This window comes from Neoarius graeffei, chromosome 19 (genome assembly GCF_027579695.1).
Source record: "Neoarius graeffei isolate fNeoGra1 chromosome 19, fNeoGra1.pri, whole genome shotgun sequence".
In the NCBI taxonomy this organism is placed as follows: domain Eukaryota; kingdom Metazoa; phylum Chordata; class Actinopteri; order Siluriformes; family Ariidae; genus Neoarius; species Neoarius graeffei.
This window is the reverse complement of record NC_083587.1, coordinates 48,545,036-48,617,124: the sequence shown is the minus strand read 5'-3', so window position 1 is coordinate 48,617,124 and position 72,089 is coordinate 48,545,036. Positions and strand designations below refer to the sequence as shown.

The 72,089-nt window shown below is 40.9% G+C and overlaps 2 protein-coding genes across 2 annotated transcripts; one reads left to right on the top strand and one right to left on the bottom strand.

Moving 5' to 3' along the window:
• Positions 1-13,072: 13,072 nt before the first annotated feature.
• On the bottom strand, positions 13,073-43,786 carry steap4 (STEAP family member 4). Its single transcript, XM_060900202.1, has 5 exons — positions 43,503-43,786; positions 42,455-42,900; positions 28,615-29,142; positions 24,632-24,796; positions 13,073-16,934 (listed from the first exon to the last, which is right to left on the bottom strand). Exons 2-5 carry the CDS (start codon positions 42,896-42,898, stop codon positions 16,662-16,664), a joined length of 1,410 nt encoding a protein of 469 aa, XP_060756185.1. The 5' UTR covers positions 42,899-42,900; positions 43,503-43,786; the 3' UTR covers positions 13,073-16,661.
• A 19,302-nt stretch (positions 43,787-63,088) lies between these two features.
• On the top strand, positions 63,089-64,474 carry LOC132867621 (uncharacterized). Its single transcript, XM_060900601.1, has 2 exons — positions 63,089-63,441; positions 63,758-64,474. The coding sequence occupies exons 1-2, from the start codon at positions 63,136-63,138 to the stop codon at positions 64,472-64,474; spliced, it is 1,023 nt and encodes a 340-aa protein (XP_060756584.1). The 5' UTR covers positions 63,089-63,135.
• Positions 64,475-72,089: the final 7,615 nt, after the last annotated feature.

Sequence of the window (72,089 nt, the reverse complement as noted above, 5' to 3'; positions counted from 1 at the left end):
GACCAAAAGCTACTGAATTCGAATCACAGATTTCCAATTCTATTTGTTTTTTTTAAATAGAACAATTAATTAATTTAACGCCAAATTCTCTGCTATTTTTTCCTGCTTCACCATGATGCAATACAAGATACTACATCATGCATGACGTGGTGGGCTTTCCCTGTTTGCGCAAGGCATTGTGGGATACAAATTTGAAACAGGAGAGAAAACTGGAGGACATGAGTGTATGAATGAAGCATGACAGACCGGCTACAGTAACGGAAAGCGAGAAGAAAAGACGTTATGTTGTGAAGGAAAGGAAACACGGGACCAAACTAATAAATATCGGTGATCAGTGAACACCTCGGTGTGATCAGCTGTTCGATTCACGACAGAATGCTGTAACTGTCAGTGCACCATCAAGGTAAACCTGTAGATGGCAGTAATGCAACACTGTGGATGCCAGCTTCTGTAAAACCCAAAAGAAGAAGAAGAAGAAGGTAAACCTGTGCATACGCACATGGACTTCCTCTGTCTGCTTGACTGCGCAAAGCGAGCGATTTCATGCACATTATTTGCTTCGGAATCCCCCCGAATTAAATAACATGGCATCCACATTGTTACAATACATTGTTATAAATATATTTATCTAGAAGTTTTCTCTATTTTCTATTCTCTGTATATCCTGTAATGATGCTGCTGGAATTTTTAATTTCCCTGAGGGAACCCTCCCAAAGGGATCAGTAAAGTTCTAATCTAATCTAATCTAATCTAATCTAATCTAATCTAATCTAATCTAATCTAATCTAATCTAATCTAATCTAATCTAATCTAATCTAATCTAATCTAATCTAATCTAATCTAATCTAATCTAATCTAATCAACTTCCCAGCCACAGAATGGCCTGTTTTTTTTTTTTAGATATTGCAAAAATACACATATATCACAATGACCAAATTTCAGAGAGAACTAAGTTTAATTGATTTTATGAAATCAAAAGGCCGTATAGTTTTAAGGGCTGTTTTAAAAACATGGTTGTCTTTTTGAATAACACCAACTAACTCCTGCAACTCGGTCCAGTATAAATATATATGCTGGAGTTTCTTATACCTTATTTTACAGGGACACACCAGCGCTACAGTACCTACAGAAGTAATGTCTCTTTATAAGTTCTTATAAATATGTTTGGAAGAGTCAAATGCAGGCTCAGTTTTGATCTTGTGGTCATAGTACACTTCGATTTTACTGGTTAAATTCAGAATTGTATTTTTTTTAGCACTAACTCGATTTTACTTTGGGATCTATACTGGACTTTCATTCACAATACAAAGATATTGAAGTGGAAGTTATATATATATATATATATATATATATATATATATATTGTAAACTAAGTGCCTCTGACAGGATCCTTTGTCCGTCAAAAATATCCTCTTCAGAAAACACTCACCCTATGATGATGTAAATGATTTTTTAAGAAAATATTTGTCTCTTTTGAAGCAGAATACTCTGTTGTTGCACAGTAAAAAACAAGACTTGAAACAGACCCGAGACACATTTGCAGCGGAGCTTCACATGTGGTTGAAATGTGAGTCCATCCAAAGTGTCCTCTCTGGAAAACCACAAGAACCATCACCATTTCAGTTGTTATTACAGTTACCACTGTGTACAAACATTGCTGCACAGTATGTACTTGGAAATTTGTACTTAAAATCACATCAATTTCAACAGTTTTTCACTTTGTATACCTTACTCTTGTGGACTATAAGAAAGGTGGTCAATTTTAGAAATACACTATGCTGCCGTATTCTCACCACAAGTAACACGCCCAGTATATGACCTGGAGTTTTGAAATTCTGCGCAGTTAATTTCCATTTCAAAAGGTCATTTTTGGAAGCAGAGAAACACAAAAATCGAAATCCAGTCGTACATGAGCTGATAGCCGACGATGCGCGTAGCGCCGAGTTGGCTCTAAGCCATGTACAACGAGATTGAGTGGAATAACTGTTTTATTCTATCCACAGTCACTGGATTTTGAGAAACAGAGCATTTTTATTTTTTGCAAAATTGATTGAAAAAAACTTTATACAAAATGTCCGACAAAATCATTTCCGCTTAGATTGTAATCAAACCAGTGAAATGACAGTCACAGTTTTGTGAAAATGCTACAGTAATAATTCTTGAAAAATAAAAAAAAAAGATATATTCTTACCATCAAATACTTTTATTCCACATTCTGAGTGTGTCTGCCTCTCGACTGGGAGATCACGAGTTCTACACACAGTCAGGTCATACCAAAGACCATTATCAAAATGGTACTTACTGCCATCTGGTGAGGCATGCCGCCATACAGATGTGAGTAGGGAGTCAAACTTTTGCAGTTACCAGAGGACTGACCCTCCACTGTAACCCCAGTTATGTAATAGGTGAGAGGCCGAGGTCTTGTAGTTAGTTTGTAAATTGTCCAGCAGGTACCACTTACTTCTATGATAGTAACCTTTACTTATTTTTCTTATACGCTACTTAACAGGTGTTTACCCTGTAATAACAGGTACTGTTGTAAAATTTGCGTAAAATTGTAAAGCCTGTAAAATTTGCTAACTGTAGTTTAAAGTGTTCCCAAAAATTCTCATGTCGAGTTACTTTTGGTGTGTGTATTTTTTTTTATTACCCAAACCATATTCTCAGCTGAAAAAAAAAGGTACCCTATGGGTATATGTGGCTACTGCTTATAAATAAAATTGTTTTCTGATCCCATGTCCATACAGTAAATACATTATCAATTACACTCGCCTCATCTCTTGCAAGCATCAGCAAGCTGTGAGCAGCATCAGGGCAAAGAGTATTTTGGTTACCAATTTTGTTTACTGTGTTTTGTTCAAAATACAGTGCTGTGAACTATATTTTCAAAATAATAAGAAAGCACTGGTTCATGATTTGTGCATTATTTGGTAATAATGAGCACATTTTGTTTCACAAGTGGAGTGTAAAGACTCTAAAATAAAAAAATACATTTAAAAAATTAAAGCAAATAGCAGAAGTTTGACCAATTATACAGTGGTATGCAAAAGTTTGGGCACCCTGGTCGAAATTGCTGTTACTGTGAACAGTTAAGCAAGTTGAAGATGAAATGATCTCCAAAAGGCATAAAGTTAAAGATGACTCATTCCCTTAATAATTTAAGCAAAAACAATTTTTTATTTTCATCTTTTACATTTTCTAAATCACAAAAAAGGAAAAGGTCCCGAAGCAAAAGTTTGGGCACCCTGCATGGTTAGTACCTAGTAACACCCCCTTTGGCAAGTATCACAGCTTGTAAACACTTTTTGTAGCCAGCTAATAATCTTTCAGTTCTTACCTGGGGGATTTTCACACATTCATCCTTGCAAAAGGCTTCCAGTTCTACAAGTTTCTTGGGCTGTCTTGCATGCACTGCTCTTTTGAGATCTATCCACAGATTTTCAATGATGTTTAGGTCAGGGGACTGTGAGGGCCAGGGCAAAACCTTCAGCTTGGGCCTCTTGAGGTATTCCATTGTAGATTTTGAGGTGTGTTTTGGATCATCATCTTATTGTAGGATCCATCCTCTTTTTAACTTCAACTTTTTTACAGATGGTGTGATGTTTGCTTCCAGAATTTGCTGGTATTTGTTCGAATCTGTGCTTCCCTCGACCAATGAAATGTGCCCTGTGCCACTGGCTGCAACACAACCCCAAAGCATGATCGATCCACACCCATGCTTCAGAGTTGGAGAGGTGTTCTTTTCCTGGAATTTGGCATCCTTTTTTCTCCAAACATACCTTTGCACATTGTGGCCAAAAAGTTCTATTTTGATTTCATCAGTCCACAGGACTTGTTTCCAAAATGCTTTAGGCTTATTTAGATGTTCATTTGCAAACTTCAGATGCTGAATTGTGTGCCTAGGACGCAGGAAAGGTTTTCTTCCGATGACTCTCTCATGAAGGTCATACTTGTTCAGGTGTTGCTGCATAGTAGAACAGCGCACCACCACTCCAGGGTCTGCTAAATCTTTCTGAAGGTTTTTTGGAGTCAAACAGGGTTTTTTATTTGCCTTTCTAGCAATCCAATGAGCAGTTCTTTCAGAAAGTTTTCTTCATCTTCCAGACCTCACCTTGATCTCCACTGTTTCTGTTAACTGCCATTTCTTAATAACATTACAGTCTGAGGAAACCGCTACCTGAAAACACTTTGCTATGTTCTTGTAGCCTTCTCCTGCTTTGTGAGCATCAATTATTTTATTATTCAGAATGCGAGGGAGTTGCTTGGAGGAGCCCATGGCTGTTGATTTTAGGGACAAGTTTGAGGAGTCAGAGAATTTATACAGCATTGAAATCTGCATCATCTGACCTTTCCTAACGAAGAATTTGAACAAGCCACAGCTCAATAAGCTAATTAAGGTCTGGAACCTTGGTAAAAGTTACCTGAGAACTCAAATGTACTGGGGTGCCCAAACTTTTGCATGGTGTTCCTTTTCTTTTTTCACTCTCCAATTGCACAAAACAAAAATAATACACAAATCTTGCAGAAAACGCTGAAAAGAAATGTGTCGTCTTTACCTTTAAAGACGTAGAGGAAAATAACAATGGCATTTTCAATACAACAGTTTAAAAAAATTCTGGAGCTATACTAATAACTGTATGTACTGAATTTTAGTATAACGGTATATCAAATATTTTTGAAACAACAGCAACAACAATAAGAGAGGATCCCATACTATCTAGTTACTTTGTGCTTTACATTGTAGAAATAAGTGCTGATTGGTTACGAAGGTTCGCTATTGTTACACTCATTCTTACATTCTTATACTCATTCTTGTGTACCTTTGATAACGTGAGATCAACTGTTCATATTGCGAGATCACAATTCGCCATTCTGGTGATTGTAATGCTTACACGTATGCACAGTACGCTATTGTTACACTCATTCTTACATTCTTACAACATGATGACATAGTGGCTACAGCCTCGCTTCGCTTCGATGAGGCAGTAGCCACAGCAAAAATCTTATTAAAGTATTCTGTTGTCTGATTTAAACTGTTAACATTCGACAGCTAGTTCAATTTCAATTCTATTTCAGCTGACTCACTTTTTTTTTTTGAGCATGATGCATGACATGATGCATTCCGTAGTGTAGCATTTAGGATGTAACTTAAAATAGCTAATATTCATTGAGGCTCCTTTTATGCATGAACGTTCTGCTTCAATATTCAGACAGAGGAAGGAAAACTGGACTCTAATTGTAACTTCTTCATAAATCTTTTTGCAGTGCATTAATTATTTCTTTCAGTTAAACTTCAAACTCTGCAAAGAGGAGGTGACCTAATTTAGCTCCTGTAAGTAGTTAAAAATACATGGAAGCTGTTCTTTCTTTCTTTCTTTCTTTCTTTCTTTCTGGAAAGCTTTTCCAACCTGGAGCAAGTGAAAAACAACAACAACAACAACAACAACAACATATATTATATAATGTATTTAAGTATGAAAATATTGCTCTGTCTTTTTGGTTTGAGTGAAAACCTCTGACTAAAACTTTTTTGCACAAATCTATAAATATTTCAGGCTGAGAATTCTGTCTGTGTATGACAGGGGCGTAGCTGGGGGGCCTGTGACCCCCCCCCCTTGTCGGACCATACATTTTTTCAATAGGTGCATAAGAATATTAGAAAAGCGCCCACTGCAATTTTCTAACATTTTTTTTAAACTAGATTGTCACCTCAGCCTCATTAAGGTTTCTATAGACCCCTTTGCATGTTTGTAAACAAACCGACCGTTGCCAGGATGTGCGCGCAGCCTGGACTCAGAAACAATGGCGCAACCCATAGTTAGTTCATGTTTTCATGTATGTTATAGCAGCTATAAACAGTCGTTCCCTCACCAGACTCTGATGTTCCATCCATTCATTATCCATAACTGCTTATCCTGTGCAAGCTTTATGAGCTGTCAGATTATGCCAAACAATTGTCGTTACAAGATCGAGAATGCTACATAAATAAGTTAACTCTAACAAGTGGACATCGCCTACCGGATCCGCATTTAATTAAAGAGTGGACGGACGATGTTAGTAAGTTCCCTGGTATACAATGGCCAGATATATACTCGTACCTTATTGACAAGACTTCAGTGTACACCCACGAAAAACTTCGTGCCTACAAGTCTTTAGACGCATATGATTATGTTATGTGCAGGCATGTACAGAACGTGTTTTACGCTGAAATTGATGAAAACTTCTGTGCTCTGAAGTCAAAAATCTTACCAAGTCAGCGTCAAGGTCAGAAGGTTGCTATGTATGAAGCCTGGGTGGTATACAACAAGCTGGAAGGCTACGTTTTGACAGCCAATTGCACATGTATGGCAGGGTAAGTAATCTTCTACAAACAAAATTGCATGCAAAGCTAAGTTAACATGCTAACAATATTCATTACATTGTGTAACTATGACCCAGCTAATCAGACAAACGTTACCAAAGTATTTTGCTACATCAATAAACGAAGACTAGAAAGAATAAAAAAGAAAGATTTAATAAATAGCCTGATCTTACCTGGGCGGCACGGTGGTGTAGTGGTTAGCGCTGTCGCCTCACAGCAAGAAGGTCCTGGGTTCGAGCCCCGTGGCCGGCGAGGGCCTTTCTGTGTGGAGTTTGCATGTTCTCCCCATGTCCGCGTGGGTTTCCTCCGGGTGCTCCGGTTTCCCCCACAGTCCAAAGACATGCAGGTTAGGTTAACTGGTGACTCTAAATTGACCGTAGGTGTGAATGTGAGTGTGAATGGTTGTCTGTGTCTATGTGTCAGCCCTGTGATGACCTGGCGACTTGTCCAGGGTGTACCCCGCCTTTCGCCCGTAGTCAGCTGGGATAGGCTCCAGCTTGCCTGCGACCCTGTAGAAGGATAAAGCGGCTAGAGGAGATGAGATGAGATCTTACCTGTGATGAAGTGGGCACTGCAAACCCGCACATTTTTGATAGTGCTTTCATCCCAGTCTACACGTTTGATGGCTTGTAGCCATAGACGTCGGCGATTTTTTTGGAATGGGTGAGATCCTGCTGGAATTCTGTACATTTTAACCCCATCACTGCTACGATTCTGACACCTGACAACACAACAGCTAGGCATTTCTTCCAAATATTTCTTCTCGTCTCTACCGTCGCCAAAAGTCAGTCTGACCATCGCTGAGTCTTTTTTGAGTCCAGGCTGCGCGCGCAATTTCCTCTTACGTATGAATGACGTTTACTGCGAAGGGGTCTAGTATGGACTTCCTGTGGTTTGAACACGAAAACCCAGTTCTACGCAAGCGCAACACAATCGCACTAGAAAGCATGTTCAAGCTGCCAGTGTAGCTGCAGTCTTTTTAGTTGCGAATTACGAGTATTTCCTCTTGTGTTAATAATTCGCCATGTCAAAACGAGCTAAACTTTCCTCCTTCTTTCGACGTGAAGAGAGGTAAGCAATTTATTTTCATTTTTTTCCAACAAAGTTGCATTTTCTGGCTTCGAAGCTAAGTTTTAGTGCCGTTTCTAGAACACAACATCAGGAAAACATGGAAGAAACAGCAATAATGGAAGAGCCAGTTTCTATACCTAAAACTAGCAATGGTAATTATTTTTTGTTACATAATGCAGTCAGGCTGCCAGTCAGTGTGTGACCCCCCCCCTTGAAAAATCCTAGCTACAAAAAATTTTGATATCATTTCACGATCTAATAACTTTGCCAGTTCTCGTTCAACTGACCTCAAATTTTAACAGCATGTGTGGAAACAGGTCACAATTTTACGCTTAATGTTTTTTGTTTTTATCTTTGTAGGTATAGAAATGCCATTCAGTGGAAAAGAAAAGGCATTTTGTCTGTTAGAGTACGCTCGAACACAGTTGAACAAGTCAAAAATTTGTGAAATTGTTCATGGAATCCACATACTTTTGAATTTCTCATTCACATTTTGAGGAATCTTATATTGCTCAACATTAAGCCTGTTGAGTTTCATTCATCTTGACTATGTAGTTTCTGGGATATTTACATCTCAAATAATATAACATTTTTTGAAACTCCCTGTCTAATCTGTAGGCTACTTTGATATCTAACGCCCAGGTCAGACGGCAGAAAGACGCATGCTGCGACCTGCGATTGGTCGGGTGGCGACTGATCGCAGGTGGACGCAGGCGTTTTGTGTCAAATCCTTCGTTGTGGTCAGACATGTTGCAAGACGCAGAGTTTTTAAGCTAAATCAACCAGTCGGAAGCAGACGCAGCTAGACGCAGGTTGATGCAGCGCACAGGAAACCTTTCAAAAATATAAGGCCATAAGACTGATCGCAGGTTGTTGTAAACTATTTGCAGGTGCAGTCTGCGTTTACCTGCAATGCATCGCAGCATCTCTAAAGACTTGTCTTCCCCTGCGTCTAGCTGCCACTACCTGCTTCAACCTGTGATTGGTCGCTCAAGCGTTGCACGACCGCCTGCCTCTACATGCGTCAACCTGCTATTTGCACTGATTGGAAACGAATCGCAGCTGAAATGCGAACAGATCGTGATCCACTTGCGTCAGCCTGCCTCTACTAAAAACCCTCTGCAACACTCTGCCATCATCTGCATCGTCATGCGTCGCCGCAAAACCAGTCTTGCGTCTACGTGCAATTTTGTTATCGCAGGTAGATGCAAGTAGTTGAAAACTAGTTGCAACCTGCCATCTGACCTGGGCATAAAAGCATTCTTGGGCAGTTGATTGCTGCGATGTGGTTTAACAATCCTTGAAATAAAACCTGATACATTCAGGCATTTCTGCTTCTTCACGCTGTGACATCTGTAATATGAAATATATGAAAGTGTGTGTGCTTGTGGGTTGTGTGTGTATGTGCTGTGGAGGGTGTTTGGGGTGGTGGCTTTTGTGCTTTTTCTTAATATTGTGGCATTTTCCCAAATACAATATCAAATAGGATTCGGAGAGTTTGATAAATCACACATTCTACTTAGAAATGGCATGGAGCCCAGAGAAAACTTTTCCCAAACACCACATCATTGCTTGAAACTTCAGTCACACACAACAACACAAACTTTGGCATGCTGTAAACTGCAACTATTATACAAATTTGATCAAACACAGAACACAGTAAATTTAGCATAGCTGTTTTTACGATACAGTGAACAAGCTGGCGGCACGGTGGTGTAGTGGTTAGCGCTGTCGCCTCACAGCAAGAAGGTCCGGGTTCGAGCCCTGTGGCCGGCGAGGGCCTTTCTGTGTGGAGTTTGCATGTTCTCCCCGTGTCCGCATGGGTTTCCTCCGGGTGCTCCGGTTTCCCCCAAAGACATGCAGGTTAGGTTAACTGGTGACTCTAAATTGACCGTAGGTGTGAATGTGAGTGTGAATGGTTGTCTGTGTCTATGTGTCAGCCCTGTGATGACCTGGTGACTTGTCCAGGGTGTACCCCGCCTTTTGCCCGTAGTCAGCTGGGATAGGCTCCAGCTCGCCTGCCACCCTGTAGAACAGGATAAAGCGGCTAGAGATAATGAGATGAGTGAACAAGCTTGATCTGTTTCCATAAATGCAAAAGACACATGACACTCAACAGACTGATATAGCTGACTGGAGTTTAATGAAAAAACAAAAATAGAAAATTGCATAGCATTCAATCCGAGAGTATTCACAATGATACTGTGAACTGAGGTTGTGTGTGTAGAGAACGAAAAAAAAAGTACAGATTATAGATGAAAGTCTTCCGGATTTACCCGGAAATCCGGATATTTGACAAAACTCTTGAAAATCTCTGGTTTTCCGAATGGAGAAATTTTTCGGATTTCTCGCATTCCGTTTCATAGAAATTCGGTTTTGCGATCGCGCGGCTTGTTTACGTTCTGTGACAGGGCGCTGCCATTTTTGTAGTCTCTCAATGCTTGTTGGTGTATACGAGACCTTATATGCTTATATACATACCTCATGTCATGTGAACAAGATTTTATCGCGATATCGTGCTTTAGAAAACGCGGTCTTTCTTTTGTGTACTTTCTATTGAGTGAGACAATTGAAGAGCCTTCTCTATTGAAATGTGTTTACCGATTCAGCAATAATAATGTACAAACAAGTTGACAGGTCGGTGGATATCCGTAGCATAGAAAGAAAGGTAAAGAACAAGTTCAAATGGTCATGGCTGGAGGAGAAAAATGCAAACGGTGACTTTTTATCAGACTATGTGAGGAAAGTGGACAGGCCAGGATATGCACTATGCACGTGGTAAGTAATTTTTTCTTATTCTTAATTTGTTGTACTTGAGATCCATGTTGAGATTTAGAAAATTGTGAATGTATTCTTATTGACTTGACGTGACTGATAATGACCGCAAATAAAAGTAGTTATCAGTGAGCATGTGAACAACCAAAGAAGAAGAAGAGGGTCTAGATTTAGTGGTGTCCGTTTCACAGCTGGTTTTCACTTACCCTAGCAGACTGTCTTCTTTGGTTTTTACAAAACTATGAACTTTGCAGTGCATTCCATGTCACACAGATACACTCACTCACACACACACACACACACACACACACACACACACACACACACACACACACACACACACACACAGTTCAAACCAGTTAAGTTTTAGTGCATTATTAATAGTTTGAAATCTTTAAAGTGGCATGATAATAAGAAAATATTCTTTTTGATAATAGTTTTAGTGTTGAATAAGCTCAGTTTTACAAAATAATGTGGCTGATTTCTCTTTTTTGTTCTGAATGAGTTTACTGTTACAATAAATATATATCTGATTAATAAGACTGTTTTGATATTGAATCAATTCAATTCCATGAAAGTGTGAACTATTTAATATCAGTTGAATTATTATTTTCTAAACATATATGCAGTATTGCACATAAGATGTGACAGCATCATTTTATATAAGTTTTGACATCCAATAGTGAAAATTCTGAATTTAGAACAATGCACTCTTGAAAATTACTCATTAACTAGGGGAATTAAATTTGATATTTTTGACATGTTAATCATTAATGCACATGAAAGAAAAAGGCTTAAAAGTTATAACTTGTTTTAGTGAAAATAAGTACTAAAATGCACTAGAATGCAGGGTTTTGCGTGTTATGTTATTAAATTTTTTTCGGGGGACGTTGCTCCCCCATCTTAGTTTGACTTTCAAAAGTTCAGGATTTTTTTCTTTGCTCCACTTTCATGTCTAACAGATGTACTGTACAGGTATATGGTTAATTGGTAACATTAAAGAAGAACCAAAGTCATTTTAAAACTTACTTCATTTCTTAAATAACGTGTTATTCAATTATGTTTTCAGTTTTAGTAACCTTATATCGTGACTCATATTGGCAACTAATTGCAATTAAATATTATACTTATCGGCCTATTCGTTTTTTAGCCGCGTTGAATTTAATTCGTTTGGTCCACGGCAGGCGTCGCTTATCCGTGCAATCTTCACGAGACTTGTGCGAGACTTCGAAATGTGAAGTGTCAGCCAGGTGTCAGCGCCGCCATTTTAAAAACTGTTTTCCAAACAAAATATTGCACAAAAACGAGTTTAAATGACTAATACTGCCTACTTTTTTCAAACTTTCCTGATTGCTATCAAAACAAACAAAACTTCCCGCTTGATTACATCAGCATTCGAAAGAGGGTGCGTGCGTCTTTTGACAATGTTGGCAGATGTTGGTCACTTTGATTTCCGCTCTACGTTTTACTTCCGTCCTACGATGTCTCGCACAGGTCTCAATGAATCTCGTTTATGCCCGTTGCTTTGACATGTGGACTGATATATTCATCTCATCTCATTATCTCTAGCCGCTTTATCCTTCTACAGGGTCGCAGGCAAGCTGGAGCCTATCCCAGCTGACTACGGGCGAAAGGCGGGGTACACCCTGGACAAGTCGCCAGGTCATCACAGGGCTGACACATAGACACAGACAACCATTTGGACTGATATATTACATAGCATATTTCAAACACTCATAACTTGCTATAGCAGTGACAAAATAGCAATCAAAAATGCATTCCTATATTTAATAAAATGAGAAATAGAATTTTGATTAAAAAAATTTGCCTTCAGTTCTCCTTTAAAGACCTGTATTGAATATATGGTTATGTTAAAGTGAATATTAATTGTGATAACATGCAATAAATCATTTGTTAAGAAAATGTTATGCGATTTATTGAGCATGAATTAATAATCTAGATTGAAATCACATTACCAATTTGTCATGTATAGTACGCTCATTGGACACTTTATTCAGAAAACCCATCCACTGCTGTTTGATGCGATTCTCTAATCAGCCAATCCCTTAACAGCAGCACAATGCATAAAATCATGCAGATACAAACCAAGAGCTTCAGTTAATGTTCACTGCTGCAAACATCAGAATGGGAAAAATTGTGATCTCAAAGTGTGACTTTCACTGTGGCATGGGTGTTGGTTTAAGCCAGATGGACTGGTTTGAGTATTTCAGAGTTTACACAGAATGGTGCGAAAAAACAAACAAACAAAAAAAAAACATTGAGTGAGTGACAGTTCTGTGGATGGAAACAAATGCCTTGTTGATAAGAGAGGTCAGAGGAAAATGGCCAGGGATGGGTTTCCCCAAAAGCCTCTTAATGCTAAGGGAATCTTAACTAGGAGAGAGAGAGAGTGTGTTCATTGTGCTGCTCGTTCGACCATTTCATGATGATCTTGGTGCTACGATGCTTTTGGGAAACTCAGCACAAATTGGTGCTGACCAATTGGGGAGGAGACCTCGGGGCAGACCCAGGACACACTGGAGAGATTACATCTGGGAACACCTCAGTATTCTCCTGGAAGAGCTGGTGGAGGTGGCCAGGGAGAGAGAAGTCTGGGCTGCTCTACTTAGGCTGCTACCCCCACGACCCGGACTCGGATAAGTGGAAGAAAATGGATGGATGGATGGAGGGCAGAGATTGGTTCGAGCTGCCAGGAAGGATATAGTAACTCATAGCAACTCTTTACAACCATGGTGAGCAGAAAAGCATCTCAGCATACAACAGTAGAAGACCACACTGGGTTCCCACTCCTGCTCATGAACAGGAATCTTAGAATCAAGAACAAACTCCTATTAAAGTGGCCGGTGAGTGTATATACAGTATCGTTTATTCATGGTATTCATACATATTGACACTGTGCTCACTTTTTCAAATCATAAAGTCATAATGATATTCAGAAAAAAAGTATACGATATGCAGTTTTAATAACATTTAATAAAATCCATAAAGAATCTTGATAAGTTTGAAATAATTGCTGTATGAAACGGTTAAAGATCCAACGTACAACTGCATTTCAGTCCAATCGGAAAGGGTTTCCAATCCAGAATGTTATTAGGAACTCTTAACAATACCAAGACATTTTTTTGAAGAATCCTTTTTCTAAATGTGTAGGTTCCAGGCAACATCAAGTGACTTCTACAGCTCTAAAAACGAGACAATTGAACCCAATTGAGTAGTTATGATAAATAAGTTTCATATTTGGAATGTTTTATCATTTGATTTCAATAGACTGGCCTAGATGTAGCTATGCACATAATGTGGACAGATCTATTTGTAGGAGTGTGAAAGAAGAAAGATCCTCTGAAGACAAGAAGCAAACTTCAATCACATGAAACAGGAAGTGGCTGTCCACGGCTGGATCAATATTGCTTTAAGAGGAGAGTTTGTAGAAAAATAGCTCAGGAACATTGGGAATTGAGGGGGAAAAAAAAACAAACTACAGAGGACTACAAAGAACAAATGTTTACTGCACAACAAACTGACTTTTTCAGGCAGCTGAACGGAGCTTAGATTTGAAGACCAACCAAATCCAGTCTACATTTTAAAATGATTAAATACAATATTTCATATCACAGCACCACTGAATGCATAGTTCTGATTGCTCAGAGGCATTGACAACTGCAAAATTTATATTAATTCCCTGTTGTGTTAAATGTTGTTTCTATAGTAACAATTTACACAAAGACTTGCCTTGTTTAAACTCTCCTCTTAAAGCAATATTGATCCAGCCATGGATAGCCACTTCCATTGAAGTTTGCTTCTTGTCTTCAGAGGATCTTTCTTTGTCTTGTCAAATTTTTTTGTGAGTAGATTTTTTTTTAGCATTTTGGAAGGAATTTCCAGTGTCAGGGCTTTATAACAAAGAAATAAAGCTATTGCTGGGTTTCATGTGACGTCACATCCGCCTCATTAGTTATTCAAAACTTTAGCTGGTGGTCTACCAAAGCTCAGTTGACAAAGCGTTTGGACAGAGAAGGTGCATTGCTTGCATGAAAAATGCCTTACGCTTGTGTTGTTTTAGGTTGTTCGAATCGATCAAATCGTGAAACTGATAAAAGTTTCTTCAGGGTTCCTCGTGAACTAATAAAAAAGGGTGAATGAACAGGTTTCACAAAAAGACGTCGAGAAAGGTGGCTTTTGAACCTCTCACTGAAATCGAAGGGAGCCGAGTCGAAGCATGCTCGAGTTTGCAGTGATCACTTGGTGAAAGGTTTGTATCCTTCTCAGCTACCATATGTCCTGAGCGTTTTCCAAGTACTTTTCTTGCTATGTGTCATTATTTTCCAGTACTTTTTTTGTCACGAAGCACTAAAGTCCCCAGCTGTTTCTTTGTTTACTCCTCACAAAGTCCATATGTATGAAGGCCATGACAAAATTCTTATCCAGCCGTACAGTTACAATGCGCCGTGATCACTTCTCCGTCTTGTTTAACTATGATCCAGGTCTTTATAGGGGTTTCTGATGATCTTTGTGAATGATTTAGCTGAGCGATAAAAGCCAACACAAGTGAGAATCAAGCAAACTGTTGTTTGTTTACACTTCAGCTTGCAGTGCTTCGTTGTAAAGGCGCAAACAAAAAGCTTAAAAAAAACATACTTACACGGGCAAAAACAATACAGGATTCATTCGGCAGCGACTTGATAGCGAGGTCCTTTACCCAGCCACATACAAAAAAGTTGTAAGCCTCCATACTCTTCCACGCTTTCATCTGTTTTGCGGTGTAGAAGGACGTCTGCAACACCAGATAGTTCGAGATGTCGGGGAACTTGACTGAAGGGTAGTTTTCAAGATTGTATGACAAATCCTTCTTTCCCAGACTGTAGGGGTCGATTCCATTGCACACAGCAATCTTCTGAAAATATCTAAATCGAGCAGTGGCTTCTAGATTACGAGCATACTCTGACAAGTTATCGCTAGTTGTTTGCATTATGGCAGCCGTTTAGACCACCAACTATTTCACTTCCGGTAAAACCGCTAAGAAAAGTCACATGACTGAAACCCAGCAATAATGTTCGCTTTTCGCAATGACAAAATCTTCAGGATGGGGCTTTCTTACGGTGGCTATGAAGTGCAAAACAAAATTACAAAATGTGAAACCCTTTTACATTTTATAGAACAAAATAACATTCGCAAAACACTTTCACCAAGGACAAAACAAATTTACATCTTAGAAAACAAATTGACAAGATGTGAAACACTTTTACAAGTGCTGAGACAAATTTACAAGTGGCGGAACACTTTTACCAGTCCCAAAACAAATTTACAAACAAAAATCCTCACAGAAGGGGAATGTACCAAATGCCGCAAGCGATCTGGAAGTGACAGAGTAAGTGGTCAATTTGTATTGCCTTCTGTGGAGTTTATGGTGACGGAATATCGACTGTGACCGAATGATGTTTTGCCCCTTTTATGGAAAACACATAAACCGCTTAACATGGCTTTGCTTTTCGTGTGGACGGTCTCTAGAATTTTTAAAGGACACGGACCAGACAGAAGGACCAAGCACACAGGGAACAAGATAACACGAATTGACCACTCACTCTATCACTTCCTGGCCACCGTACTTCTGGGTTGCTTGCAGCATTTCATTTTCTAAATTTGTTTCAGCACTTCTAAAAGTGTTTCGCATCTTATCAGTGTTTTCTAAGATGTAAATTTGTTTTGTCCTTAGTAAAAGTGTTTTGCTAATGTAATTTTGTTTTATAAAATGTAAAAGTGTTTCACATTTTGTAATTTTGTTTTGCAATTCCTGGCCACCGTACTTTCTTGTTTCTCAATCACATGGCAAGCATTTTTTGTCTTATTAACTTCAAGAGAAATTAAAACAGAGAGGCTAGTCAGCGTGAAATTGTCATGTAAATAATAGTCGGAAATAACTTGTTTTGCAGACGTTCCATGACAGTAAACATAACCGTAAATAGATAAAAAGTAAACACCATTATTTAATTGCTGTAATATAAAAGGAATAAAACTGAAATTACTCAACTTCCTTTTAACTCCGCTCTGTATCAGAGAAAATCACACCATCTTGTCGTTAATTATTTTCCAACAACAGCACACCCTGTCACGTTTTATTCCTAATGTACTCTTTCTTAGATTCTATACCTCAAATCTAAACTGCATTTATAACTTGTCTCACCAAAGCAACAACCTGGTAAAAGATGTGTGCTTCAGCTTTTAATATTTTTGCTTCATTTCTCAAAGAATAAATGGTGCATCTCTACTTTAGCATTATGCACAGATACATAAGTACATATTAAACCTTTATCAGTTTGGTTTCTCTTTAAAGTGTGGTGTTTGTCAAAGCTGGCAAAAATCCATCTACACGAATACCAATGCCATGACACACTTGGGCATGTGGTCAAGTCATGCCATTAAGCATATTAAACATTGTTTATAGAATGAGTGGCTGGCTGTTTTTTGCATGTTTGTCCATCCCAGCTTTGCCTGGTCTCTCCCATCCCTGGCGTATGCGAGTGAGAGTATGGTCCATGCATGGCATAATTAAGACTGTTTTTAAAACCAGAACAATGCAGGGGACCACCAGAGTCAGTATATAGCCTGATGGCATCCACCATTTGTAGGCTGACGCACTCAGGAACTTGTCCCATCCATACAGGAAGGCATGAGCAGTGCACAGGAGCAACGTCAAATAGCCAAGTTTAGACTGAAAAGGTGAGAAAAGCAAATATCAGCATGTGTACATTTATTAACATGTTTGGCCTATCTGTATGGAGAAGATTGTGTGTTAGAACAAAATACAATCATATGTTCAATATTTTATGTAACCGGGTCATATTTAAGGGTTTTTGATGATTTTATTTTGTGTTTAAATACCCTGGGTTTGAATCTGACTCAAAACAGGAAGTGACTTAATGTTGTAGTCGGGATATGGCTTGTAGAGCATTCTGGGTATTGGGGTTTCCGGTTGGGAAAGCGGTTCATGAAACCTGACTGAAAACCCAAGCGTGACACGGAATTATCTTCATGAAGAAACGTTGTAAGTTCACCAATTCAGTTAAAATATATTGCTATACTTAATGAAGATGATGTAAAAGAGTTTGCCAAGTAACAGATGGATGTAGATTTACATGCAGATTTGCTGCCTGACTGTAGCATGCTATACCGTGACTCAATGTAGTGCCTCCCCAAGAGGATATAGATTTAAAATTGTGAGCCTACGTAAGTGTGCGTGTAAATGTTGGTTGTTATCTACTTTAGTCACGATATTAGGATGTGTTTCCATTTATTACACGGTGACGAGTACTGAAACATGGGTTGTATACTGTGTCACCCAACCCAGGGAGACTTGGTGTCCGGTGAAGATCAGTGATCACACGCTGGTGTGGCGCCGTGTATACTGTGTAAGTGAAAATGGTTTCTTGAAAATCGTTATGCATATTTGGAGTGTGAACTTTGTGTTTGTGGTGTACTAATGTCTGTGAAGATTCTCAATTATCCAGGTCATAATAAACTGTGGGTGGTAGAAATGGGCAACTGGACTTGCTTGAAGATTCTTGAAAACGTTTCACCTCTCGTCCAAAAGGCTTCCTCATTTCTGTCTGACTAATAGGGAGTATCAGATATTTATCCTCTCCTGGATCAGAATCAGAATTCTGATGACAAGCTCATCTAAGGCCAAGTTTACATTAGACCGTATCTGTCTCGTTTTCTTCGCGGATGCACTGTCCATTTACATTAAAACGCCTGGAAACGCCGGGAAACGGGAATCCGCCAGGGTCCACGTATTCAATCCAGATCATGTCTGGTCCGGTGCTGTGTAAACATTGAGAATACGCGGATACGCTGTGCTGAGCTCTAGCTGGTGTCGTCATTGGACAACGTCACTGTGACATCCACCTTCCTGATTCGCTGGCGTTGGTCATGTGACGCGACTGCTGAAAAACGGCGCGGACTTCCGCCTTGTATCACCTTTCATTAAAGAGTATAAAAGTATGAAAATACTGCAAATACTGATGCAAATACTGCCCATTGTGTAGTTATGATTGTCTTTAGGCTTGCCATCCTTCCACTTGCAAGTGGTAAGTGACGCGCATGCCCGACATGCACTGAGATCACACACACAGCGGCTCAGTCCCGAATCACTGCTCGTGTGCTTCACTTGCGCGCTCTGTGAGCTGCGCAGGGCCGGAGTGCGCACCCTCCAGAGGGCACTCGCTGTTCAGGGCGGAGTGATTTGAGCGCAGGATGCCTGCGGAGCCGAGCGTATCCGTGTATTGGCGTTACTGTGTGCACGCGAATCGTGTATTGGCGTTGCTGTGTGCACGCTAATCGTTTTAAAAACGTTAATCTGATGATCCGCTGATACGGTCTAATGTAAACCCCACCTAAGGTGTCATTGAGGCATCATGTTGGTATGGGTCACTGGAGGCTGGGTGTGAACGGCGAGGATTGATCACCCTAATGATTGATTACCCTAACGGGCAATCCTTTGATCACCCTAATGACTCGCCGTTCACACCCAGCCTCCAGTGACCCATACCAACATGATACCTCAATGACACCTTAGATGAGCTTGTCATCAGAATTCTGATTCTGATTCTGATCCAGGAGAGGATAAATATCTGATACTCCCTATTAGTCAGACAGAACTGAGGAAGCCTTTTGGACGAGAGGTGAAACGTTTTCAAGAATCTTCAAGCAAGTCCAGTTGCCCATTTCTACCACCCACAGTGGTGTACTAATGTTATTATGTGTATTTCTCATCTCCAGTATCACCACTACCGTTTGTACTGACTTTATTGGGTGCATGTTCGACGTTTTATTAACTTGTCTGACTTTATTTCATAGTACTCAAGGATTTTGTAAAGTAAGATCAGCCTCCTGGGGGGGCTTTGAGGCACTTTTACTGTAACACGAACTTTTGTATTGTACTCAGACAAAGAGCAACACTATACAATTTATTTCTTTTTATTTTCATTTTTATTTCTTGTGGATCTTTTAAATCACAAGCGTGGTAACATTTTTATTTTCTACTTTTTCATTCATTATACGAATAAAACCCAAATTTGCTTTCTATCAGATAAAACCCTTGAGATGTATTTGTTGGTTCGTCTGCATTACTTCCCAGCAACATTTAATTCTTAGAAATCAGTCCTATGTTGATTGCTTGTTTTACATGAAAGAGAATAAGAGATGGAATGAAAGTTTTGCTTTTCAGTATAATACATTTTCTACGTTATTAACGTATAAGCAATACTATATAATGAATGTATTGTCATGTATTTCAGTTTCTTTTTCACTGCTATGAGTCGCTTTGGCAAAGAATCTTCCAATAAGACAGTAAAATTTACAGCATATTAACTGGTAGAAAGATTATTATTTGTAAGTTTGTGCATTTTACAATAATGTTTTGGGAAACATAAGCCCTGTTATTAGGACTCAAAAGTCCATTGCCAAGAATATAAAAAAAAATAAATTAATTAATCAAAAATGAGTAAAATGGTGTTTAACTGATACATATTATTCAATATTAGTAATTATTATCCATACAGGATACTTTTCTGATGGAATAAAAATGTGTTCTATTCCCTTCGAGCAGGTTTCATTCATTTGGTTTGACAGCATGCAATATTGTTAGCATATCGCTTATCCTATGTGTATTACATCACTCTACCCAATGGAGAATGAGCGCTGAATATGGTTTATGATATTGCATGGTTGTCAAGGCAACATGACATCACACGTCAGAGCTGATGCAAATATTCAATGAGAGAGTTTTCTGCTGCGCAGTAAACTGTTGCAGTGAATTGAAAAATGCCATAAAATATATATTACATTTAAAACTTCCTTTACAAATTGACTGACAATTTGTAAACAAATCGATAACTGTTCCTTCGAACATGTATGTATAATAATAAAAATAATAATATCGACTGGCTTTTTTTTGTGGTATATCCGATATATTCCATTCAGCTAGCATGATATTGAATGAGTCAAAGATGAGTTCAGTATCATGCTCGCTGAATAGAACATATCGGATATACCATGAAAAAAAGCCAGCCAATATTATTGAATTAACATGTACAGCAATATGTAGTCATTCAAAGAAGTTTATGTTCTTACACACCCGATACTGGCTCAGTATATGATGTGACCCAATTGTAATTAACATATGTTTTTAATAAATAAATATACCTTGATAATTTTTTCTAAGTCTTATAACTGATTAAATTATCACCATTGTCATTTGTTCATCATTTTATGAAACCATGCATAGTTGTCTTTGGCAATGTCCGAAATGTTAACATTTACAGACATGTATACAGCACAATTATCTGCATGATATTCGAGATGTTTGATCTGTAATTTCATTCTTTAAATCTTTGACTCAAAAGCGCAATGCAGTATGCAGTGATACTGCGTTTGAGGCATGGTTTCAACTTGCAATCCCATACCTCCAACCAACTTCTCAAATACCAGTTCCTTCTCCATTTACAGAGCGACCTCAAAAAACAACATGACTGTTAACACCGTGAATAGTGTAACATTCACCTTCTCTACTTTTAAATTACATTAGTGTGAGTGTGAATGGTTGTCTGTGTCTATGTGTCAGCCCTGCGATGACCTGGCGACTTGTCCAGGGTGTACCCCGCCTTTCGCCCGTAGTCAGCTGGGATAGGCTCCAGCTTGCCTGCGACCCTGTAGAACAGGATAAAGTGGCTAGAGATAATGAGATGAGATAAATAGGGAGGTGATGATAGGAAATTGCATGCACTGACTGGTCGAAAAATTTGGACTATTTCTCAATAATCACCTTGAGGGACTGGGCAAAACGGCGGCCAATCACTTTGTCACCGTAAGTGAGGAAGAATTACAAATTATGAAAGAAAATGCTGTTCCTAAAAGCACTAAAGATGCTATGAAGTTTGGTCTAAAACTACAACCCCGATTCCAAAAAAGTTGGGGCAAAGTACAAATTGTAAATAAAAACGGAATGCAATGATTTGGAAGTTTCAAAATTCCATATGTTATTCAGAATAGAACATAGATGACATATCAAATATTTAAACTGAGAAAATGTATCATTTAAAGAGAAAAATTAGGTGATTTTAAATTTCATGACAACACCACATCTCAAAAAAGTTGGGACAAGGCCATGTTTACCACTGTGAGACATCCCCTTTTCTCTTTACAACAGTCTGTAAACGTCTGGGGACTGAGGAGACAAGTTGCTCAAGTTTAGGGACAGGAATGTTAACCCATTCTTGTCTAATGTAGGATTCTAGTTGCTCAACTGTCTTAGGTCTTTTTTGTCATATCTTCCATTTTATGATGCGCCAAATGTTTTCTATGGGTGAAAGATCCAGACTGCAGGCTGGCCAGTTCAGTACCCGGACCCTTCTTCTACGCAGCCATGATGCTGTAATTGATGCAGTATGTGGTTTGGCATTGTCATGTTGGAAAATGCAAGGTCTTCCCTGAAAGAGACGTCGTCTGGATGGGAGCATATGTTGCGCTAGGACCTGGATATACCTTTCAGCATTGATGGCATCTTTCCAGATGTGTAAGCTGCCCATGCCACATGCACTAATGCAACCCCATACCATCAGAGATGCAGGCTTCTGAACTGAGCGCTGATAACAACTCGGGTCGTCCTTCTCCTCTTTAGTCCGAATGACACGGTGTCCCTGATTTCCATAAAGCACTTCAAATTTTGATTCGTCTGACCACAGAACAGTTTTCCTCTTTGCCACAGTCCATTTTAAATGAGCCTTGGCCCAGAGAAGATGCCTGCGCTTCTGGATCATGTTTAGATACGGCTTCTTCTTTGAACTATAGAGTTTTAGCTGGCAACGGCGGATGGCACGGTGAATTGTGTTCACAGATAATGTTCTCTGGAAATATTCCTGAGCCCATTTTGTGATTTCCAATACAGAAGCATGCCTGTATGTGATGCAGTGCCATCTAAGGGCCCGAAGATCACGGGCACCCAGTATGGTTTTCCAGCCTTGACCCTTATGCACAGAGATTTGTCCAGATTCTCTGAATCTTTTGATGATATTATACACTGTAGATGATGATATGTTCAAACTCTTTGCAATTTTACACTGTCAAACTCCTTTCTGACATTGCTCCACTATTTGTTGGCACAGAATTAGGGGGATCGGTGATCATCTTCCCATCTTTACTTCTGAGAGCCGCTGCCACTCCAAGATGCTCTTTTTATACCCAGTCATCTTAATGACCTCTTGCCAATTGACCTAATGAGTTGCAATTTGGTCCTCCAGCTGTTCCTTTTTTGTACCTTTAACTTTTCCAGCCTCTTATTGCCCCTGTCCCAACTTTTTTGAGATGTGTTGCTGTCATGAAATTTCAAATGAGCCAATATTTGGCATGAAATTTCAAAATGTCTCACTTTCGACATTTGATATGTTGTCTATGTTCTATTGTGAATACAATATCAGTTTTTGAGATTTGTAAATTATTGCATTCCATTTTTATTTACAATTTGTACTTTGTCCCAACTTTTTTGGAATCAGGTTGTATTCAAAGGTAAGGTGGAATTGTGATTTATTTAATCTACTTTAGAACAAAGTATTTTGGGCGAGTCGGCATAGATAAGCGACACAAGTCTGCGCGCTTTACAATTGCGTATCACTTCTGAAGTTTGAAATAAAATATTTATTTATTTATTTATTTATTTATTTATTTATTTATGTATTTATATCATCGCCTCTGTATTTATACTAAAGCAATTATCCGCCTCAGGCTCAGTGAATATTGGTGAATAATAACCTTGACTTTGTCTCAGTTATTATTCACAGATATTCACTTTACCTTTGGTGAATAATTGTTAATTATAGAAGTATTGGCTTTAGATCAATTAATATACAGACACAGTACTTGGGTAGCTCTATACCATTAAATAACTAATGTTATTCTATCCACATTCACTGGATATGAGCAATCATGCGCTCTGATTGGCTACTCTGCTACTAGGCTATCAGCTCATATACTGTGAGTAGAGAAAAACAAAATGGCAGAGCCTGTTGCTGAACCAACCGAGGATGAAATAAAAACATACCCCCACTCAAAAAAAAGCAATAAAATATGGAATGAAAATATTTGATGGTAAGAATGTATCTTTTTGTATTTTTCAAGAATTATTATTATAGCATTTTTCACTAATTGCTACTGTCATTTCGCCAGTTTGCTTACATTCTTCATCTTTAAGCATTAAAATTTGTTGAGTTTTTTTTAGACTGGTTCAAAAGCTCAAAGAAGTTTGAAAATTACATCACTAAAATGTCCAAGGAAAAATTAAATAAATGTCTAAAGTTATTCTATACCTCGGCACGACAGCAAGACGGCACTTTCTACAAAAAATCAACACTAAAGTCAATTCGTACAGCCATCGATAGGTTTTTAAGAAGTTCGCCTCAGCAGAAATGATTTTGTTGAATGTTTTGGACAAAGTTTTTATTCATCAAATTTGCAAAACATTAAAAATACTCTGTTTCTCAAAATCCAGTGAATGTGGATAGAATAAAACAGTTATTCCAATCAATCAATCTCGTCGTACATGGCTGTGGCAGCGGGGGCGTGGTCAAGCACCGGTCTGTGACAGGAGGGCGGAGTTGGGGAAGGTAAGTGGCAGAATCGCTTCACCTGAGTGTCATTAACCTGTGTTTTGTGTGTTCTCCCCAGTAAACCGCCCTATTTAAGGAGGGAGAGCGAGAGCAGAGGCAGACCCGGACGAGACGCTGTGTGTGTGTGTCTCTCGCGCTATTGTGAAACAGTGTTGTAACCCTGGAAAGTGTGGCAATAAAGCCGTTAGACAAACCTGATCTCTGTCCTGCCGTCCTCTGTGCTCCACCCACACGCGATTCTCGCTACAATGGCTTATAGCCAACTCAATGCTACGTGCCTCATTGGGTATCAGCTCATGTACGACTAGATTTTGTGGAGTAATTGTTAAATAGCTGGGTAGCTTGTTGCTAACACTATTCACTATCATTCACTGTTCTTGCTATACTGCAATTTCAGTCCAAAATGTTGCATAAATGTTTGACATTCACTACGGTAGGAAAGTATCAATCACCTCTTGGGCCTGTAACTGTAAAATGTCATGAAGTGAGAATTTTATGAGCTTTACATGCTTTGACAGAGTAAATAAAAGACTTTCATGGAGGTGTTCATGTTTTTTCTCCCACATTTCACATCAAATTACATCATTACAGCTTACACATTACCACTTACAAGGCATCACAAATGCAGAGGGTTGGATAACTAAACAACTAATGACAGTGCTTGTTTCAGATTATAAAATGCCCTATCATTTTGTATAGACATATAAAGAATTCTTAACATAAAAATTCTACAGTGTTCTGGTTTTCATACCTGTATAAATCTGAATTCTCTCCAGTTGAGAGAGTTGCTGACAGATGGAAGTGATGTGATTCCTAGTAAAACAAATAGCGCAAATCCCAGCATTCCAGTGGACAAGTAGGAGTCGGAACGCCAGGCGAACATTTCACTGAACTCGTATGTTTTATTCTCTTTGACCTAGAACACAACACAGTCATTTCACAAGTTAACATTTGCAAACTAAAACATCTTATAGACCATTTATGCACATGCTTTTTGGGAAAAAAGTATGAAAAATCATACTCTTGGGTTCATTTGGTTCTTCATCATCAGTCTGTGGTATGGAAAACCAAATTAACTCAATAGTATGTGGCAGTTTTGCAATTCAATCAAATTCCAAGGTTATAAATAGAAAGCAAATGTCACATTACTACCATGAAAATTCACATTTAAGAATTGCTAACCATTTTTTTTTCTAGCTGAAGCATACAATATGTATATGCGTGATTCCATGATTGGGATGCTATTTATCCTTTGGAACATAAAAAAAATCCAATTTTCTTTAAACAGTGAATGTATGAAAACCATTCATTTAACCATTGAAAACATCCTATCTCAGGCAACAATCTCATTTTTCAAGGGTTTTTCATTCTATAATTTGGGTTAAAAGGTAGTGACCAAATTTTTTTTTCAAAAGTTTATTACCGTATCACTGAAAAATATGAAAGGAAACAAAATAATATAAAAGAAACTAATTTTCTTCTTCCCGTTTTATCTTAATGAAATTCTGATGATGCAACTTCCTGCTGATGTCTGGAAAATTCAAAATATTTCATCAGAGCGAATGTGTTCATGTAAAAGGGTTGAATGAATGTGAACTAAAAGGTACATTTTAATTCATGAGATCATCATTTAGTCGTCCTCAGACGAGCTTGACAGCGGAGTCTCCAGTCGTCTCAATCCTCCATACATCCGGCCAGTTCCCCAGAACGCTCCACTCCTGCGTCTCTCCTCAGCACGTCCACGTATGTTGGGGTGGGATGTCCTCATGCCCACCGCCCATGTGTTGGCTCCCATAGCACCAGTCTACTGGCTGGGAGCTCTTGATGTCTATAGCAATGGCCAGCAAGCTTCATCCTCCTTGATGCCAATTTCTCGCTGAACTTTGGTAGCCCTCCATACAGCTGCTTGTTGGTGATATGCTGGTTCTGGTCGATGTTTAGCACTGCACGCAGCATTCTGGTGTAGCACCCATCCAGAGACTTCTGCATGGAGGGCTTCAGAGGCCAGCTCTCACAGCCGTAAAGGAGGACAGACTCAACAGTCGCCTGGAAGAAGCTCAGCTTGATGTGTCAGGGGAGTTTGGAGTTCCACACACTGTTCATGCCATTCAGGGCCCTCCACACCACTGCCTTTCTCACCTTAAGGTCCTGTTCAGAGGAATTAACACAGGAGCCCAGGTACTTGAAGTCACCAACTTCTGCCAGTGCATTGCCCCCTGCTGTCTCGAGAGGCGGGTGGTCCAGGGGGATGTTGTAGGTGATAACCTCCGTCTTTTTGGTATTCAGCCTGAGACCCACCCTGGCACACTCTGCCTCCACTCTACTCAGGAGCTCCTGTGCCTGCTCCATGCAGTCAGACATCAGACAGATGTCGTCCGCGTAATCCAGGTCTGTCAGGACAACAGCAGGGTTTCTTCTAGACTTCTCCGGTGTAATTGTGAAGCCAAGCTCCTGCTCCAGCCCACTGATGGCTTTCCTTAGCATGTAGTCCATAGCTATGATGAAGAGGAAGGGGGCAAGGGTGTCTCCCTGCAGCACCCCTGCCAGGATGTCGAACTCCTCACTTTCACCATCCGGGGTGACTGCTTTGGCTCTTGTGCCCATGTACATGGATTCACAAATTAAGGCAAAAATAATAAGATTTTGAAATATTTTGGAGATGACACAGCAAAATCCCCAGTGCTGAATTAACAACCAGAGTGTTGATTTAACACCCTACTGTGTTATTGTGTGTCCAAATGGACACAAATTAATTCTGAATGTGTTAATTCAACACTGGGGAATTTGCTGTGTATATTTCAAGGTAAGAGGCAAAATGCTGTTTTCAAAAAGCTAGAGATTTTAAGTATTTAATATTTTTTTTTCTGATAATCTGTAAGAAATCTCAAGTTGGTTAAACTTGGAAACTAAAGTTCATCTTTTTCCCATAGCCGGCAAAGGCCATAGTAGCACCAAAGATGACATTTAACAGTTCATCATTGGTGTGTCAAGGACATTTTGAACTTGGCAGAGCCCATCCCTCTCCAAGCATGATCAACGGGCAATTTAGAGTAGCCAGTTAGCCTAACTGCATGTCTTTGGGGAAAACCAGAGCACCTGGAGGAAACCCACGCAGACATGGGGAGAACATGCAAACTCCAGGCCCCTGTTGGCCACTGGGCTCAAACCCAGAACCTTCTTGCTGTGAGGTGACAGCGCTAGCCATTACACCACCATGCCACCCAAAGTTCTCCTGCTGCCTTAAAAACACCAGTAAACTCAACTTAAACTCAACTCAAAAAGTTATTTAACAAATAAATCACTTGTTTCAACTTGATACTTTGAGTTAAAACAACTTACTATGTGATATTACCCAGTCAAGAAAACTCACTTTGTAGTGTATATATATATATATATATATATATATATATATATATATATATATATATATATATATATATATATATGAGTGATTCCACGCTTATGGGTACTGAAATGGGGACATGAACTTATTTTTAAAAATTCACCTAAAACCATTTCTTTTTTTTACCATCAGGTCACAAAACATGTAATCTTTAATGAATGATATGTTAAAAGATAACTTTAATTTTCTGAGATGTAATAAAAACATATTTATATGCCAAAGTCAGAACGTAACAGAAGTGTTGTGGACATATATATTCTCAATTTTAACAATGTAGAATTACTTTTTGAAACATAGGAAGGTGATGTTTTAGCAAATATAATTAATAAACATGTGTAGTAGAATAAACATACACATTCTTTCAATAAGATTAACATGGTATAGAGCTAGATTGTAATTAATTTCTAACAGACGCGAGATGGACAATCGTAACAGAAGTAATGGAACAGACATCATTTTGGAACTCATAGGCTTGACTTTGGCATATAAATATGTTTTTATTACATCTCAGAAAATTAAAGTTATCTTTTAACATATCATTCATTAAAGATTACATGTTTTGTGACCTGATGGTAAAAAAAAGAAATGGTTTTAGGTGAATTTTTAAAAATAATTTCATGTCCCCATTTCAGTACCCATAAGCGTGGAATCACTCATATATATATATATATATATATATATATATATATATATATATATATATATATACATACATACACACACACACACACACACACACACAGTACTGTGCAAAAGTCTTAGGCACATGTAAAGAATTTTTAATGGCTTAAAAATAATGAAATGAAATGTTTCAGCATTAAAAACAATACTATAAACAGTAATCAGTAAGCCATAATAAATGAAGCAAAGTTAATATTTGGTGTAAGATGACCCTTTGCTTTGAAAAAAAAAAATAGTAGTCTCAGGTACAATGAGTGCAGTTTTATAAGGAAATGAGCTGTAGGTTTTACTGAGCATCTTCCAGAACCAGCCACAGTTCTTCTGGACACTTTGTCACACTCGCTTCTTCATTTTGCACCAAAACCCAGTAGCCTTCATTATGTTTTCTTTTTTAATCTGAAAAGTGCTCTCTTATGTAATATGCTGCTCACATACAAAATTTGTTCTGTAACATTTAATTTTGTACTGGAAAACAAACGTTTGGGACTCTAAAATGTTTTTGTAGTGACTTAATAATGTAGAAGTCATAAAATAGAAATCAATCACAAAGTTTGTATGAAAAAAAATTTGGGTGCCCAAGACTTTTGCACAGTACGATCGATCGATCGACAGAGAAACATAATATTTCAGACATGCTCATACATTCTTACCAGTGAAATATAAATGTTGGCCCTTTTATAGAAAACGTAGTATCTGATTGGGATCACCAGTGTGTACAGCACATGCAGAAAAGCGAAAGCCAGTGCCAGTAATCCCAGCTGCTTTCTGCACAACATCCAGCGATCCAGCCAGTCAGGAAATCGGCGGTATTTAGTGCCATTGTAGAGCTGCAAGAAAGCAGCAATGATACCAGGGAGATAGCACAGTGCCAGCATCACCAGTGAGACCATAGGAAACACCTTATTAGCTAGCGAGATCATGATGCGAAAGGAATTGTCTTTGTTTTCAACAACCCGTGCATAGACAACATCCCGAATGAGAACATAGACGAAGAAGGTGCCAAGCAGTCCAGCACTGATACGCAAAGGAAGCCTCCAAAGAGGGAAGAGTTGAAGCGGTAGATCCTCCAGCTCAGATGCCACTCTCAGGGAGCCTCGGTCCAGGGTGGTCAGACCCAAACTGTGGGATATGTCCATTACTGCTTGTTTGGCATCCACATGGTTTCCACAAATCAATACCTGAAATGACATTTATATTTTTATTATTATTTATTTTGTCCCAAATATCCCAAACTTGAAAAGACTTTGGGGTCAGAGTGCAAGGTTCAGCCATTTTACGATGTCCCAGGAGCACTGGAAAGTAAAAGACCACACTCAAGTGTCAGTCTGTCAGTTCTGTTTTATTTGTGCAAGGTGCACTTTGTCATTCTTAGAGCCCGCTTCTGTTTGGGAGGTAAAACAGATTTCAATGCAATTTCATTGAACTCTGGCAAACCTTCTCCCCTGCCCACTGACCCCAGAGCCTCTGTAAAAGAAAGAAAGAAAGACAAACAAACAAACAAACAAACAAACAAACAAACAAACAAACAAACAAACAAACAAACAAACAAACAAATCTACTGTATATGCACAGTAAGTACAACTGAATATCAATACATTTATCTGGAATGAACAGATAATGTCTTCTTACCAGATATAAATACAGACAAACAGATACAAATAATTTTTATTCTACTTGATTTTCACATTGTGCACTTGCATTTAGGACAGGAAGTGGCATTTCTAAACCCCCCCCCCCCCCCCCCAATAATTTTGTATTTCTTCATCTCCAAAATCTTAGATCTCCAAAATGCTTGGGAAATCCAACCAGCTGATTGCTTTATCAGACTGTTCTACCATATCCCTAATAGAATTAATAACATTTTTAAGGTGAAATTTTACATTAAGGATTGACTTGATTTAGTTTTTCACAAAATCATCCTGAACATTAATGCCCTATTTTTGTAAATACATATTTGGTTAGCAATTACCCCATGGGTAAACTTTAAACAAGGATTTGGGTATTTACTCATTTTCATTCAGTACAAGGACATGCTCACACTGATAACACACTGTGGTCACTGACTCACAGAGCGAGGCAGTCACGGATTCGGACTCTGTGAACTTGATCCTGGAAAATCCTCTGGTGACCAGCATGAATTTGCTTTCACAGTGGCCTTGATTTACAGATAAAAGGCAATAACAATAGTGACGCGCGCACACACACACACACACACACCAGTCAAAGAGTTTCATCCCATTGTGACTTCCTTGCTTTGATTCTGCACAGTGTGTTGATGAGATGGACATTGAAGCATGAAACTTTCTGGCATCCCAAACACAAGTTCAGAAAGTTTCACATTCTTTTTTTTTTTTGAAGACGAACTAACATTTGGACACAATGTGGCTGAAGGGCATTTTAAGCACACAATATGACAGAATCCATAGAATATATACACCGATCAGCCATAAAGTTCAAAACACTGACAGGTGAAGTGAATAACATTGATTATCTCATTACAATGGCACCTGTCAAGGGGTAGGATATATTAGTCAGCAAGAGAACAGTCAATTCTTGAACTTGATGTGTTGAGAGCAGGAAAACCGGGCAAGCATAAGGATCTGAGTGACTTTTACAAGGGCCAACTTGTGATGGCAAGATGGTCTGAGCATCTCCAAAATAGCACATCTTGTGGGGTGTTCCCATCATGCAGTGGTTAGTACCTACCAAAAGTGGTTCAAGGAAGGACAACTGGTGAACTGGTGAGAGGGTCATGGGTGTCAAAGGCTCATTGATTCACATGGGGCACGAAGGTCAGCCCATATGGTCCAATCCCACAGAAGAGCTACTGTAACACAAACTACCATGTATCTCTTGATCTAGTTCAGTACATGCAATTACAATCATGGGAAAGACTGCTGAATTGACGACTGTCCAGAAGATGATCATCGACACCCTCCACAAGGAGGGTAAGCCACAGAAAGTCATTGCTGAAAAGGCTGGCTGGAAAAGGTGCACAAGCAACAGGGATGACCGCAGCCTTGAGAGGATTGTCAAGAAAAGTTGATTCAAGAACTTAGGAGAGGTTCACAAGGAGGCTGGTGTCAGTCCATTATTAGCCACCATGCACAGACGTCTTCAGGAAAGGGGCTACAACTGTTGCATTCCTAATATCAAGCCACTCCTGAACAAACTGAGGAAAAAGTTAACGCTGACACCTTTCTGTTTTAGCCAGCATTAACTTTTTCAGCAGTTTGTGCTACAGTAGCTCTTCTGTGGGATTGGACTATATGGGCTCGCCTTTCTGCCCTATGCAAATCAATGAGCCTTCAACACCCATTACCTTGACACCGGTTCACTATTGTCTTTCCTTGGACCACTTTTGGTAGGTACTAACCATCTAGCTATCACAAGTTGGCCCTTGTAAAAGTCGCTCAGATCCTTACGCTTGCCCATTTTTCCTGCTTTCAACCCATCAACTTTGAGAACCAATTGCTCTCTTGCTGCCTAATATATCCCACCCCTTGACAGGTGCCATTGTAATGAGATAATCAATGTTATTCACTTTACCTGTCAGTGTTTTTAATTTTATGGCTGATTGGTGTATATACAGAAGCTTCATAAGACAACCATAAACGTAACAGGAGGATGTTCTTTTTGGGGTTATATTTGAAGATTCTGCAAATATTGATGAATTATTGCACAAGTCTGTTTTGTAGATCATTGCATGTTTTACACTTTGCTCCATGAATGGTTGACAGATTAATTGCAGATCAGTGTTTCAGTCTTTTTATATGCTTAGCAATTTGCATACTCAGATTATTAAAGTGCTTTTAAGCATCACTAATAATTGTATACATAAGATAACACCGTACACTTAATGTCTCTTTTTGATCATTAGGAAATTAGCAAAGAATTTTCAACACAATGCCAGCTATGAGTCAATGCAATGGTGTCTGCAGATATTAATGTGATCATCAAGCAGCCTATAACAAATCCAATATACAATGGTCTGGAGCTGCTGATGTTATTTTGGTGGTTATTTTTAATAAGGAGTGACCATGAATTAATATATTAAGGCCACAATGCCATTAATTTTCTCGAGATCTGTTTCAGTGCCAGGAAATACTTAACTCATGGCTGCTATTGGATTTTAAAATGCGTGAGACAGACAAATCCATTAACTTAGACCACTGTGACCACAGCAGCTTGAGCATGGAGAAGATTGATAATACTACACTTTGCTTTAATCTTGGAATGACGCATACTGAAGTTACAGGCCCGTGTCATTTTAAGTGAATTCTCAGAGTGAATAGACTTTTTCACCCCTTCCCACCAAATAATGAATGAAAGATAGGTTTTTGGTTTAGTTGCTGCATTTTCTGAATTGTTTATTGCATGTATGGTCCACCATGTATCATCCATATCAGTAGTATAGCATGTACCAGTCAAAGGTTTGGACACGCCTACTCATTCATTGATTTTCCTGTATTTTGACTATTTTCTACATTGGAGAACAATACTGAAGACAGCAAAACTATGAAATAACAGAAAGAACTTACATGGAATGATGTGGTAAACAAAAAAAAGTGTTAAAAAAACAAAACGTTTCGTATTTTAGATTCTTCAAAGTAGCCAGCATTTACCTTGATGATGCGTTGCACACTATTAGCATTATCTTAACCAGCTTCATGAGGTAGTCACCTGGAATGCTTTTCAATTAACAGTTGTGCCTCGTCAAAAGGTACGTAATTAGTGCAATTTCTTGCCTTCTTAGTGCGTTTGAGATCAAACAGTAAATAGTAAATAATCAAAATACAATAAATGGCCCGATTCCACAACTGTCGTAATCTATATTATGTCAAGAACCGCTCAACTAAGTAAAGAGAAAATAAAGAAAAAAACATTGAATTAGAAAGTGTGTCCAAACTTCATCACTAACCTATCAACTATAATTTACCGTACTAAACTATGAGGTCTAACCTCATTAACTTAAACATAATTTTTTAACTTGTTAATCAGATATCAGGAGGAGCTTCTTGATGGACCATGAGATCACATAAAGGTATGGACAGCATGGCTGAATAATCAAACATGATTGGTCAAAAGGTGTGCATTATTTTTGTATCACAGCACAGCTCTGGAAGTACACTCATTTCCCACTTTATTAGGAACACAGGTACATCTGCACATTCATGCAATTAACCAATCAGCCAATCATGTGGCAGCAATGAAATGTCTAAAATTATGCAGGTACATGTGAAGAGTTTCAGTCGTGATCTCAGTGACTTTAACCATGGCATGGTTGTTGGTGCCAGATGGGCTGGTTTGAATATTTCAGATACTGCTGATGTCATGGGATTTTCACACACAACAGTCACTAAAGTTTAAATGGGATATTGCGAAAAACAAAACAAAACACACAACAACAACAAAACCCAGTGAGTGGCACTTTACTTCTTTGTTGATGATGGCGGAGAATGACAAGACTGATTACACATAGTAACCACACTTTACTGTGATAAGCAGAAATACATCTCAGAATTGCACAAAACCTGGACTGTTAAAGACTGAAAAAGACACTTCAAACAGTCTGAAACTGCCTTTTTCCAATTTAGTGTTCCTAATAAAGCAGTCAGTGAGTGTAGTTCTGGCTATAACATGAATGATAGTTAAATATTCATGTGCTCATACTAATACGTTATGGTTTTTATAGTAACAGCTCCTGCACAGGGACTTGAATCGTGGACATGCCACATAATCTAAGACTAATAAGAAATGAATAAAAAAAGTCTTGTTTAACAAAGTAAGTAAAACCTATATCCATTCTCAACCTCACAAAGGGATACTGGCAAGTGGACCTTGCACTGGACACAAAACTAAAAACCACCATCAGCATGACCTCCAGCCACTGGCAGTACAGGGTCCCTATGGCCTCCACGAGGCTCCCATAGTGTTATAGAGGCTAATGGACCTCACGCTGTGTCTCTACCACACCTTTGTGGCTGCCTACCTGGATGACATCGTGGGCTGCTCATCCACCTGTGTGGACTACCTATTCCAATGAACATACTTAGGAAAGCTGAGGTCACCACAAATCCCTGCAAATGCCACCTTGAATTGACCAAGGCACAGTACCTTGGCTACCGCATCGGATGGGGGTGACTGAAGGCCCAAGATAAGAAGGTTGAGGCAGTTTGTGAGTACTCAAGACAACATCAAAACACCAGTTATGTGCCCTTCTGGCATTGGCCAGCTACTACTGGCATTTTGTACCCAGCTTCTCCTCTCTAGCCTCTCCCCTCTTAGACCTCACCAAAAAGGGATACTCAGAGAAGGTGAAGTGGATACCCAAGGCAGGGCAGGAATTCCAGGCCCTCACCAGCACACCAGTCATCCGAAGCCCTAACTACAACCTGCCATTCACTGTACAGACCAATGCTCCAAGATGGGCCTGGGTGCCATGCTTTCACAGGTCTTTGAGGATGAGGAACATCCCATGCTGTATGTGAGTAGGAAACTAACCCCTGCCAAAAGTCGCTATGCAGCTATTGAAAGGGAAGCCCTGGCAATCAAATGGGCAGTAGAAGAACTGAGCTACTACCTGGCTGGTCATCAATTCACCCTAGTTGTCGAGTTGGGTTCTTTTACAATACATTAATAATCACGAGACTGGGTTTTAACGTGGCTTCACTTTACTGGTACACTCTTCCACTGAACATAAAACACTGATGCATCCCTATGCAACATACAGGAATTCCCCGTGAGACAGCCCCCTAGTGTCCTGGCATGTGTTTGCACATAAATCACACCACATCTCCCCTTCTGAGAATTGTTTTAACTAAACATTGAACTATAACCTCATTTGTATTAACCTGTTAACCTTACAGTTATCACCATTGAATTTACATCCTATAAAATTCTGTTCAAAATGCTTACACTATATGCTGACCACTCTGAAACACATTCTTACAATTAAGAAGGTAACTTTACTATAGTCTCACATATTTAGGCCATCTTAAACTTTAACTGTAGGCCACTGAAATCAACATAAACCATATTTCTGTTTCTTTTAAACTTTTCTCCGATTATCTCACTGGATCACTTCGTATAACATTCAACATAACCGCATACAACATCATACAACATTTCTTTTTTTTTTTCACATTGGTTTGTTTTCAACACTCAAGCTTCACAAGTCCAGTCTTTCTGGCTTGATGACAGGTCTGCCTGACCTGGTTCGGATGATTGGAGGAGACCCTTGTGACCCCTCTGTGGACACCGCAACAGTGTCACGGGCAGTGTCCTGCAGGTCTGCCTCGGCAGCTTGGTCCTGTCTCTTGTCGCTGTTGTCGGATGCCATGGGCACAAGGTGGTGGCGATTTCTCCTGATGGTGCCCTGGGGTCCACTGACCAGGTAAGATCTGGGTGTCTCGTGTGCAGATGTGATAGTACCTGGTGTTTTGGTGTCTGTAATCCACACACGATCTCCTGGAGACAGATGAGGGAGATTTCTCACTCTGTGTCTGTGGTCGTAGTTGCTCGCATCCACCCATCTTCTCTCTCTCTCCTTGCTCTGCACTGCTCGTAGATCTGGGATGGCTGGCTTGAGCACTGCAGGAAATGAAGGCACTGTGGTGCACAGCCTCCGGCCCATGAGCAGCTGGGCTGGGCTGAAGCCATTGCTCAGGGGGGTGCTCCTGTAGGCCAGCAGCGCATGGTAAGGATCAGATGCTTTCTTCAGCAGGTTTTTGATGGTTTGGACAGCACACTCGGCCTCACCGTTGCTTTGAGGATATCTCTGGCTGCTTGTCACGTGCTCGAACTCGTACTCTGCTGCGAATACTGACATTTGTGCACCTGAAAACTGTGGCCCATTGTCTGTAATTAAAGTTTCAGGTATGCCATGCCTGGCAAAAATGGACTTGAGGTGCACTATGACATCTGCACACCTAGTCGGGCTCAGCTGTGCAATCTCGATGTACCTAGAGAAATAGTCCACAACAAGTAAGTAGTTAGTGTTCTTTAGTGTAAACAGGTCAGCCCCAAGCTTCTGCCATGGCCTGTCTGGCAGCTTGGTAGGCATGAGAGGCTCGGCTGCGTTGGTTCATTCTTTGACACATGCAGCACATTTCAGCACCAGCTCTCCGATTTGGCTGCTGAGCCCCGGCCACCACACTGATTGCTTGGCATGCTCTCGACACTTGACTACCCCCTGGTGCCCCTCATGAATCTTCTCCAGCACACTGTTCCTCATCACTGAGGGGATCACTAGTCTAGTGCCTCGCAGTAACAGTCCATTGTGTGTGCTGAGGACGGCTCTTTCCGCCCAGTAGGGTCTCACCAGAGAGTCCAGTCTGCTGCGATCTGGCCAGCCCTCTGCGCAGTATCTCATCACCTCGGAACAGATGCTGTCTGCGCTCAGCTGTTTGCGCAGCTCTGACAGGTAAGCCTCGCTTGCTGGCAAGTTTGCCAACACAGAGTCCACGTAAATGTTTGTCTCTTCCATCAGGCCATCCCCATCTGTGACTCCACCAGACTTCAGCGGAGCCCAGGAGAGTGTGTCTGCAGTCATGAGGCTTTTCCCTGGAACGTGTGTGATGGTGTACCTGTATCTCATGAGTCTCATCCTGAATCTCTGTATTCTAGGAGGAAGTGTGTCCAGTGCTTGTCCACCTAGCAGGCTCACGAGGGGCTTGTGGTCAGTCTCCAGCTCGAAGTGAAGGCCGATGATGAAGTCGCTGAACCTTTCACATGCCTAGGTCAGGGCCAGTGCTTCTTTTTCCACCTGAGCGTACCTCTGCTCCGTGCTCATGAGTGCTCTGGATGCATATGCCACTGGTGCCCAGGTGCCCTGCTGTTCCTGAAGAAGAACTCCCCCTAGCCCATATGATGAGGCGTCGGCTGAGATTTTCAGGTTTTTGTTTGGGTCATACAGCTGCAACACCGGGTTGGACGACAGCTCCTTCTTGAGACTGGTGAATGCTTTGCTTTGCTCGGGGCCCCAGTACCACTGGTTCTTTTTCGACAGCAAGTCCCTAAGAGCTTGTCTTTTTCAGCTAGGTTGGGCATGAATTTGCCTAGCTGGTTCACCATGCCCAGGAAGCTCCTGAGCTCGCTGATGTTCTGTGGCGGATCCATCTCTCGCACGGCGCGTGTCTTTTCAGGGTCCGGGCTTATTCCCTCTGGCGATAAGACGTAGCCGAGGAACTTCACCGTTGTCTTGCTGAATTCACACTTGGCTGTGTTCAGAGTGATGCCTGCCTCCTGTGCCCTCTGCAGAACTGCGTGCACACGGGCGTCGTGCTCAGCTTGCGTGGACCCCCATATGAGGACATCATCCATGTGGCAGACGACTCCTTCCAACACCTCCGTCACCTTCACCATCCGGTTCTGAAAGTGTTCCGGCGCAGACGTGATGCCGAATGGTAGGTGGTTGTAGAAGTAGCATCCAAATGGGGTGATGAATGTTGTGTAGTGGGCACAGTCTTTAGTCAGTGGGATTTGCCAAAACCCCATGTTGGCATCGATCTTTGAGAAGACCTTTGCCCCTGAGAGCATGCCCAGGGTCTGGTCCACTGACGGGAGGATGAACTTTTCCCTGCATACGGCTTCATTCAGAGGAGAGAGGTCGATGCAGATTCGGACCTCATCTTTAGACTTCTTTGGTGTCACCACCATGCCGGAGCACCACTCAGTTGGTTCTTCAATCCAGCTGATGACTCCGAGCTGCTCCATGCGCTGGAGCTCCTGCTTTACTTTTCCCATCAGAGGCAGTGGGACACGTCGTGGCACTTTCAGAGACACGGGCTTGGCGTCAGGTCTGAGCTTAATGGTGTATGGCTGCTGTACTAGTCCTAGCCCATCACACAGCTTCGGGTAAGTCTGCTTTATTGAGTCCAAGTCTATGCTGTCTATCCTCGCCACCAATCTGAGGTTGACTGATGCAGGTCTGCTCAGCAGAGCTGTGTTCAGGTGTTTCACTACATACACATCCTCTGTGGTGTGTTTGTCCCCACAGTGCAGCACTTCTCTGGCTACTCCAACTACAGACAGTGGCACATGCCCAGGCCCAAACAGCGCTTTGTTGCCTGGTGCGAGGCTGCTGGATGCCCCACCACATATCTGTCTGTACACCTGCTCGGGTATGACAGTAACGTCAGCCCCTGTGTCTATCTTGAATTTCACATGAGTGTCTCTGATCGTTAAGTCAACTGTCCATGCCTGTTTGCCTGCATCTACAGTGCCAAGGAATATGTCTTCATCTGTGTCCTCTGAGACTGCACTCACACCCTTGGTAGACTTGCACACTTTACTGTAATGTCCACGTTTCCCACAGTTATGGCAATCTGCATTCTTTGCTGGGCAACTGAATTTGGCATGAAATGGTGTCTTACCGCATCTCTGGCATGACCGTCCTGCCCCGTGTGTGTCGTGCTTGTCCTTGGTCTGCTTAGCTGGCTGTTTTTTGTTTTTCCAGGCTGGCTTTTTCCCTTTGTTGCTGTGCACCGCGTCCACTGTCGCTTTGTTTGCATGTGTTGTATCTCCTTGGATGTCTGATTGTTGCCGTTTAATGTCCTCCGCTTGCCTGACCATGTTGATGGCTTTCACTAAGTCCAGCTTTCTCTCCATCTGCATTTTCTGTGAGAGTGCACTGTCTTTTATGCCCACCACGATCCGGTCACGCAGCAGCTCCTCGCGAAGTGCACCATATTCGCAGTCTTCAGCGAGTGCATACAAGGCTGTGATGAACGAGTCTGCTGATTTGGTTGGCCCTTGCACTCGCATGTTGAATTTGGCTCGCTGGTATATCACATTCTTTTTAGGCACGAAAAAGTTTGTAAAGCCGTCCTTGACTGAGCTGTATACAAGTCTTTGCTCATCCGTTAAACGTAGCCCCCTCAACACATCATCTGCCTCGTCCCCCATGCAGTATATAAGCGTGTTCACCTGATTAGCTTGCGATGCTTGTCCAAGTCACTGGCCACTCGGAAGCGTTCAAAACGTCTTATCCATTTTTCCCAGTCGTGTGGCTTCGAAAAGTCGAAGGATTCCGGAGGGTTTATTGAGAACGTAGCTGAAGCATTAGCACATGCTTGAGCCTGTGGAATGGCTTGCTGCTGCTGCGCTGCTGCTGGTCCTGGCTCCTCGTGCGACATGCTAAACTGCTCGACTAACTAAGGTACAGTGGTGCTTGAAAGTTTGTGAACCCTTTAGAATTTTCTATATTTCTTCATAAATATGACCCAAAACATCATCAGATTTTCACACAAGTCCTAAAAGTAGATAAAGAGAACCCATTTAAACAAATGAGACAAAAATATTATACTTGGTCATTTATTTATTGAGGAAAATGATCCAATATTACATATCTGTGAGTGGCAAAAGTATGTGAACCTCTAGGATTAGCTGTTAATTTTAAGGTGAAATTAGAGTCTGGTGTTTTCAATCAATGGGATGACAATCAGGTGTGAGTGGGCACCCTGTTTTATTTAAAGAACAGGGATCTATCAAAGTCTGATCTTCACAACACATGTTTGTGGAAGTGTATCATGGCATGAACAAAGGAGATTTCTGAGGACCTCAGAAAAAGCATTGTTGATTCTCATCAGGCTGGAAAAGGTTACAAAACCATCTCTAAAGAGTTTGGACTCCACCAATCCACAGTCAGACAGATTGTGTACAAATGGAGGAGATTAAAGACCACTGTTACCCTCCCCAGGAGTGGTCAACCAACAAAGATCACTCCAAGAGCAAGGTGTGTTATAGTAGGCGAGGTCACAAAGGACCCCAGGGTAACTTCTAAGCAACTGAAGGCCTCTCTCACATTGGCTAATGTTAATGTTCATGCGTCCATCATCAGGAGAACACTGAACAACAATGGTGTGCATGGCAGGGTTGCAAGGAGAAAGCCACTGCTCTCCAAAAGAACATTGCTGCTCATCTGCAGTTTGCTAAAGATCATGTGGACAAGCCAGAAGGCTATTAGAAAAATGTTTTGTGGATGGATGAGATCAAAATAGACATTTTTGGTTTAAATGAGAAGCATTATATTTGAAGAAAGGAAAACACTGCATTCCAGCATAAGAACCTTATCCCATCTGTGAAACATGGTGGTGGTAGTATCATAGTTTGGGCCTGTTTTGCTGCATCTGGGCCAGGACAGCTTGCCATCATTGATGGAACAATGAATTCTGAATTATACCAGCGAATTCTAAAGGAAAATGTCAGGACATCTGTCCATGAACTGAATCTCAAGAGAAGGTGAGTCATGCAGCAAGACAACGACCCTAAGCACACAAGTCGTTCTACCAAAGAATGGTTAAAGAAGAATAAAGTTAATGTTTTGGAATGGCCAAGTCAAAGTCCTGACCTTAATCCAATTGAAATGTCGTGGAAGGACCTGAAGCGAGCAGTTCATGTGAGGAAACCCACCAACATCCCAGAGTTGAAGCTGTTCTGTATGGAGGAATGGGCTAAAATTCCTCCAAGCCGGTGTGCAGGACTGATCGACAGTTACCGGGAATGTTGAGTTGCAGTTATTGCTGCACAAGAGGGTCACACCAGACACTGAAAGCAAAGGTTCACATACTTTTGCCACTCACAGATATGTAATATTGGATCATTTTCCTCAATAAATAAATGACCAAGTATAATATTTTTGTCTCATTTGTTTAACTGGGTTCTCTTTATCTACTTTTAGGACTTGTGTGAAAATCTGATGATGTTTTAGATCATATTTATGCAGAAATATAGAAAATTCTAAAGGGTTCACAAACTTTCAAGCACCACTGTAACTTTACTGACTAAACTTTACTTTCTTCTCATATAAACACATTCACTTTCCTACCCTTTACCGACGAGCCACTTCTGACACCATGTCGAGTTGGGTTCTTTTACAACACATTAATAATCACGAGACTGGGTTTTAACGTGGCTTCACTTTACTGGTACACTCTTCCACTGAACATAAAACACTGATGCATCCCTATGCAACATACAGGAATTCCCCGTGAGACAGCCCCCTAGTGTCCTGGCATGTGTTTGCACATAAATCACACCACATTAGTAACTGGTGATGCCCCACTATAGTGGATGTACAAAGCAAAGAACTTCAATGCTCGTATCACCCAATGGTTTCTATCTATGAGACCGGGCGGGGCACAGGAAGGAAATGCCGACAGCCTCTCAAGAAGACACAAACTCTCCGATAAGAATGACTGCAGGATTGGGCTAGAGCTGGGGGGGGGGGTTAAATGATGGTGGCACCTCAAGTGCCCTCTGTTTCGTCCCACACCTTCCCATGGCGTGATTGCTGAACGAGAGCCCTTTTGGTGCCACTGTTTTAAAGAGCCAAGCAGCGCATGGCCGTGGGAAAGAGACACAAAAGCAGCCTCAGCTGGCACTTGTTAAGCAGTGCCTCTCTTTACCCTCCAGCTGCTCACAGGAGAGTATAAGAAGGTGCCGCCACCATCCACATAAATCATTTGAGTCTTGGCACAGCTCTGCAGCTCATGTCACTCTCCTTTCCTCTTTCTCTTTCTTTCTCTCTCTCTCTCAGAGGCAGTTTTGCTGCTGACGAAGAGGAGGAAATCCACTGCACCCAAAGACAACATTGAGTGCCATGCTGAGCACCACGCCGAGCACCCAGGGAATTCCTGCCTGCTTTTGCTGAGGACTGAAGTCACTCACGCATTCCTCTGGGAGTCTCCGCTGCCTTCTTACAGCGCCTGCCCAACCAGCTCTCTCCCTCCACACACCTGCACCACACCACCTCACAGCCACAGCCCCGCAATTCCCCAAAACGTAATTAAAAAAGAGCACTTTTTTCTTGCACTTAAATCCCTGCATCAGTGTCTGTGTTTCCAGATACTCGCATTCTCGGTACAATTGTTAACATGGTAAAGTTTTCTGTGGGGGATGCTTACAGAAATCAGTGCTTTGTAACAATCAAATAAAGCTGCAACTTTAAGTTTTCCAATGTGGAAAGGTCTTCAGGATGAAGGACATTTTGGTTTCTTGGTAATTCCTATTTATAGGAATATATAAAAAACATATATATGATAATGTGAGTGATAACAGGAACTAATCTATGTTGTGGTGTGTTTCAGATAACGTAATTATAATGAAGTAAAATGGATGATGTGCCATTCTTAAATGTAGTGGTATAAGAGGAATAAATAAAATTATTTCAGGAGGTTCTGTTATAGGAAAAAAAAAAAACAAATTTGGTTTGGGTATGCAGTTGACAGCTGATCATTCAGAATTAATCTACAGGAGAGACTAAAAATTGTAGTGTATGGGCCCACAAATATGCCATTTTATCACAGATTATTCTATTAGCACATAATTGCTTTTAAAATAATTTTCTATATCATTAAAAAAAAAAGTGTGGTCTGTATGTGCAAAATATTGTATTCCATCTCATCAACAATTATTACAAACACATGCTTTTATGTGTATATATTATTCTGTATATACAGTATATACATATCTTTTCATGCATCTTACCTGTCTGTTGGCATCCAGCCCTCCTGATTGCAGTGCCCAGGCTGAGACAGTATTGAAGGCTTTGACCACGAGTGCCTCAGGTACCAATGTGCTCAGATATTCAGCATTAGATTCTGTGTACTGATGCTTCTTCAGGTTATTACTGACGTCCACCAGGACCTTTCCTTCAAGAGCTGGCCTCAGACTGGCCAAGAAGTTATAGTTCTCTCGATGAATAGCCACAAATATTACCCTTGCTTTCAGAGATGCTTCCTCGTGTGGCAATACCTTTGCCCCCTTGGGCAACAGAGCAGAATTTCTGGGGTTTCGGGATCCATAGACAACTTCATACCCTGCCTGAAGCAATCGAAGCCCCAAAGATCGTCCAAAGTCCCCTGTGCCAAAGATACACACTGTATCTTGTTCGCTGTTTAGTGCTGTCATGGTCATGGTGTCTGGCTTCATGGCTACTCAAAAACACATGGAGGAGATTAGAGTGAGCCAAAATGCACACACGACAAAACCAAACAATGACAAAACCAAAAACACCAAAGCAAATTCAAAACTGCATCAACAACATGGAAAAGGCTCAGTGCGTGTGTCAGTCTGACAGGCCACTTGAGATCTGGAGAGTGTTTATAGAAAGAGGAAATGGGAGAGGAGGAAATGTAAATAGATGAATCTACTGATGCTTTTATTCATGCTTGAGGAAGGCCCTTAACCTCCATCTGCTCAGCTTAGTTGGAGGTCATTGCATAAAAGTGTCTGCCAAGTGTATAAATACAAATGTCCAACCAGTAAGTGTGTGATGTTTTATAAGGACCGGCCCCTTATGTTTTCAATTAATGCTGTCATGTTTCTGAAATTGCTCTTGTCTTTTGGCTTCATTAATGTGTTTTGTACTAACAGCCACCATACCATTGAATGTGAATAGCAAAAACTTTTAACCTTACAACCCAACTTCATTACTCATGATAAAAGGAAAAAAATAGTGTTTTAATGTCCTTTTAAAGACAGAATGCATTTACCACCTGTTAAAAAATCCACTGGATGAGAAAGCATTACTTACGTGCTGCGAAATAACGTCCAGGTACTCAGTGTTAAATGATGTGCTTGCGCCAAGAACTTCTTTACAATTTCCCAAACGTTGTTGTCTCTGTGTTGCAGGGCCTTGAAGTCATAGATATTTCTAATAATCTCTTCAGGATGTAGTTCCAGCAGTGTGGATCATTCTTCTTTATGCAGAGGATTGGCCTTTCTTAAGAAGTTGTGGAAATGACTGGAGAAGGTTTCTGGCCCAGATAGGTGTGAAAGTGCTCATGTCTGTGTTTCTGTGAGTGTGGTTGTGGGTATTTGTTTTTGTCTGTGGGACTGCCCACAGTTAGAAAGGGCGGGACTATGACATGGGGCTGTGACATACAAAAACTGGGAAAGTCCACATGTACAGAAAATACTGGCCTGCCTGTGTGTGCGTGTGTGTGTGCGTGTGTGCGTGCGCACGTGTGTGTGTGTTGTGGAGCTAGGCACAGAGTACACAGTGTTTTCTTGCACATGTGTTATAAGTTTTTAAGCCAAGGCTTTACTGGAAGTCATGTGACATTGCATAACCAGGGGATATCAGCAGCAGTGAGGCCTGCCAAATATTACAACACTCTGGAAAAGTGAATATTTTTGGTTCATGACACTGTGTGCCTTCGTACTCATGGTCTTTCCTTTACTTGCTATTGAGAAAACAGCTATCTCTTGATTTGATCACAGTACAGTTGTATGACTTATAAGACCCAATATAACAGCTATATTATGAGCATTATCCATTATCTGTAGCCGCTTATCCTTTCCTACAGGGTCGCAGGCAAGCTGGAGCCTATCCCAGCTGACTATGGGCGAGAGGCGGGGTACACCCTGGACAAGTCGCCAGATCATCACAGGGCTGACACATAGCAACAAACAACAATTCATAGCAACAGACAACAATTCACACTCACATTCACACCTATGGTCAATTTAGAGCCACCAATTAGCCTAACTTGCATGTATTTGGACTGTGGGGGAAACCGGAGCACCCAGAGGAAACCCACGCAGACACGGGGAGAACATGCAAACTCCACACAGAAAGGCCCCTGTCGGCCACTGGGCTTGAACCCAGAACCTTCTTGCTGTGAGCCGACAGTGCTCACCACTACACCACTGTGCCACCCTGTATTATGAGCAATATAAACTATATTGTTGTAAATAGATAGACAGTGCTTCAAATGCTTGGATTGTAAATAAGAGATGGATGAAATGTGAATGTGAAAAAATCTTTCATCCTTACAAGCACCACTCAGATTCATCAATCTTTGAATAATGTTGCGTATAAATGTTTGCATAAGCCAAACTGAACTAAAATTTGTGCTGGGTTTACAAAAGTTTTGTAAACACTGATTTTCTTCATATTCCCATGAGTATGTTGATAAATCTCAATCTACTATAAGTTTACACTGTCAGAAATAGGGGTACAGTATGAGTCCATTTCTCTCCCCCAAGGTACAATCTACAATAATACCCCTTGGGCTCATTATTAGACTTCAAGGTAACTAATGCCGCTTTTCCACTACAAATGCGGCTGAGTCGGGCTGAGCCGTGCCGTGCTGAGTCGGGCTGAGTCGAGCTGAGCGGGGCTGTTGGAGTTGCATTTCAACTACAACCGCGCTGAACCGTGCTGGCTGGAAGTGGGTGGACACATTGGGTGGAGTTAGCGAAAGTGGGTGGACGTCACGTGATGTCGTTAAGCAGCGCAAACAGTGACATCAGTGAGCTTTTAAGCGGTAGTCTCACGACCCGAATAGTAAACAATAAACATGGAGGACATGGAATTGTTAGTGTTGCTGGTCTTGGTGCTGTGGCTTGTTGTCACCGACAACGCCAACAGATACTGGCAAGAGCGTATAGATGAGGCGAGGCGCATAAGGCTTCATAATTCTCATAATTCTCCTTCTTCCGGGTTTACAGATCCCAGCGTGCTCGCGGGGCGTGTGTGGGCATGTGAGGACACTCCTCCTCACCAATCAGTGCACAGGGGAGTGTCTGCTCACGCCCCCAGCCTCACTCGGCACGGTTTGGCTCGCTTCAGCCCCACTCCAAAACGGTGCGAGTTTTAGGGGCTAAGCAGGGCTGAAGCGAGCTGAGTCGTGCTGTTTTTTGGTAGTCGAAACGCGAGCCGTGTCGGGCTGAAGTGAGCTGAAGCGAGCTGAAGTGAGCTGAAAAAGGGTAGTGGAAAAGAGCCATATGTGTACTTTTTTATGGTTAAAAAGGTACATATATGTTCCTAATCAGTATATAAATGATACAAATAAGTACCTTAGAGGGTACTGACCCAGTGATAAGCTGTTGTACTCCTAAAGGTACAATGGTGTACTGTGTTTTCCGAGAGTGTCGACACAACTTCTAATTCACTGGTTTTTCCTTATTTTTATTATTTTCTATGTTGTACAATGATGCTGAAGGCACCAAAAACTATGAAATAACACTTATGGAATTATGTGCTCATCTCATCTCATCTCATTATCTCTAGCTGCTTTATCCTGTTCTACAGGGTCGCAGGCAAGCTGGAGCCTATCCCAGCTGACTACGGGCGAAAGGCGGGGTACATCCTGGACAAGTCGCCAGGTCATCACAGGGCTGACACATAGACACAGACAACAATTCACACTCACATTCACACCTACGGTCAATTTAGAGTCACCAGTTAACCTAACCTGCATGTCTTTGGACTGTGGGGGAAACTGGAGCACCCGGAGGAAACCCACGCGGACACGGGGAGAACATCCAAACTCCGCACAGAAAGGCCCTCGTCGGCCACGGGGCTCGAATCCGGACCTTCTTGCTGTGAGGCGACAGTGCTAACCACTACACCACCGTGCCGCCCAGAATTATGTGCTATGCTAAAAAAAAAAAAAAGCAAAATGGTTTATATTTTAGATTCTTCAGAGTAGCCAGTGTTTACCTTGATTATGCTTTGCACACTATTAGCATTATCTTAACCAGCTTCATGAGGTAGTCACCTGGAATGGTGGTCCCATGAAGCACAAACCAGATGGGATGACATGTAGCTGCAAAATGCTGTGGCGGTGATGCTGGTTAAATGTGCCTTCAATTTCGAAAAAAAATCACCAATAGTGTCATGAGCAAAGAACCCCCACATCATCACACCTCTTTCTTCATGCTCCACGGTGGGAACCATACATACCATCCATTCCCCTTTCCAGCCTCTTATAAAAACATGGTGGTTGGAACCAAACCTTACTTGGCCCAAAGAGTTCTTTTCTTTTTATTGGCCTCCCTTAGGAGTGGTTTCTTTGCAGCAATTCGACCATGAAGGCCTGATTTGCACAGTCTCCTCCAAGCAGTTGAGGTTGAGATGTGTCTGCTACTTGAACTCTGTGAAGCATTCATGTAAGCTCTAACCTGAGGTGATGTTAATTGGCAATTTCTGAGGCTGGTAATGCTAATGAACTTGTCTTCTGCAACAGAGGTAAGTCTTGGTCTTCCTCTCCTGGGATGGTTTTCATGAGAGCCAGTTTCATCATAGCGTTTGATGGCTTTTGCAACTGCACTTGAAGATACATTCAAAGTTCTTGCAATTTTCTGGACTGACCGACTTTCATGTCTTAAAGTAATGATGGCTGTCATTTCTCTTTACGTAGTTGAGCGGTTCTTGACAATACTGTATATGGATTACTACAGTTGCTGAATAGGACTATTTACTGTATTTTTATTATTTACGATTTACTGTTTGATCTCAAATATATTAAGAAGGCAAGAAATTACATGAATTAATTTTTGACGAAGCACAGCTGTTAATTGTAAAGCATTCCAGGTGACTACCTCATGAAGCTGTTTAAAATAATGCCAATAGTGTGCAAAGTGTCATCAAGGTAAACGGTGACTACTTTGAAGAATCTAAAGTATGAAACATATTTAGGGTTTTTTTTTAACACTTTTTTGTTTACCACATACGTAATTCTATATATGTTCCATATGTTATTTCATAGTTTTGATGTCTTCAGTATTGTTCTACAATGTAGAAAATAGTCAAAATACATAAAAGACCGATGAATGAGTAAGGGTGTACAAACTTTTGACTGGCATTGTGTATATATATTCCTTAATTTCACTCATCTATATTAATGATGAGTCTAAAAATATATTTAATATGCATGTGAATTTACAATAAATGTGATTTGTATCTGACAGTGTAATCTGAATATAAAAATGCAATGCCTCTTCCCAAATGATAAGATTTGAAGCAAATCAACCGAGGTTTATATTAGTCTTCTTATGTGTAAATTTACACACAATCAGGAGCAGGAGTCGGATATGAAAGTTTTTTTTTTCTCTCCAAATTTACAGATTTATATATATATATATATATATATATATAGTTGTGGTCAGAAGTTTACAAACAGTGACATGAATGTCATCTTGGATATGAATGTCATGGCAATATTTGGGCTTTCAATCATTTCTTTGTCTTTTTCTGTGGCAGAATGATTGTACAGCATACATCTTTAATAAAAAAAAACACTCGAATTTGGTGCACAAGTTTTAATTTTCTTTGGGTTTTCTGAAATCAACACGGGGCAAAATTATACATGTGGGGTCAAAAGTTTACATACGCTCACTTAGATTATTAATTCAGAGGTGCTGAAACTTACAAAATGTCTCTTATCTTGCCAAGGCCGAGGTTTCTTAACTTCCTGTTAGTGATCATGATTGACTACAGCTGGTAGCTTCTCTGTGCCTTCATAAAAAGGGTTTGTTTACGGCACTCACTGGATTGACCAACACACAGTAAAATGGGAAAGTCCAAGGAGCTCAGTGCAGATCTGAGAAAGAGGATCACAGATGTACACAACTTTGGAGTGTCTCTTAGAGCCATTTCTAAACAATTGCAAATTCCAAGATCAGTACAAACAATTGTATCCAGGTTATTGTGAGGTGTACTCACTTTACCAAGCCACTTTGCTTCAAGAAAACCCAAACTGTCACCCTCAGCTGAAAGGAAATTGGTTTGGATGGTAAGGAACAACCTGGGAACCACCATGGCACAGCCCTGCCATGAACTGAAAGCTGATGGATCACTGTCTACAGTTCAGATCACCATAGACTAAGAGACTGTTATCCAAGAAATAACCCCCTGCTCCAAAATTGACACTTTCAAGCTTAACTAAAGTGTGAAGCTGACCACACAAACAAAGAAGAAGCCTTCTGGAGGAAAGCTGTATGGTCAGATGAGACAAAGATTGAGTTGTTTGGCCACAATGACCACCATGTACAGAGGGACACTGTATCAGCTGGTGGTGGTAGGCTCATCGTGCTCTAGGGTTGTTTTGCTGCCAGTGGAACTGGTTCATTGCACAAAGTGGATGGAATAATGAAGAAGGAGGACTACCACGGAATTCTTCAGCATAAACCATCAGAAACTTGAACACGACTTGGGACTTGGGAGTTACAACAGGACAATGAGCCCAAGCATGCATCAGAGCTGGTTGTGGTGGATAACGCAGGCTAACATTAAGCTTAAAACAAGTCCTGACTTCAACCCTATTGAAAATATATGGACTGTGCTTTTAAGTCCAGTCCATGCCAAGAAAAAAGCAAATTTAATTGACCTCTACCAATTCTACCACAAAGAGTCATGAAATATCCAACCAGAATTCTGCCAGAAGCTTGTTCATGGTAAACAAAAATGTTTGGTCAAGGTGAATCTTGCAAAGAGATATTTTACCCAAGTATTAAGTGTGCTGTATTTATATTTTTGACCCTGTATGTATAATTTTGACCCTGTGTTGATTTCAGAAAACCCAAAGAAAATTAAAACTTGTGCATCAAATTCTAGTATATTTTTTAATTAAAAATGTATTCCGTACATTCTGCCACAGAAAAAGAACAGTTCAAAGAAATTACTGAAAGCCCAAATATTGCCATGACATTCATATCCAAGATGACATTCATGTCACTGTATGTAAACTTCTGACCACAATTGTATATATGGTGTAGTGGTTAGCAGTGTCGTCTCACAGCAAGAAGGTCCTGGGTTCGAGTCCAGTGGCCGACAAGGGCCTTTGTGTGTGGAGTTTGCATGTTCTCCCCGTGTCTGTGTGGGTTTACTCTGGATGCTCCGGTTTCCCCCACAGTCCAAAGACATGCAAGCTAGGCTAATTGGTGGCTCTAAATTGACCATAGGTGTGAACGGTTGTGTGTCTCTATGTATCAGCCCTGTGATAATCTGGCAACTTGTCCAGGGTGTACCCTGCCTCTTGCCTATAGTCAGCTGGGATAGGCTCCAGCTTGCTGGCGACCCTGCACAGAATAAGCGGCTACAAATAATGGATGGATATCCGTCCATTATCTGTAGCCGCTTATCCTGTGCAGGGTCGCAAGCAAGCTGGAGCCTATTCCAGTTGACTATTGGCAAGAGGCAGGGTACACCCTGGACAAGTCGCCAGATTATCACAGGGCTGACACAGACAAACAGCCATTCACACTCACATTCACACCTACAGTCAATTTAGAGCCACCAATTAACCTGACCTGCATGTCTTTGGACTGTGGGGGAAACTTGACCACCCAGAGGAAACCCCCACAGACACGGGGAGAACATGCAAACTCCACACAGAAAGGCCCCCATCGGCCACTGAGCTCAAACCCAGAACCTTCTTGCCGTGAGGCGACAGTGCTAACCACTACACCACCGTGCCGCCCCAAGAGCAATTTAACATAGCCAAGTCATCTTCCAGAATGTTGTTGGGTTTTTTTGGAAGGTTGGAGGAAACTAGAGAATCTGGAGGAAAATCCACAAGGCCAGGCAAGGATCAAACTTAGTACTCCGTTGTTGTGAAGTGGCAAAGCTACCATCTGCTTCACTTCTTCACATTTTTTTGTATCCTGTATATTTAAAACTATATAGTGTCCCTATAGGTTTAAACTGAAAAAAATCACTAATTTAAACTTTTATTGTTCATCTTAATGGGTGGCACGAAGGTGCAGTGGTTAGCACTGTTGTCTCACAAGAAGTTGTTTCTGGGTTTGAATCTTGGGGCCTGTTTTTGTGGAGCTTGCATGTTTTTCTTGTGCGTGTGTGGGTTTCCAGCAGGTGCTCTAATTTTCTCTGGATTAGGTCAACTGGCTACTCTAAATTGCCCAGAGGTGTGAATGTGAGTGTGAAGGGTTGTTCATTTCAGTGTTAGCCCTGCAATAGATTGGCAACCTGCCCAGGGTGTACCCCGCCTCTCACCTGAAGTCAGCTCAGATGAGCTCCAGCTTCCCCCGCAACCCTGATGGAAAAGCGGTCATGTCCATAGACTGTATAAAATCAAGTTCAATGATTTCTCAGCAGCATTATTTGAACATGATCAGTTGATTGCAGAATGGAAGGAGGTGGCTCTTCTGGGGAATGCACGCACCCATGGCCATACCTAGAACCCATGTTTCAGTTTTCTGAAAGGATTAAAGATTCATTTTGTTTTAAACGTTTGCTTTGTTTGCCAAAAACAAACCACATCACAACCAATATAGACTCGCCGTCCAACCTGTGGAAGCATATTGATGTATATAAATGTTTTATTCCAAGAGAAAGCTTGCAACAAAGTTGTCTGTGCTTTTAGAGCTAGCAATAACATTGCAATAGCCATGCAGTCTGGTTAGTCAAATGACTTTCTATGGATTTGCCCACCAAGTTGCTACAGCCTTGTCCACAGCTAACATTTACACATAGCTAGTTAACTTGGACACTGTTAGTTAGCATGTAAAAATGGAGTTACGCTAAAATGAATTATGTTAACTTACCTGAAGTCCTTTCAGAAATATGTTTTAGCATAATATTGCCAAATAAACAAAATGTAGAAATCTTTCTTTTCTAGGAGCATTAGCTACCCAATATGATTTCGAGTTTGAAAAGCGTTTGCTAGCATGTCAGGTGGAGTTTCACTGACTAGCTAGCTTAACATTAAGCCACCATGATGGCACAGCATGCATTCATTTTGTGAATTCACATTTCTGTCTTTGGTAATGACATTTGGTTTTGTAAATGTTATGGCAATAATACAATGATGCATTGACAGAAAATGTACTTTTAATACTTAAGTATTTTTAAAAGCAAGTACTTTAGTACTTTAACTTAAGTAAAAAAAATTGACTGTACAACTTTCATTTGTATTTGAGTGACATTTGACCAGTGGGATCTGTACTTTGACTTAAGTAATGAAGTTGGGTACTTTGTCCACCTCTGGTCGTGACCTTCATGCATATGGACTTTGTGAGGAGTAAACAAAGAAACAGCTGGGGACTTCAGCGATTCGTGACTTAAAAAAGTACCGTAAAATAACAACACATAGCAAGAAAAGTACTTGTAAAACACGAACAACATCACTGAAAGGGATATAGTACAAACCTTTCACAAAGTGATCACTGCAAACTCGAGCATGCTTCGACTCGGCTCCCTTCGATTTCAGTGAGAGGTTCAAAAGCCACCTTTCTTGACATCTTTTTGTGAAATCCTATGTTCGTTCACCCTTTTTTTATTAGTTCATAGGAAACCCTGAAGAAACTTTTATCAGTTTCACGGTTTGATCGGTTCAAACAACTTAAAACAATGCAAGTGTAAGGCAGTTTTTATGCGAGCAATGCACCTTCTCTGTACAAATGCTTTGTCAAATGAGCTTTGGTAGACCACCAGCTCAAGTTTTGAATAACTAATGAGGCGGTTGTGACATCACATGAAACCCAGCAATTCAGATCTTTGATTCTATTCATTCCAGTAATTCTAACGTTAACTGTAAATATGATTTTTTTTTAAAAAAAGTTTCATTTTACAAAATTACATTTCTTTTTTTTTGTTTGCATTTGTTCAAAATTGAAAAAAAATTGCTCAGACAGTGGTTATGATGATAAATGGATTTTGGAACATAGCGATCCTCTTATCCCCACGCACGGCAACCACAACCCAAAATAGAGGCTGCGTATTCACAGATAATTAGGCATTTCATGGTTTCTTACAAAGAAGCCTAAGATGTGATGTCACCTCTCAGAGAATGCACATGAGCTGAACGTGTGTGGGTGACTATTCTTGTATGTGAGCTGATAATAGTAGGTTGGCTCAACCTTAGGTCATCATCACCTGTAATTATAACTATCTGCATTTGCCTGTACTTATTCATGCATTCCTGATGAATAGAAGTATTAAGGTGTGGTGCACATCAATATTTTTAGTGTGTGTGTCCAATTTCCATGCACATATTGCGCATATTGTTACCATGACATATAAAACATTAATGCCTTTCTCAGCTTGCAAATTCATTTGGAAATGCAAGCGCAATTGGATTGATGTGTGCAATAAAATATCAGAAATGTATTATGAGCCTGGTTGTAATGTCAAATAGGCATGGTGAGAGAGAGAAAGAGACATTATTGGGAGTGATGACATTTCAAAATTGTTATTAAGAATAACACTGTGATCCCACTGCAAACAATATTGTCTGAGCCATTATATGCAACTGTGAGACATAATTTTTGCTGCTTTGAACCTTGGGCATGTATTCCCATATTTTAGAAATGGACTCCCAACATACTGCAAAGCACTTTTGAAGTTTAAAGTTTAAGCCAGTTTGATCAAGGTATACATATTGCAGTATGTACATGGCTGGAGAGGGAAGGTGGCCAAGTGGTTAGAGCGCTTGGCCGCTAAGCGAACGGTCCCCGGTTTGAGCCTCATCTTGGACAGTGATCTGGGGCTCTCCTCCTGTCCACCCAGCAGTGAATGGGGACCTGGTGGAAACACTGGGAAAGTTAAGGTGGCGAGGAAAGGAACTGGCCACCCCACCTCACCATGCCGACGCCCCAGGACAAGTGTGCTCTCTAACAGGCACTCCCCGACATACGTATGAAAACGTATATGGGACTCTTTGACTTTTGACATGGCTGGAATATGCTGGAAATGACTGCTAATGCTGTGGTGATGGCTAAAGAAGACTTCATATAGGAACAGTGGTCTTTAAATGCATGCTACATTACCAGATTTATTTGTTTTTCAGACATGTGGTGCCCTCTGCCTCTTCCCTCTGCCTGTCTCTCTCTGTCAATTTACATGTCGATCCTGAGACCCCAGTGATGCTGACCTCTTCTGCTCCTCAGACCTGCCTGATCCATCCTGATGCCCTACTTCTGGCTAGAGTCTCATCACATTGCTCCTGTGGAGGACAGCCCCATACGGACAGTCAAAAGTCACACTTGGAAGGTGGCTCTGGACACTTACAGTTTTACTATGATGACTGAGGATGAAAATTGACATAACTTTCGGACTGCACTTTTCATGAACAGTTTTGCACTCAAGTTTCCATCCGTTGAACAGTTTATAACTTCAACAAAACAGACTTTGAATTTCCTGGTTACACAGTTGTACTTTGTGACTACATAGGATACTGTTACAGAAGCGAGTTATTTATAATCATGCTATCTGTTATCACCCAAATGAGGATGGGTTCCCTTTTGAGTCTGGTTCCTCTCAAGGTTTCTTTCTTGTGTCGTCTGTGAGAGTTTTTCCTTGCCACCGTTGCCATAGGCTTGCTCATCAGGAATAAAATTAGCTCATATTTAAAGTCTTAACTTTTTTGTAAAACTGCTTTGCAACAATGTTGTTAAAAGTGCTATACAAATAAACTTGACTTTTATATTAACCCACATTAACCATGAACTTCCTGTGGTGAGGAAGCTATCCCCTGACCTGTAATTCTCATTCATGCTCTAAGAACACCTAAAGATTGCACTAAAAATATTTACTTATACAGGAATGGATGAATTATAGCAGAGCGAAGCTCCATACTTAAGAGAATATGGTAATGCATTGACCAGATTTTTTTTTTAATATCTTTTGCGACCATACGATGTACATGTACCACCATAAGGAACCCAATTGTAATTGCAAGGTAACGTATCTCATTAACACAAATGAAATTTGTATCTTTATTTGGATAAGATAGATGGGTTTTTATCCAGCACTTATTTTTAATTTGCATTTTTTTTAAATAAAATGGAATTATTTACTAACACATTTTACACTCATAAAAACTCTACTCGAAAACAAAACCTCCAAAAATACAAAGCAACAAAATATGGAATAAAAGTATTTCATCATAAGAACGTAACTTTTTTTTTTATTTTTCACAAATGATTATTATTGCATTTTTCACAAACTGCTACTGTCATTTCGCCCGTTTGTTTACATTCTCATCGGAAATGATTGTCAGACATTTTATACAAAGTTTTTATTTATCAAATTTGCAAAAAATAAAAATAAAAATGCTCTGTTTCTCAAAATCCAGTGAATGTGGATAGAATAAAACAGTTATACCACTCAATCTCATCGTACATGGCTTATAGCCAATTCGGTGCTATGCACCTCGTCGGCTATCAGCTCATGTACAACTCGATTTCACGGAATAACTGTTAAATATATACATTTACTTGTTGGCTATTCACTTGAGCAAATAAAAGCTCCAAAAATATGTTGCTGAGTTCCATCTTTTGGTTGCTAAAAAGTGGCAGCTAACATAAGACAGTATCATAACATACACCGAACCATGCGGCAGTCTTTTTCTGAATACCATGTCTTTAAAGTTATATTTAATAGCTTTGGAAAGTGAAATATGCAAGTAATTAGCTGTGCCTTCATTGTAACTAATGAGGCATGGCATTGATATGTTACAGTGGTGCTTGAAAGTTTGTGAACCCTTTAGAATTTTCTATATTTCTGCATAAATATAACCTAAAACATCAACGGATTTTCACACAAGTCCTAAAAGTAGAGAAAGAGAACCGAGTTAAACAAATGAGACAAAAATATTACACTTGGTCATTTATTTATTGAAGAAAATGATCCAATATTACATATCTGTGAGTGGCAAAAGTATGTGAACCTTTGCTTTCAGTATCTGGTGTGAGCCCCTTGTGCATCGATAACTGCAACTAAACGTTTCCGGTAACTTTTGATCAGTCCTGCACACCGGCGTGGAGGAATTTTAGCCCATTCCTCCATACAGAACAGCTTCAACTCTGGGATGTTGGTGGGTTTCCTCACATGAACTGCTTACTTCAGGTCCTTCCACAACATTTCGATTGGATTAAGGTCAGGACTTTGACTTGGCCATTCCAAAACATTAACTTTATTCTTCTTTTACCATTCTTTGGTAGAATGACTTGTGTGCTTAGGGCCGTTGTCTTGCTGCATGACCCACCTTCTCTTGAGATTCAGTTCATGGACAGATGTCCTGACATTTTCCTTTAGAATTCGCTGGTATAATTGAGAATTCATTGTTCCATCAATGATGGCAAGCCATCCTGGCCCAGATGCAGCAAAACAGGCCCAAACCATGATACTACCACCACCATGTTTCACAGATGGGATAAGGTTCTTATGCTGAAATGCAGTGTTTTCCTTTCTACAAACATAATGCTTCTCATTTAAACCAAAAAGTTCTATTTTGGTCTCATCCGTCCACAAAACATTTGTCCAATAGCCTTCTGGCTTGTCCACATGATCTTTAGCAGACTGCAATGTTCTTTTTGAAGAGCAGTGGCTTTCTCCTTGCAGCCCTGCCATGCACACCATTGTTGTTCAGTGTTTTCCTGATGGTGGACTCATTAACATTAACATTAGCCAATGTGAGAGAGGCCTTCAGTTGCTTAGAAGTTACCCTGGGGTCCTTTGTGACCTCGCTGACTATTACACGCCTTGCTCTTGGAGTGATCTTTGTTGGTCGCCCACTCCTGGGGAGGGTAACAATGGTCTTGAGTTTCCTCCATTTGTACACAGTCTGTCTGTCTGTGGATTGGTGGAGTCCAAACTCTTTAGAGATGGTTTTGTAACATTTTCCAGCCTGATGAACATCAACAACACTTTTTCTGAGGTCCTCAGAAATCTCGTTTGTTCTTGCCATGATACACTTCCACAAACATGTGTTGTGAAGATCAGACTTTGATAGATCCTTGTTCTTTAAATAAAACAGGGTGCTCACTCACACCTGATTGTCATCCCATTGATTGAAAACACCTGACTCTAATTTCACCTTCAAATTAACTGCTCATCCTAGAGGTTCACATACTTTTGCCACTCACAGATATGTAATATTGGATCATTTTCCTCAATAAATAAATGACCAAGTATAATACTTTGTCTCATTTGTTTAACTGGGTTCTCTTTATCTACCTTTAGGACTTGTGTGAAAATCCGATGATATTTTAGGTCATATTTATGCAGAAATATAGAAAATTCTAAAGGGTTCACAAACTTTCAAGCACCACTGTATATATGAAGGCTCAGCTTGTTGGTTATGCTTTGAAAAGGTCAGTCTAAACTGGGTCAGAGTTGAATTTGGGTGAACTTTGAGCAAAGCGCTAACATGTCAAATTCTGCTTTGCCTGAAGGCAAAAAAATCACTCTGTCCATGGGGAAAAGATGGCTTCACTGGCACAAAAAGGGCTCTGATCATTTGTAAGCAGCCTTATTAGGGTGATTAGAATTATACATAGCTGCTGTGAGTTAATCATAGCTCATTGTTAATGAAAGAGATGCTAACTCACTATTAGTAACTGATGTCTTATTTTTTTGTCAATACTTTTGCTTTCATATTTTAACTAAATTTAAGAGTGTATACATTGCAACTTTAACTTGGCTGAAGAATTACTTTAGAAACTGTACTTCAAGTTTTACCAGAGGATTCATTTCAGTACTATTATGTTTGCCAATAAAGATAGCGCTGATGTTTGCTGCCTATCTAGTTAGGTAACATTAACCCTAAACATCACTTATCTTCGCTGACTCACCAGCCACAGCACTGGGTGGGTTGCATATCCAAAGCATGACCACTGAAGTACAAATTTAAACATGTAATTGCAAATATAGGGCAGCACGGTGGTGTAGTGGTTAGCACTGTCGCCTCACAGCAAGAAGGTTCTGGGTTCGTGGCCGGCGGGGGCCTTTCTGTGTTGAGGTTGCATGTTCTCTGCGTGGGTGTGCTCTGGTTTTCCCCCACAGTCCAAAGACATGCAGGTCAGGTTAATTGGTGGCTCTAAATTGACTGTAGGTGTGAATGGTTGTTTATCTCTATGGCTACATCCACACGGCAACGAGATTTTTTTTTAAATATCGCGTCCACATGGGCAACGGATCAGTAAAATATCAGATACATATGGCAACGCAACGCTTGCTGAAAATGATGCAATACACATGCCACACCTCTACGTGCGCTGTAAGACGGTCCCATCGGAGACACCAGAACAATAGAAGAAGCAGGACGCATGCGCATAAACCCCTTCTTCTGTAGCATCAGCCACATAAAGTTTTGATTATTAATCAGTAGCGCAAAATAGTATCTACTGTCTAAGACACTTATTTATATTTCATATTAAAACGTCTATGTAAATTAATACATAGAAAGCCTGGCCAGGCGCTGAACGTTCTTCTGCCTTCACTTTAAGAGAAATTCAGGGTGAGCATGAGCCTAGGTTCTTCCCTGTCACTCACCCTGTCACTATCACACGCACACACCTTCTCACTCCCTATCCTATGGATATAGTCCCTTTAAATCACGTGCTCGTTTTTTGAATGGAGACGTGGAAAGAGGAATGAATGGGGGTAGATGGAAGCTGGTACGCCAACATTCTGATATCCTCCAGAATTCTTTAATGGTCCAGAATAAATTGAATGCTACATGTTGATGGATTACTTTGTTCTTCTACACCCTTTTTGAGGAATGTATTGTCGGACTTAAACCAACATCTGAAGAGGTGAGATTGCTCCTTTTTTTCCCTATTTTTGCTGGCGGGATTGACTCTGCTCTAAGGGCTATTCTCTCTCTCTCTCTCTCTCTCTCTCTCTCACTTTGCACCATTACACAATAAATATTCACAGTGAAAATATTTTGTAAGCACGTTTCATGAACCAAGTTATAGGATTTGTTGACAACTCGCATCGAGTTCGTTACACTTCTACCCGGCGTGAAGCACTCACAGTCATGTGGTTGTGACGTCATCGTAAACAAATCCGTTCTACTCATCCAGACAACTTCGCAACGGCGCCGTTGCCAGATTTTTCCACTCTGGAACCCATTCTCAAAAGATTTCGTTTTGGGGCACCCAAAACACTGGTGCCGTGTGGACGCCAGGCCAAAACGATAAACAATTTTATTAGATTCACCTGAATCCGTTGCCGTGTGGACAGGGCCTATGTGTCAGCCCGGGGATGATCTGGCAACTTGTCCAGGGTGTACCCCGCCTCTCCAGCTTGCTCACGACCCTGCACAGGATAAGCAGTTATGGATAATGGATGGAAAAAATGAAATGGAAATTGCAAATATGGAATAGCAAATCCAGAAATTCAAGACACCACTCAACCAAAATACATAATGTTACCTTTTAGATGTGAAACACTCGAAGAGATTTTGCCATTGCTTACAGGAAATCAAAATGGTGGATGAAATTTCCAACTGAAGAGGAAAACGCCTGAATAATTGCTCTGTAGACCCTGTTCAACCAAGGGCTCAAAATGAACATGTGCAAAGTCGTTGGCCTGGCCTCAACTTGGGTTCAACTTTAATTTGTACATTATGTTAATTAGGTTATGTCTTGAGGCCAAATTTTCATAAGAAACTTTAAAAGGTTAGTTGAAGCAGTTAGTGTGACACAGTTTACAGTGTAAATACATTTGTGTTTTCATTCTATGTAAAAATCCAATTAAGGCGAGCAATTTCAAGTTCTCATTTTTACAGTGCATATCAAAGGTATACGAGACCCTTGAAGTCGTATTTTTGTTCCTGATCATGAACTGAAGTGTCATGCCTGTCCACACTGTGTTCATTTGCAACAATGTTTGGGTTCACACCCAACCTGCTCCCCCCAACTGTGAAACATGCAGATGATCCTTGACCACACTACATCCTAACTGTGCTATTCTTTATCCTTACAAAATCCCCACATATCCTGTGCCGTATTATACAAAAACAGCATCACCAAAATATTGCCACTTTTTTCCTCTCTCACTTTTTTGCCACTCAGGCAATGCTGTAATTACAAGTCTCTGTGAGATAGTCAACATAAATAATGACACAAAGGCTTAGCACAAAAACATATGTCCAGCTGGGATATCATTGCATCTCCCAGCTTGGTTGACATATTTTCTCTAACATCATGGTTGTACGTGTCTAGAGTGAGTACCTGGAGAATGCAGTGTTTGTTGTGTTCAAATGCCTAGCGGACTTCTTCGTTCTGATTTTTTGATGAACTGCATCATCCTTCTTCAGTTGATTAGAGTGCTCACAGATAATGTGCTGCAGAGAATCGTGCACTCCGTGATCAAATTTAGGTCAGCAGTGTGCCTGTTACAGAAAGATTTTTCTTTCTAGTTTCACATAAACAATGTCTTGGTTTGCCAATTTGACAAGATAGACAGTTTTTGAAACTTCATGACAGTTTATTGTAATGGTTCATTCTTCAAAAACAAAATTTTCTTCTTGGAAGAACGGATACACGGATTTAATTTCATACAAGGGAGGGATTGGAAATTCCAGGCTTTTCCTCTGAGTAATGTTGGGTTCAGCTGAGTTTGAAGAGAAGCCAAGGAAAGTCCAGACTGTAGAGCAATCCTGGACTGCTCCACAGTCTGTGGACAAACTGTTACTATTGATGTTGGAAGAAGTATAAAAAAATGGCTAAATAGCAAAGGCTTGAATTCATGTTTATTTAGTCTTTTCTAGAAATCATAAAAAAACAAGACTGGACAAATCCCAATTTCAGAAACCTGGGATAAGTATATCTGGGCTACTGTTATTTCATAGAACATTATTATCTCATCTCATCTCATTATCTCTAGCCGCTTTATCCTTCTACAGGGTTGCAGGCAAGCTGGAGCCTATCCCAGCTGACTACGGGCGAAAGGCGGGGTACACCCTGGACAAGTCACCAGGTCATCACAGGGCTGACACATAGACACAGACAACCATTCACACTCACACCTACGGTCAATTTAGAGTCACCAGTTAACCTAACCTGCATGTCTTTGGACTGTGGGGGAAACCGGAGCACCCGGAGGAAACCCACGCGGACACAGAGAGAACATGCAAACTCCACACAGAAAGGCCCTCGCCGGCCCCGGGGCTTGAACCCAGGACCTTCTTGCTGTGAGGCGACAGCGCTAACCACTACACCACCGTGCCGCCCAACATTATTATTATTATTAATTGCCAAATGGACAAGTAGGTTTATTGACCAGAAAAAGAAAACTTCTGAATCCCGCCTCCTGTTGCATGACACAGATCGGATAAGCCACGATCTGGCAGACGGCAAACAGTTTGAAACTTTTTTTTTGTACAAGTAGCAATTATTATGCATGGACATTTTTAGTACTAGCATCAGTTAGCATGCATGGATGGACAGGGAAGTATGTGCTTCTTCTCTCTGCATCAATTTCAACACAGATGTCTCAATAGTTCAGAGTCCGTGGCAATACATAAAACTGCTAACGTGACAAGTCCTAGCTGGGCGTTCCAGAGAGCAAAGTTGGCTGTGTTACAGTGGTGCTTGAAAGTTTGTGAACCCTTTAGAATTTTCTATATTTCTGCATAAATATGACCTAAAACATCATCATATTTTTACACTTGTCCTAAAAAGTAGATAAAGAGAACCCAGTTAAACAAATGAGACAACAATATTATATTTGGTCAATTATTTATTGAGGGAAATGATCCAATATTACAAATCTGGGAGTGGCAAAAGTATGTGAACCTCTGCTTTCAGTATGTGGTGTGACCCCCTTGTGCAGCAATAACTGCAACTAAACATTTCTGGTAACTGTTGATCAGTCCTGCACACTGGCTTGGAGGAATTTTAGCCCATTCCTCCGTACAGAACAGCTTCAACTCTGGGATGTCGGTGGGTTTCCTCACATGAACTGCTCACTTCAGGTCCTTCCACAACATTTCGATTGGATTAAGGTCAGGACTTTGACTTGGCCATTCCAAAACATGAACTTTATTCCTCTTTAACCATTCTTTGGTAGAACGACTTGTGTGCTTAGGGTCGTTGTCTTGCTGCATGACTCACCTTCTCTTGAGATTCAGTTCATGGACAGATGTCCTGACATTTTAGAATTCACTGGTATAATTCAGAATTCATTGTTCCATCAATGATGGCAAGCCGTCCTGGCCCATATGCAGCAAAACAAGCTCAAACCATGATACTACCACCACCATGTTTCACAGATGGGATAAGGTTCTTATGCTGGAATGCAGTGTTTTCCTTTCTACAAACATAACACTTCTCATTTAAAACAAAAAGTTCTATTTTGGTCTCATCCATCCACAAAACATTTTTCCAGTAGCCTTCTGGCTTGTCCATGTGATCTTTAGCAAACTGCAGATGAGTAGCAATATTCTTTTTGGAGAGCAGTGACTTTCTCCTTGCAACCCTGCCATGCACACCATTGTTGTTCAGTGTTCTCCTGATGGTGGACTCATGAATATTACAGTTTTTCTCAATTGGTTTGGCTCATTTCCTGAAACTGAGATGACATTCTCAAAATAACATGGACAAATCCCCAAACCCACTTGCAACTTCTCACAACAGATTGGCATTTCTCATTGCTTTCGTCAAATTGCAAATCCTTTGTACATGTCTCCGGTGTCTAGTGCATCCTTGCAAATGGTTATGTACAAGTGGCCCACAGTTAACACAATCATCCCACATTTAGCTCAACTTCCAAATGAATATATGTTCATAATCTATCCCAATTAGCTGCTTCTCAATGTTATGGTCGTTCCCTCCAAAACATGTCAGAACAATTTCATCGTATAAGCCATCATATGCAGAATAGTCTGCTCAATTGTCAAAATTAGTCAAGGACATAATACAATATAGTATATATATATATATATATTTGTCAGAAGAATTTGGAAGATTTTTGGAATAAATACATGGCAGTTAGGTGAATAAGTGACAGGTGAATTCAGGTTTAGACTAACGATGGAGGAGTTTCCCACATCACAGATGACCAATCCAACAGTTTGTGGAGTTACCTGGCAGGTGTTGTGTATGACTGTGCCTACGGCCATACATGTATATATAGAGCTTGGCCTGGTGCCAGTACTATTTGCAGAATGAATATGGAGGAACCTCAACAAGGTCAACTTCCAGCTGGAGGAAGGGGAAGAGGAAGAGATGGAGGAGGAAGGAGAGGAAGAGGAAGAGGGGTGCGTATGCGTGGTGGTGGAGTAGGGGGAAGAGGGCGAGGCGTGCGTAGGCATCACACTGTCCCCGATGAAATTAGAGCCACCATTATTGACCATGTTGTCAATCATGGTCTAACCATGGCAGAGGCAGGGCGCCGAGTGCAGCCTAACGTGCCACGCTCTACAGTCTCTTCCATCATTCAAACCTTTCGCAGGGAAAACAGGTATGCACCCAGGCAGTGATGGAATTACAATTTTTGCTTGGAAAGGTGTGTGTGTGTGTGTGTGTGTGTGTGTGTGTGTGTGTGCGTGCACGCCTGCACGTGTGTGCATGTGTGTAGGCCTATACTGCAAAATCGTATGATGCAGTGTTCATAGTACAGTAAATTGGACAAAATAAAGCAAATTACAGTTGCAGTTTAGAGTAGTTTTGCAGTGCAAATTGTCATGTTGTCCGTGTCTATCTGCAGAATTGGGCGACAGCCTCCTGTGGGCGGTAGAAGGAGATTGCTCACAGATCCCCAGGAACAAGCCATCTGCAACATGGTCATACAGAACAATGCCATTACACTCACACAGATCCGCAATGCAGTCCTTGAAGACCAAGCCATCTTCCACAATATCAACTCCATTAGTGTATCAACCATAGACCGGGTACTCAAGAGAAACCGTATGACAATGAAACAAATATACAGGGTACCATTTGACAGGAATACAGAGAGGGTAAAAGAACTGCGGTACCAGTATGTGCAGGTAAGTCAATTACTGTATTTGTTTTCCACCATTGTAACCTATACACTATGCAGAGGTTCAAAGTTTGGGGGGTTTTCCGTATCTTTACTGTACCTTTGGAATCCAGTATCTGACCACAGAATTTTGCCTAAGAACTGTAACAGAAAACTGTGATCAGTATTTCTCCATTTTGTGTCACATACCAGCTGGAGTATCTCTGCATAGGCCAGCATAGGTTTGGAACCGTTGCAGGTTATATTGACTTTGTGAAGAAGATATTACTGCTGTGTATGACCCATCTGCATGATTTGGTTTTACCTGTGTTTCTCTTTTGTAGAGAATAATGGCATTGGAGGGAATAGAAACACCTCATCTCCTGGTGTTTGTGGACGAGGCAGGTTTCAATCTGGCCAAGTGCCGCAGGCGCGGACGTAACATCATTGGCCAGCGGGCCACAGTAGACGTCCCGGGTCAAAGAGGAGGAAATATCACAATGTGTGCGGCCATTTCTGACAATGGTGTGGCCACACATATTGCAAGCCTAGGCCCATACAACACGCAGAGGCTCCTCCTCTACCTGGATCGTCTGTATGTGGATTTGGTCCCCGAGAATGAAAGGGGACTCGAAGCGCCCCACCTATCACAATTTGTCATTGTGTGGGACAATGTCAGCTTTCACCGTGGCCCACTCATCAGAGCGTGGTTCGACACCCATCCAAGGATGCGTAATGTTTTTTTACCACCATACTTGCCATTCCTCAATCCCATTGAAGAATTTTTTTCTGCTTGGAGGTGGAGGGTTTATGAACGCCACATTGGGGATCAGAGGTCTCTCCTCAATGCCATGGATGCTGCCTGCGATGACATCACAGGCGATCAGTGTCGGGGTTGGCTAAGACATTCACGCCGCTTCTTTCCACGCTGCATCGCAAGGGAGAACATCCGGTGCGATGTTGATGAAAATCTGTGGCCAAACAGAGAGCAGCGGATGGATGGCCTGGAGGATGAGGAAGGCTACCAGGAGAGGGTGGGGGAAGACAGCAACAGCGACTAATCCAAGTGTTAAACTTGTGGAACTTGCTTTTTTCAATTCCTTTTTTGGTTCATGTTTATATTTTGTGATATAGCCTATAGACGCATGACATCACATGCAGGAGGTAAATGCATATTTTCCTTTTACTGTATACCTATACTCTCTGTTCGTAATGCAGTAATGCATGCAATTTTGTTTGTGTGAAAATTGTGTGAATAAACAATTTCTTTGGTGAAATGAGTGCACTGTGTGTGGTGTCAAACTTTGGAGGCTGCTGTCACTGTAAAACCCTATTTCTCCAGTTTTATATATAATAGTATTCCTTTAGCTAGACCTCTGACAAACTGTCTAAGCATTTTGACTTGCAGTGCTTACACGATGCCAAAGGGACAATGCATTTTGGGGGTATTGACTATTTATTTGAGAAGGATATTTAGTTTTGACACATGGATAAACTGTTTTGGGAGAGATATGAGCATTTGCAGATGATCCATGTAATTGTGTTGAGCCATCCAGGTCATTTAGACAGAAGCACTTAATGAACAAAAATGAGGCCAAGCAATTGAGAAGGATCTATGCCATTTTTATGGTACTGACTATTTACATGGGAAAGGGATTTCCTTTTGAAGCGTGAATGAATGGTTTTGGGAGAGATATGACATTTTGCTGGTTATCTGAAGGGTTGTGCAGAGCTGTATCACTGTTTCGCAAAATGACCTTATAGTTATAGGAATGTCATCTCAGTTTCAAGAAATGAGCCAAACCAATTGAGAAAAACTGTAACATTAGCCAATGTGAAAGAGGCCTTCAGTTGCTTAGAAGTTACCCTGGGGTCCTTTGTGACCTCGCCGACTATTACACATCTTGGTCTTGGAGTGATCTTTGTTGGTCGACCACTCCTGGAGAGGGTAACAATGGTCTTGAATTTCCTCCACTTGTACATAATCTGTCTGACTGTGGATTGGTGGAGTCCAAACTCTTTAGAGATGGTTTTGTAACCTTTTCCAGCCTGATGAGCATCAACAATGCTTTTTTGAGGTCCTCAGAAATCTCCTTTGTTCGTGCCATGATACACTTCTACAAACATGTGTTGTGAAGATCAGACTTTGATAGATTCCTGTTCTTTAAATAAAACAGGGTGCCCACTCACACCTGATTGTCATCCCATTGATTGAAAACACCTGACTCTAATTTCGCCTTCAAATTATTATTGGCTCTCTTGGAAATTAGAATGAACTCAATGTATCTGAACAATGTTTCCCATTTAAATTGTACATTTCAGAGTTGATTGAAGTGTATAGGAACTTGCAAGCTGTAATCCATGGCTTCCTGATTAACTGGGGCACGAATATGAGGTGACACAGAGGCCAAATTCCTTTAGTCATCCACCAAAATGGGAAAGATAAGAGAACACACAAACCGAATGAGGGAAAAATGTCTTGACCCTCATATGTCAGGGAATGGTTATAAAAAAGCTACTTGTTTGAAAATGTCCATTTCTCCTGTTAGGGCAATAAAAAAAAAGAAAGAAAAAAATGAACACCAACTGGAACTGTTAGAAACCTTGGCTGAAAGAGGACCCAAGTTTATTTTGTCCCCATTTATGGTGAGGAGGACGATAAGAGAGGGAATAAATCCCCAAGGATCACTGTTGGTGAATGACAAGAAAAAAATAAAATCTTGGGGTTTCCAAGTCTCCAAAACCACCCTCAGATGCCACCTCCATGCCAACAGATTATTTGGAAGGTTTGCCAGAAAAAAGCCTTTTCTGTCAGTTAACCACAAACGTAAGCACCTGAAGTTTGCGAAACCCTACTACAACTTTGACTGGAACCATGTTCTTTGGTCTGATGAAACAAAAATGGAGCTTTTTGGCAATAAACACTCAAGGTGGGTTTGGTGTAAAAAGAAGGATGGCTATAATGAAAAGAACCCGATCCCAACTGTAAAATATGGTGGAAGTTCTGTGATGTTTATTTTTGGGGCTGTTTTTCCTCCAAAAGGCCCTGGAAACCTTGTTAGGGTACATACCGTAGTGTCATGGACTCCATGAAATACCAAGATATTTTAAATCTAAATCTGGCTGCATCTACCACAAAACTAAAACTGGGTCATCATTGGATCTTCCAGCAGGACAGTGATCCAAAGCATATGTCCAAATCAACAAAAAAATGGTTCACTGAGCACAGAATCAAACTTCTGCCCTGGCCATCTCAGTCCCCTGAGCTGAACCCCAGTGAAAACCTGTGAGGTGAACTGAAGAGGAGAGAGAGCACAAGAGAGGGCTGAGGACCCTGGATGATCTGGAGAGATTGTGTAAAAAGGAATGATCTCAGATGCTCTGCTCTGTATCTCCAACCTTATAAAATGTTACAGGAGACTCAGTACTGTTTTACTGGCAAAGGGGGTTGGACAAAGTATTAAATGCAGGGGTGCCAATAATAGTGGCACGTGTGTGTGTGTGTGTGTGTGTTTTAATAATTATTTCTTGATGAAGGATTTGTATTTCTCAGAATAAATTAATTTCAATTAAAGGTTGGATTTTTCTCATTTTTTCAGTGTGAGATGAAGCGACTTCACCAAAAACTGGGTCACTCTTGTGCATTCTTTCTAACCCCCCTTTAACTAATCTTTAAAAGGGAAGCCAATAATCATGGAGAGCACTGTATATAGGTTTTTTTTTTCACATTAATGAACTCAAAACTTTCTCAATTTACCATTACAGAAACAGAAAACAAGAGCACTGCATCTTTCAAGTTGGAAAATTGAGAAGAGACAAGAGATACAAATGTATGAAAGGGGAAAGGGGTGAGGCTTCCAGGGTGTCTGTTAATGGCAGAGTTCACCTGTCAATCATTCCTGATTCACATGTTGATTGGCTCATCTGCCATATTTAGTTTCCATCCATCATCTGTAGCCACTTATCCTGTCCTACAGGGTCGCAGGCAAGCTGGAGCCTATCCCAGCTGACTATGGGCAAGAGGCGGGGTACACCCTGGACAAATCGCCAGGTCATCACAGGGCTAACACAGACAACCATTCATTCATTCATTCATTCATTCATTATCTCTAGCCGCTTTATCCTTCTACAGGGTCGCAGGCAAGCTGGAGCCTATCCCAGCTGACTACGGGCGAAAGGCGGGGTACACCCTGGACAAGTCGCCAGGTCATCACAGGGCTGACACATAGACACACAACCATTCACACTCACATTCACACCTACGGTCAATTTAGAGTCACCAGTTAACCTAACCTGCATGTCTTTGGACTGTGGGGGAAACCGGAGCACCCGGAGGAAACCCACGCGGACACGGGGAGAACATGCAAACTCCACACAGAAAGGCCCTCGCCGGCCCCGGGGCTCGAACCCAGGACCTTCTTGCTGTGAGGCGACAGCGCTAACCACTACACCACCGTGCCGCCCACAGACAACCATTCACGCTTATATTCACACCTAGTGTCAATTTAGAGCCACCAATTTGCCTAACCTGCATGCCTTTGGACTGTGGGGGAAATCGGAGCACCCGGAGGAAACCCACGCGGACACAGGGAGAGCATGCTAACTCCACACAGAAAGGCCCTTGCCGGCCGCTGGGCTCGAACCCAGGACCTTCTTGCTGTGAGGCGACAGTACTAACCACTACACCACTGTGCCACCCTCCATATTTAGTTTATGCAGTGAAATTCAGTGGTCCTACACGAAACGTGTAACTGGGGGTGGAAAAAAAATCCCCAAATGTGAAGAGCCACTATATGAAACAAAGAATAACCATGTAAAATTGTCTTATAACCATAAACTAATGATTCAATGGTATCTCTTAGCATTAGTCAATCAAGTTAGCTACTTATCTGGACCCTTGTAAGCAAGGAATTTTATATAATTGGACTTTTACCAATTTTTGTTGAATCCCTCTGGTCTATACCCTTGAATTCAAGCTGATGGTTGAGAACCTTGTTGAATTCAGTGTGGTCATTACAGAGACAAAACAAAAGAAATGCATCACTGACAGGCTTCATTTATACCTGATTACAGAGCAGAAATTGACATGACCACCGCATATTCATCCTCCACAAACACAAACAAACATATTACCTTAACTACAGTTTATTGTCCACAATAATGCATATTCTTGGTTCTGTAAATCATGTCACACAGACACATTATGTGCACTTACGATAAAACATTACTGTGCTAATTCAGGGATGGTGGATTGGTTTCAGAAGAAAAAATAAATTAATGATAGTTTCTGACCAGGTTGGAGCTAAATTATCTTTCTGCAGAGAATTCTCTTCTCACAGGAAATGGGATTACCAAAAAAACAAAAAAAAAAACCCTCATTTAGGTTACAGTTGCTGACAATTGTTCAAGAAGAACTGACATTTTTAAACTTGCTTTATTTCTTAATTAACATGCTATTCAATTATTATGCTGCCCTCAGTATATGTGCTGTGATACACCTTGGCAGTTAGACAAACTCCTTCCTGACATCACGACTCTGGAGACAGTTGTCCATTATGCACAGGTTTAATGACGCAAGAAAGCGTAAAACTAAAAACACACAAAAGGCATAATGAGTACAAATGAACGCTCTTTTATGCTTACACATTCACACAATGTAAATATACTGACTTTTAAATGAACTAAATTACTTTGTTTTGTTTTTAACCGCTACCTTTTATATATTTATGGCTTATTCATCAATTATGTTCATGTAAACCACTGTATTTTAATGTATTTTAACATATCATCCACCAGTTACTCATATTTATTGTATTTATTCTCTCATATGAACTTTAACAGTCCTAGCTAAGTAGACACAGTAACTAACAATTCGAGAGACTTTCTTCATAAAACTTCCCAAACTCAAAATTGTCACAAAAACATCATCTACAATCATCAATAACAATGAAACAAATCAATACACACCAACAATGCTATCAAAAGGGCATAAGATGCAGGCAGATTCAAAAGGATTGAAAAAATGACAAACAAATGGCTCTGAGCCCTGCCCTTCTTTTTACTTCCTGGTTTAAGTCACCTGACATGTTGAAGGTAATTTCCTGTTTCAAAATAAAATATACAAAACGCTGATTTAACAATTGTAACAAAACACTCCCCGCCTGGCATGAATACAAGCCACTAAATAAATCCTAGACAGTCTATTTCACTGGGCCTCTGGGGGGAAGAGAAGTACTATCTCACAAACAGGCCTAAGAAAGAGTTTAGTAACCCCTGTCCTTGTGACCTTGACCTCAACCTTTCTCACCTTCCCGTCTTCACTAGGAAAGGTCTGTGTTACCAGTCCAAGAGGCCATTCATTTCTTGGTACTTGACTGTCTTTGAGGAGAACAACACTTCCTGGATTGATGTTTGGATGAGTGAACTGCCACTTCTTGCGTGCTTGTAGTGTTGGGAGGTATTGCTTTCGCCACCTGTCCCAGAAGGTGTTGGACAGGTGCTGGACCTGCCGCCACTGGTGCTTGTAGAGGTCTGAAACTCCAAACTCTCCAGTAGGAGCAGAAAGGATGTTTACTTTGAGTGAGAAGAGCAGCTGGAGTGAGTATAAATGGGTCTTTAGAGTCAGTTGTCACAGGAACAAGAGGCCTGCCATTGATAATGGCTGCCACTTCTGCCATGAAAGTCACCAGCACCTCATGGGTAAGTTTATCCTTCAGCTGAAGGAACATGGAATCCAAAATTCTCCTTGCAAGACCAATCATTCTTTCCCATGTGCCGCCAAAATGGGAAGCGTGCGGAGGGTTAAAAGTCCAAGAACAACCTTGGCCTGACAGGCAAGTTTTCACAGTTATGTCATCAATATTTGAGGGTATCTTCAACTCCTTGCAGGCACCAACAAAGTTGGTGCCATGGTCCGAGCGGATGCGTTTGACTGGATCGCGCACAGCAAGAAAGCGCCTTAGCGCGTTGATGAAGCTAGATGTGTCAAGGGATTCTATGACTTCAATATGAACTGCTCTTATGCTCATACACGTAAAAATTACAGCCCACCATTTACTGTGTGAAAGGCCTCCTCTTGTTCTACGTGAAGAGACGCTCCAAGGGCCAAACACATCAAGCCCGACATTTGTAAAAGGAGCTTCTGTCGAGAGACGATCTGCTGGAAGACTGGCCATCTTTTGAATTGTAAGTGGGGCTCTAAGCCTTCTACAGGTTACACACTGGTGAATGATGCTGCTCACTTTTCTCTTGCCACCAACTATCCAAAGGCCAGCTGTACGGACAGCCCCTTCTGTAAACAGACGGCCTTGATGATGGATCTGTTCATGGTGGTGTTTGATGAGTAAGGTTGCAACCTGATGTTTGCCAGGAATAATCACTGGATTCTTTTCACTCTGACTAAAGTTTGCATTGTGGAGACGGCCTCCGACTCTCAGAAGGCCATGTGCGTCAATAAAAGGATCCAGATTTTTGAGAGGACTACTTCTAGGGATCTGCTCATGCTTTTGGATACCTTTAATCTCTTGACTGTAAACTTCCTCCTGTACTGCTCGAATAATGATGTGCGACGCTTGATCAGACTCCTCAACAGTGCATCCTGTTTTGCAATGATGCCAGCCCTTACAAGGACTGTCCTTTTTCAAGTTCGTGTTGAAAAGACGGACTATGTGAATGAGGCGAGTTATAGCCCGAGTTAGAGACTTCCAGGATGAAAACTTTGAGAATCTTTGAGACCCAAGTTGCTTGGATGTTGTTGTAGTACTCAAAGTGGACACCAGAGGGCGAATGTCTGGGTCTGAACCCGGGTCTACAAGCTCGTGGGTGCTCTCCGAGGCACTTGTCTCCAGTGTGTACAGAAATTTGGGTCCACTCAGCCAGTTTGTGTCGTTCAAATGGTCTGCAGTGACGGTTCGTGTAGCATGGTCTGCAGGGTTCTGCTCTGTTGACACGTAGCACCATTGATCTGGGTGAGAGGACCTTCGGATACGTAATACCCGGTTACTTACATATACATAAAACCGCCTGGTTTCATTAAAGATAACCAAGGACTACCTTGCTGTCTGAGTGGAAGGTTGTAGCATCAAGCTGAAGGTCTAGTTCTGCTGAGATTAAGTCTGCTAACTCCACTCCAAGCACTGCTGCACAAAGTTCCAGTCTTGGAATTGTTTGCTCAGGATGAGGGGTCAGCTTGGCTTTGCCCATTACAAATCCCACATGGTTATTTCCAGCAGAGTCAGTTACTTTTAGATATGCCATAGCGGCAATAGCTTTTGTGGATGCATCAGAAAAAACACACAATTCCCTTCTGATAGCTGCTGAGGGTGAAGTTGTAGTGTAAGCTCTGGGAATAGAAAGCTGAGACAGTTCTTTCAAAGAAGCTCTCCAGGACATCCATGCTTCCTCCATTTCTTGGGGCAAGGGCGAGTCCCAGTCACCATTCTCAGTAGTGAGTTCTCTCAAAATGGCCTTGCCTTGTATTGTGACTGGCGCTACAAAACCTAGAGGATCGTAAAGGCTGTTAATTGTAGACAAGACACCCCGTCGAGTATAGGGTTTTATCTCATCAGAGACGCTGAAGTGGAAGCAGTCGGTCTGGAGGTCCCAGTTGATTCCAAGACTGCGCTGCATTGGCAGTGTGTCTGCATGGAAATCAAGGTCTTTAAGATCTTTTGCATG

Coding starts and splice junctions, on each gene's coding strand:
- steap4 (XM_060900202.1), bottom strand. CDS start 42,898: ATGAAGCCAGACACCATGACCATGACAGCACTAAACAGCGAACAAGAT. Junction 29,143..42,454: donor GGCTGGATGCCAACAGACAG/GTAAGATGCATG, acceptor ATGTCATTTCAG/GTATTGATTTGTGGAAACCA. Junction 24,797..28,614: donor CCAACATTTATATTTCACTG/GTAAGAATGTAT, acceptor GTTGTGTTCTAG/GTCAAAGAGAATAAAACATA.
- LOC132867621 (XM_060900601.1), top strand. CDS start 63,136: ATGTTGTCCGTGTCTATCTGCAGAATTGGGCGACAGCCTCCTGTGGGC. Junction 63,442..63,757: donor TGCGGTACCAGTATGTGCAG/GTAAGTCAATTA, acceptor TCTCTTTTGTAG/AGAATAATGGCATTGGAGGG.